Source organism: Lynx canadensis, chromosome B4, assembly GCF_007474595.2.
Source record: "Lynx canadensis isolate LIC74 chromosome B4, mLynCan4.pri.v2, whole genome shotgun sequence".
Lineage (NCBI taxonomy): Eukaryota > Metazoa > Chordata > Mammalia > Carnivora > Felidae > Lynx > Lynx canadensis.
The window spans coordinates 42,137,666-42,209,754 of NC_044309.1; the positions used below are offsets into that span (position 1 = coordinate 42,137,666).

The 72,089-nt window shown below is 37.8% G+C and overlaps 1 long non-coding RNA gene and 1 pseudogene across 1 annotated transcript; one reads left to right on the forward strand and one right to left on the reverse strand.

Annotated features, from left to right (window-relative positions):
- Positions 1-28,045: 28,045 nt before the first annotated feature.
- Positions 28,046-28,203, forward strand: LOC115519516 (annotated as a pseudogene).
- A 25,932-nt stretch (positions 28,204-54,135) lies between these two features.
- On the reverse strand, positions 54,136-57,070 carry LOC115518213. The gene is made up of 3 exons (XR_004343856.1): positions 56,463-57,070; positions 56,252-56,328; positions 54,136-54,867 (listed from the first exon to the last, which is right to left on the reverse strand). It is a non-coding gene; the product is annotated as an uncharacterized LOC115518213 (long non-coding RNA).
- Between the last annotated feature and the right edge of the window lie 15,019 nt (positions 57,071-72,089).

The following is a 72,089-nucleotide window of genomic DNA, read 5'->3' on the forward strand; positions in this document are numbered from 1 at the left end:
CAAAGTATGGGTCCCAGCTCCTCATCTGAATCACCTTGTGCCCGTTGGCAATGGAGAGTCTCAGGCCCCATCTCAGTGCTAGTAAATCAGAATCTATCTCTTATTAGTGTTCCCCGATGGTTCATAAGTACATCAAAGTTTCCAAAGCCTGATCTAGGTGACTATTAAAAACCCCTAAAAGAAAAATAAATGACACTACGAAACTTGTAAAAATGAGATACACATGCCCATTAGTCATGCTTCTAAATTTTTTTAATGGTTATTTATTTATTTATTTATTTATTTTAATATGGAATTTATTGTCAAATTGGTTTCCATACAACACCCAGTGCTCATTCCAACAGGTGCCCTCCTCAATGCCCCTCACCCACCCTCCCCTCCCTCCGACCCCCCATCAACCCTCAGTTTATTCTCAGTCTTTAAGAGTCTCTTATGGAATGTTTATTTATTTTGAGAGAGATAAAGAGCATGCGTGGGGGGGGGGCAGAGAAAGAGAGGGAGACACAGAAACGGAAGTAGGCTCTAGGCTCTGAGCTGCCTGCACAGAGCCCGACACAGGGCTCGAACCCATGACCTGTGAGATCATGACCTGAGCCAAAGTTCGACACTTATGTGACTGAGCCACCCAGGTGCCCCTGTTAGTCATACTTCTAAAAAAACTTAATCACACAAGTAATAAAGGTAAATAAAATAATAAATTTATATTGTAAGTCTGTGAAGGTATATAGTAAAGGAGGCTTCAATTTTCTTCTCAAAGAAAAAAAATATTGTCCATGGACTTTATCTTTTTTCTTTTGAGAAAGGGATGCTAGCACAGAAGAGTGTAAGTAAAAACTGTCTTATGTGAGGCTTTCTTCCCTTTCCCTGTCTGCTTCTCATGATGTTTACTTCAGTGTCCTTCCAAGGAGGTCTCTTAATCTTAAAATTTTGCATTTCCTACTCTTAGTCAAATTGTATTACTGTTTTAATAACTCTTCCCACTGCATATTCTCCATCTTGAATTGGCACTTCTGAATTCGGAAAATGTAGTTGAGATCTAAGGATTACTTCTGGGAGATGTGCTTCTCCCTTGTTTGTGGTTGCATATTATTCTGCATCATTGAGACGGTTATTCTGCATAATTGAGACATACTATGCTTCAGAGAGTTTGCATAAACACTAGCCAGGATTACTGGGAGTTAAAACACAAAATTCAGGTATGGAAAAGCAACTACATAGAGCACTTGAACCTCCTTTGTACCTGTTGGAAGAAATATAAAGACTGTAGTAAACCCAGCTAAGGTTATTACAGTCTGGGTCTTTGAAGTACCATTTTTCTCTCCTTCTGTCTTTTTCCCACTTTCCAAGGTACTCAGGAAAATAGGAGAAGTTTCCAATTGGATTAACTGGATTAATTTAAATTAAATTGGATTAATTTAAAATATTTTATTCCCTAATGCCCTTTTTGTACCTGTCGTAATGTACAGGATCCTTCTCTTTTGATGGGAAAGGCAGGTAGTTATCTGAATCTAGGTTGAAAAAGTTATATATAAAGAAATTATAATAAAAGGGATATTGTGCTTTTCAAATCTGTGTTTTTTCTTAATCTAGGTAAGGCATATCCAAAATAAATATGTAAAGAAGAAAAGAGTTTATCTTCATGAAAAAAAAGAAAAGAAAAGAAAAGAAAAAAGAAAATCCAACCCAAAGTAAGTAGAAGACAGGAAATACTAAAGAGAATACAAAAAAATGGATAAAACTAAAGCCAGAATGATCAGTATTAAGAATACTGATATTAAGAATGGGAATCACTGTAAAGTCTACAGAATTAAAAAGGAGAAGAGGGAAATATAAAAAATTTTGCCAATAAATTGACAACTTATATGAAATGGACAAATTCCTTAAAAGACAGACTATGAAAGTCCACTAAAGGAGAAATAGCCTGTAAAAAATCCTAAAAAAAATCTTCCCACATTGAAAATTCCAAGCCCCATTGGCTTCATTGGTAAATCCTAACAAATATTTAAGGAAAAAAATAATACCAATTCTAAACAAACATTTTCAGAAAATAAAGATTGGTCACTACTTTCCAACATGCCCTTTGAAGCCAGTGTACCTTGATATCGAAACCAGAAAAAGACATTAAAAGGAAAGAAAATCGCAAATGAATATGTTTCACAAGTGTACATGCAAAAATCTAAGCAAAATGTTAGCAAATGAAATCCAACAATATATAAATAACCATCTATGTCATGACCAAGCAGGGTTTATCCCAGGAATATAAGGTTAATTTAACATTCAAAAGTCAATTAACATAACTCATTATGTTACAACACTTACACAGAAAAAATAATTTGTTCAACTTGACAGATGTAAAAAGTCTTTCACAAGATGCAATTTCAGTTTCCAATAAAAACTTCCAGAAAACTAAATATTTAAAGGGCACCTATAAAAAACTTACAGTCAAAATCATATTTAATGTTGCAAGACTAAATGCTTTCTCTCTAGATTAAGAGCAAGACAAGACACTTTCAACATTTCTATTCAACACTGTATTGGAGGTGCTGTCCAGTTTAATAAGACAAGGAAAATAAATAAAAGGCATTCATACTGAAAAGGAAGAAGTAAAATAGTTTTTTTTTTCTTTTGAAGGAATATGATTATCTCTGTAGTATATCTGGTGGAATCTACGAAAAAGACTGATAGAACAAATAGTTGAGTTTAGCAAATTTGCAGGATACAAGATCAACACACAAAATAAATCAGAAATTGAAACTGAAAAAGTAAATCCCATTTGTAATAGTATCAAAATTACCCAAAAAATTTTGTGATAGATATGACAAAACGTGAAAATCATATACATTCTAAACTACACAACATTATGGAGAGAAGTTAAGAAAAACTTAACTAAGTGGAGAGATGTATTGTGTTCTTGGGTTAGAAGACAGTATTATTGAAATGTCAATGCTCTCCAAATTGATTTATAAATTAAATTTAACCAAAGTCAATACCCCAACCAAATCAAGGATAGAAATTGGCAAATAAATTTTAAAATTTATCTGAAAACGCGAAAGGTCTAGAATAGCCAAAACAAATTTGAAAATGATGAACAAGTTGGAAGGTTAACATTATCCTATTTCAAGATTTTTTAATAAAGCTACCATAATAAAGGGAGTGTTGTATTAGTATAATCAACACATATATGAATAACTGATTTTTGACAAAGAATATATTTTTCAACCAATGATGCTGGAACAACTGGCTATCCATATGCAGTAAGATGAATTTCAATCCTTACATCATATAATACAAAAATTAACTCAAAATGGATCATAAACATACATTGAAAACCTGAAACTACAAAATTTTTCAACAAAAAAAAACAGGAGAAAATCTCTGTGACCTTAGGTTCCGCAAAGATTTTCTAACACCAAAAGCATGAGTTATAAAACAACAATTTGATAAATTGGATATCATCAAAATGAAAAAGCTCTGCTCTTCAAAAATCACAAAAGAATGAAAGACAAGCCATAGACTGGGAGAAAATACTTGCAAATTATGTATTTGATAAACGACTTGTATTCAAATTTTATAAAGAATTCTCAGGGTGCCTGGGTGGCTCAGTCCACGAAGCATCTTACTCTTGGTTTTGGCTCAGGTCATGATCTTGTGATTTGTGAGTTCAAGCCCCATGTCGGGCTCCACACTGACAATGTGGAGCCTGCTTGGGATTCTCTGTCTCCCTCTCTCTCTGCCCCTCCCCTGCTTACTCTCCATCTCTGTCTCTCAAAACAAATAAATAAACTTTAAAAAAATACAATAATTTTGTACAGAATTTCACCAAGGAATTTCCAGGATGGTGAATAAGCACATGGAGTAATTCTCAACATCATTAGTCCTTAAGAAAACACATATTGAGAAATCCACAAGGAGATACAACTTACATACCTATTAGAATGTCTAAAATTACACAGACTGACTACACCAAATGTTGTTGAGAATGTTGAGGAACTGGAACTCTCATATAGTCGTGTGTGTGTGTGTGTGTGTGTGTGTGTGTGTGTATTATTTTTTTTTATTTTTTTAAATTTATTGTTAAATTGGTTTCCATACAACACCCAGTGCTCATCCCAAAAGGTGCCCTCCTCAATACCCATCACCCACCCTCCCCTCCCTCCCACCCCCCATCATATAGTCTTAATGGGAATTTAAATAATGTAACCACTTTTAAAACCAGTTTGACTATTTTTTTAAATATTAAACAAACTCTTAAGTTTACTTAAGAGAAATGGTAATATATGTCCCTTTAATGACTTGAATATTTCTGCCAGTTTTATTTGTAATAGACAAAACTAGAAACAAATGAAAAGTCTTTCAACTGGTGAATGGGTAAACAAGCAGTGGAATATTACTCAACATTAAAAAGGAATAAACTATTGGGGCACCTGGGTGGCTCAGTTGGTTAAGCATCTGACTTCAGCTCAGGTCATGGCTTCGCATTTTGTGAGTTTGAGCCCCGTGTCAGGCTCTGTGCTGACAGCTCAGAGCCTGGAGCCTGTTTCAGATTCTCTCTCTCTCTCTCTCTCTCTGCCCGTCCCTGCTCATGCTCTGTATCTCTCTCCTTCAAAAATAAATAAACATTTAAAAAAATTAAAAAAGGAATAAACTACTGATATACCCTACAAGAGGAAGGAATCATACTTTATGATTCTATTTACATAGAATTCTGGAAAATGCAAACTGATTTATTGTGACTGGAAGCAGTGCTTGCTTAGGGATAGATCGGGAAGAGTGGAAAGGAGGGATTACAGCAGGGGGTAATTATGATGAAAGTTTTTGGGGTAAGTGATATGTTCATTGTCTTGACTGTGTTGATGGCTTCACAGGCATACACCTTCATCAAACTAAAAAATTGAACACTTTAAGTGTGCACAGCTTAGCGTATATCAATTATTCCTCAATAAAGCTGTTAATTAAAGTTTTAGTGAGCAATTACTAGTGGGAGATAAAAGAAAGGGAGAAGTCAGCTCCATCTTTCAGGTTTACAACAGCTCAAGGCGCAAGGCAAACCATCCAGTGAGAGTTGGTTTTGGAGGAACTGAATGTGTAAAAAAAAGACATTTAGGTGGCCCTGGAAGTTAGAACATAATTTCGTTGGCAATCTGTGACCTTTTTATATGGGCCTGTGCATGGCAGATGGAAGAAGGAAGAGAAATAGAGAAGTAGGGTAGTACCAGATTTTGGAACTTCTTTGGAGTTTTGAAACAGATTTGGGGCTTGTTAGTAAAGTCACTGTGCCCATATTCTCATTGTATCCCTTCTAGAATGAAGCCCTTGGCTGTGTCAGAATCACCTAGTGTTTTATGCTGTTTCAAATCTCTACATATCAGTTGCAGGTTTATAGTATTATTATACAAATCAGGAACAAACGTATGCTTTTTCTTTAGTCCTCCATCACCCACCCCTAGAGAATATCTGTGTTCTCTTCCTAATTTGCCTAAGACAGTCTCCGTAGCACTGAGCAAGTTCAAGTTCCACTTTTCCTTTCCTCAGGTAATTGTCTAGTCTTCCATTGCAGTTCATGGAGAATGGCCATCTACATCTGATTATCCTTGTGATAGGTGCCAAAAGTCCCTTGTTTTCAGATTTTTCAACTATTATTATTTTAGCCTTTCTGGATAGTTCTTCATCCCTTCCTTGTATCTGATTTCCCTTCCCCTCAAAACCCCAGAGTGCAATGTTTTCTGAATCCTTTATGCTCTTGGCCCTCAATCAGTGCTGCCCTTGTTCTCAGAGTATTTTCCCTTCATATTCTAGCATACTGAGCACAAATTTAAGCTATACATTTGCAAACTCATCATTTACATTGAACATACAAAGTGTGTACGTTGCATATGAAGAGTTCATTGCAGGAGGCTGATGACTAATGGCTGACTCTGATTCCATCAAACTCTGATTTCTTTCCCCCCAATTCTAGTAAATGGACTTCTGCTTTGCCCCTGCCTTGTGACAGTCTTTGTCATGTATCAATATGCTTTATTTATGCTTCACTTACTAACTTGATTATCTCTCCAAATTGATGAGTGTTTCAAGATGAGGGGTCCTGCTTTCCAACCAATATGTAGGAGACAGAATCAAGATCTTTTCTTCATACTGTTTTACTACCAGCCAGAGATTGGATAGCTTTCTCTTATATTGAGTCTAAATTGTTTTTCTCTACAAAGCAACATTGTAAATACCCTTATGCATTTATAGCCCCAGAAAATTATCATTTTCTTAGCCTTCATTTAGTTATTTCAGCTAGTCAAACTCAACTGCACCATATATATACAATAGCTATTGAATTACATGTTATGGATAATCCCACACTGACCTTTCTCCTTGTTCTTAATCTTTTCTTGCTCTTTCTCCACATTGCCTACAATATTAGCTTTTTGCTCCTAAATCTGGACTCTGATTTTATCCTTGGGAGCTTAGATTTCATGTTGTTTTCAACACCCTCAGCATTTGATTGTTCGTTTCCCAGTGTTCTTCATCATAGACTTGCAAGTCAAGCTTTTCCCTTTTAAAATTTATTTGTGAAAAAGCAGTTTATACTCACAATTTGCTTTCCTTTCATCCAACTTAACTCAATGCAATATGGTTTCTACTCCATATATTTTTGCATTTATTTATTTATTTTTTATTTTTTTTAACGTTTATTTATTTTTGAGACAGAGAGAGACAGAGCATGAACGGGGAGGGTCAGAGAGAGAGGGAGACACAGAATCCGAAACAGGCTCCAGGCTCTGAGCCGGCAGCACAGAGCCCGACGCGGGGCTCGAACTCACAGACCGCGAGATCGTGACCTGAGCCGAAGTCGGCCGCTTAACCGACTGAGCCATCCAGGCGCCCCTATTTTTGCATTTAATAAACAAATATATTCATATGTTATTTGTATCAAGTACTCTGTTTCTTGGAATACATTAGAAATTAATTCATTCAAGGCTTCTAATCTCATTGAGCATTCCTCATTAGGAGGAATGACAGACATAAATATTAGCTAATAAAGTGTTCTATGTAATATACAGGGCAGGAGCATAACAAGGGTACTTAACACCCTGCAAACAATTCTAAAGGATTTGTATGACATCCAAGAAAAATGTCCTTTAAGTTGAGCTCCGAAGGATGAGTTAGACGGCTACAATGGAAAAGTGGAAGACTTTCCAGGTAGAAGGAAAAACATGTTTAAAGTCCAAGAGATAAGAAACAGCCTTGGTACACTGAAGGAGCTAAAAATCCAGTATATTTGCAACATAGAAACAGGATAAGATTAGCATTTGTTGAGTTCAGAGGCAGGGCAGAAATAGTTCTCATAGAACACTTAAGGCCATGTTAAGAATTTTCCATTAAGGGGCACCTGGGAGGCTCAGTCGGTTGAGTGTCTGACTTCAGCTCAGGTCATGATCTCACGGTCCATGAGTTCGAGCCCCGCATCGGGCTCTGTGCTGACAGCTCAGAGCCTGGAGCCTGCTTCAGATTCTGTGTCTCCTTCTCTCTCTGCCCCTCCCCTGCTCAAACTCTGTCTCTCTCTCTCTCAAAAATAAATAAGCATTAAAAAAAATTAAAAAAAAAAAAGAATTTTCCATTAAGAGCATAAAGAAGATCCTGAGTGGTTGCAAACAGAGTAGTAATATAATCAGATTTCTGTTTCCAACAATTACTCGAGCTATGTTATAAAAAGAGCTTGCAAAAGGGCAAAAGTAGGGGTAATAATGCCAGACAAGAGACTCTTAGAGTTTTCAGTAAGAAAGGACATATGGTGTGGATGATGGGATGTAGCGGTGGGTTCATCTGCGATTAATTATTCATATAAATAAATGACTCACTGACTGAATAAATAAATAAGGTGTATTCATGTACCAATAATGACAAAGTGCTGTAGCCCAAAGATTATCATTGATTCAACTGTACCTACTTGAGACCCAGGAATAGAGAAAGAAGAAAACAGCAGATATGGGCAAAGTACACTCTCATAGTCTAAAAGATAAACTTTGGTAGTTGATGATGAGGGATGAGAGAATTCAAGATGATGGATTGAACCACCAGTAAGGTTGTCATGAACTATGGTAAGGAATACTGGAGGAAGGACAGATTGGAACGAAAGACAGTGAGCTAGAACCAGACATGTGACAGTTGAAGTCTCTTTGAGACATCCAAGAGGAAGCAATGAGAAAACAATATACTTGCAACTAAGAATTGTAGAGGAGCCAACTAGACCAGAGATGTAAGTTTAGAAGTGTTTAGATGGCAATTAAAGACGTGAAAATCGAAGAGATCATTTACCATGAGAGCCTCGGTAATGATGAACATTGAAGAAACTCCAGCATAGAATGGTGGGATGGAGGAGAAATGGTTTTCCAAAGAAACAGAGAAAGAATGCTCAGATACATTGAGAAAACCCTCGAGAGTGGGGCTCCATAGTCAAGAAAAGAAAATATTAGGAACAAAAAAAGAGAAGAGTTGCTGTGTCAAATGATCTGAGGACTAAAGAGAGTTTTTTTGGATTTGTGATGTGGAGGTCAATATTGAGTTGATGTAGAGTTTCAGTGAAGTAATTTTTATTTTTGTGTAGGAAATATGAATAAGTGACATAGCACAGGTTGTGGTAGAGTGCATGACAAAACGGAAGACCCAGATGAGGACTGAGGTGTTTATTTAAAATTGTTCCTATCTGCTCAGTTGTGCCATTTTTTTTTTTTTTTCCAGCAGTGATCGCAGCCAGGGGAGATACACAAGATAAACAACAGGAACAGAGCAAAATCCAGCCTCAATGTCTCTCTGGGTCACCCACTCAGAACTTCCCTGTCATTGTGTAACAATTCATCACTATTACTAATTCCAGAAACAATTACACTGCAATTCTACCAAGAAAAGTCTACTTCCCATTCTTTCCATCCCAGTTTTTTTTTTTTTTTTTTTTAAACCGGACCACTGCATTAATAACTTCTAGTCCTTGTGAAAGCGTTCTAAAGAAACACTACAGATGACAAGATCTTGGTCACTGCAATTTCCAGGAACAGACACAGTCAAGGGCTAGTGGTTTCAGAAAGGGGAATAATATTCACAATAATATTGTGAACATCAAAAGGTTCAGCTTGTGTGGTCTTAGAAATTAAGGCAGGGCAGATCATTTTTAACTTAACTTATCATCAGACAAGTGACAAGAAAAACAAGAACCCAGAGCAGATGAAAGGCCCTACCTAGTTGCACTGATTTGGGTCCTCTATCGCCATAGCACGTATAAAGTTCCAATGGGACCATGTAGAAAGAAGAAAGGGTTTACAGATTTAACCGGTGCCCTTTGCTGAGAAATAAATGGAATCGCCATGAATGGGAGTTTGAATTCTTGATCTGCTAGGTTGAACTGGAAAGAGGGGGAGGGCGAAATGTGAGTTCTGTTACTTGCCACAATACTGGAGGATCATTCAAGTTACTTGCATCCTGAGAAGACACTTTTGAAATATGTATGCATATTTGAGGTTTATAGTTTGTTTCACAACACTCTAAATCTTACTTCTCAGCCTTTAGGAAACATTATATTTTAGAATCTTTTGCCTGTTTACTATTTTTGATTTAGAAAAATAGTTCCACAGATTTTTTTATTTGCTTTTTCCCTTATTTGACTCCCTTTCAAAAGTTGTCCAATCAAACATGACTTTTACCTTTTAGTCACTCTCTTAGCAAACATTTCCTCCAATTTACTTTGCGTTTATGTAAAAATGAATGTCAACAGTTTTTACTGCAATCACTTTCAGATATTGACGATTTCACCTTTGGGTGAGAAGATATTATATTCAACCATCTGGATTAAACAATTTTTGAAATATGTGTCATATTTTACCTTTTCATACATAAGGTTAAAGTGTGTACAAAGCAATTTTATGTTGGGAAAAACTTTATATCAATCAGAAAATATTAGGGGGAAAAATGTAATGAGCTGATTCTGAGATAAAAACACAAATATTTTGCCATAGAGTAATAACATATGAATTCATTAGTATCTGTTAATAATCTAACAGAAATCTCTTTACCAAATTCGCAGCTAATAGCATGTAAAAACTCAGGGAATGTAAAGAAAAACACAGTTCTAAAAAAGACAAGAGTTTGGAATAAAATACAGAGGAAGGTAGGACTGTGTCATTAAGGCCTGTAAAGAAAATCGCAAGGGATAGACAATATCAATAGACATGTAGAATATGATCTCCAGAACAAAATTATCAAAAACAAAATCTAGGTTTACAAAACTGGTCACAGGATACAGTTAAAAGCCACTCATATATCAGCAATTTTTTTGAGTCTGGTACAAAATATTAAGCCCTAAACAAAAATAAGTTTACTGAATAAATGATTAGAAGAATGATTGAAGTTTCAAAGTATTTTGTTAAAAACATTTTTTATATAAGAGTGCCTGGGTGGCTCAGTCGGTTAAGCATCCAGCTCTTTATCGCGCTCAGGTCATGATCTCACAGTCCTTGAGTTCAAGTCCTGCATCGGGCACTGTGCCGGCAGCTCAGAGCCTGGAGCCTGCTTCCAGTTCTGTGTCTCCCTCTCTCTCTCTCCTCTCTTGCTCGCACTCTGTTTCTCTCTCAAAAATAAATAAAACATTTTTAAAATTTGTAAAAACTAAAAAAACATTTTTTATACAGTTCCTCATTGGATCTTGTTCTGAGATAATGTCTGAGATAAAGGAGAAAATTTTCACTTCAAGGATCTGTTAGTACATTCATTCTGTAACTTAATTAATGCAACTCCGTCTATGCCAGCAGCTTTGGTAAGTGCAAGGAATAAAGTAAACACGATCCCTATCCTCAAAGAATATACAGTCTAATTTAGAGCTTAGCCAATTACAATGTCATAATTTTATATACAAAAATCATATAAGACCATCTTTTTTAAAAAATTTTTTAAATGTTTTTTATTTATTTTTGAGACAGAGAGAGAGAGAGAGCATGAACGGGGGAGGGTCAGAGAGAGAGAGGGAGACACAGAATCTGAAACAGGCTCCAGGCTCTGAGCGGTCAGCACAGAGCCCGACGCGGGGCTCGAACTCACGGACCGCGAGATCATGACCTGAGTTGAAGTTGGCCGCTTAACGGACTGAGCCATCCAGGCGCCCCGAGAGCATCTTTTTAAAAAGGAAAATCTATTAACTCTGCTCTTGGTACTTTACTTAAGGGCTCAAAACAAATTCTGGTTCAATAACGACAGATGACCTTATTTTTAAATAATTATGTGAATAAATAAGTAATTAAATGAAAGAAAACTAGAAAATATTTAAGCTGAAGATATTATTACATTGGAAGTTGCCCCCGGAGACCATCCTAAATGGTTCCTTTCCAAAAGCACCTTTTGAGCTAGAGGCTTTGGCTTTTCAGCTGCATTTTTTCCTGGCCAAATTTGCACACAATAATAAGTTAATTTTCAATGTAGTCATCTATGATTTAAAGCGAAAAGAAAAAAAAAAGCAGGATATAAAAGTAAGTCATTTTAAAGTTAGGTCCAGTAAGTAGTGAAAGGGTAGGAATGACTGAAGTGGGGGAAATTAGTCTGACCAAATAAGAATGACCACTTAGGACATAGGACAGAGCAAGTGTTCCTTTGAGTATCAGAAACAGAAACTTAGAATATGAGGTGAGGTGGAAACCAGTTGTAGCCGTCAGGCAAGACTGCAGGATTGAGGGCACTTCCCTTGTTCATCAAAATATGCTGATGCTCTACGAGACTCTTAAAAACTGAGAACAAACTGAGGGTTGATGGGGGGGTGGGAGGGAGGGGAGGGTGGGTGATGGGTATCGAGGAGGGCACCTTTTGGGATGAGCATTGGGTGTTGTATGGAAACCAATTTGACAATAAATTTCATATATTGAAAAAAAAATTAAAAAATTAAAAAAAATTCAAAAAAATTCATACAACTAAAAGAAAAAAAAAAATGCTGATGCTCTATGTGTGCAAGAAGGCAGGATTGCCGGTGTGAGTGGCTTACAGAGTAAGATATCCAGATGAGAAAACAGGCATTTGCAAAGTCATTTTTACTTCCTGCCAAACCATAAGGTCTGGAAGATGGGTACGAAAATTGGAAAGAATTAGACCTTTTCTTTTAAAATTAAGAAAAAGTGACTTTAAAAGTCAGATATTGCACATGAGGAAGCAAAACATTCCCAGGGACAACGAGGAATAGTAAATACTGAATTCCGATAAGTCACAGACAAAGAGAAGGAAACTAAGCCAATCTTGACTACCAACAATTGCAGGTGACCCACTCTTATTTTTTTGTTTTAATTTTTAAGGTTAATTTATTTATTTTGAAAGAGAGAGAGAGAGAGCATTAGTACGGGTGAGGCAAAGAGAGTGAGAAAGAAAGAATCCCAAGCAGGCTCTGTAGTGTCAGCGCGGAGCCCGATTGGGGACTCAAACTCAAAAACCATGAGGTCATGACCTGATCCAAAATCAAGAGTTGGAGGGTTAACTGACTGAGCCACCCAGGCATCCCAATGACTCAGATGACTCATTCTTTACTCAGGTAAAGCATGGTCCATTTACAGGCAGGTTGCCTCATTTCATCTCACCAACTACCTTGTGAAACAATAATTTCTTCACCTTGCAGATAAGAATACTGAAGCTTGTAAGTTAAGTGGCTTACCCAACAACGATTATTATGTAGAAGAATAAGAACTGAAACTGACATTTTTGACTCCAGGCTTGTTTTCCTTTCCACTTAAACATATTCTCCTCAGAGTTAAAACACTTTTTGAACTCTCTCTAAAAAGATCCCCAATTCCATCAACTGATGAATGGATAAAGAAATTGTGGTTTATATACACAATGGAGTACCACGTGGCAATGAGAAGGAATGAAATATGGCCCTTTGTAGCAACGTGGATGGAACTGGAGAGTGTGATGCTAAGTGAAATAAACCATACAGAGAAAGACAGATACCATATGGTTTCACTCTTATGTGGATCCTGAGAAACTTAACAGAAACCCATAGGGGAGGGGAAGGAAAAAAAAAAGAGGTTAGAGTGGGAGAGAGCCAAAGCATAAGAGACTCTTAAAAACTGAGAACAAACTGAGGATTGGTTGATGGGAGGTGGGAGGGAGGGGTGGGTGGGTGATGGGTATTGAGGAGGGCACCTTTTGGGATGAGCACTGGGTGTTGTATGGAAACCAATTTGACAATAAATTTCATATATTGAAAAAATAAATAAACATTAAAAAAATTAAAAATAAATTAAAAATAAAAAAATAAAAAATAAAAAGATCCCCAAATCCTTAAGACAAAGAGAAAGTGAATCACACAATTTTCCATCATGATGAACACCGTCCCAGAGACCAGAAATTTTCATGTAGGTGGAAGGAGTTGGAAAGAAGGGAAAATCTCCATTTCAAGCAAAACTTAAATCCTTAGGAGAGTGCCAGTTCAAATGGGCAAATTATAACTTGGCGGGGTTCTGAGGTATTTGTATTTTTTTCTTATCTTTAGTACTCTTGATATAAGGATGTTGTCACTTATTTGTGATAAAACTAATCTTTCCTTTTATTGTCTCTAGAAAAAAAAAAAAAGTTAGGCGAGAACCAAACTTAGTTTTCCTATTGAATTCCAAAAGTGGTATGTGAGTTCTCCGTTCATCTTTGTACAATTGCCTTATATTTTGTCAGCAGAGAGATGAATATTTTCATAAATGGATTCTCTAGGAGTGTAATGTTCTTCCCTTTTTGAAAACAGCTGTTTGCAAAAACCAGGAACATCACACCCAGTTATTTGCCGAAAACCTCAGCCTTTTATTCCATAATAAGAATTGGGTACAAAATGTACACAGCACAGACTTTCCCCCCACCTCGTGTTTACTATTGAATCCTTAAGTCCAAGAAATTTAAGATTTCACTCATAGACACAGATTTTAAGGAAGCAAGTGGACAAGTATGCAAATACAAATATTCAGAGTCATGTGGTATCACAAAACTTTTGAAACAAGCATGTGTCCAGTAAGAGGAGAAAGTTGTCAGCAAAATTTAGAATATCCATTCGATGGAATACTATGCAGCTGTTAAAAATAATATTGGCATGTTTTATGTATGGATTTGCAAAATCCATGCTATTTTATTAGTGAGAAAACCAGAACACAGAATATTATAGTATGATTACATTATATAAATGTCTGCAAATATTTGTCTGTGTGTGTATATATATATATATATATATATACTTATGCATATACTAAAAGTTCTGAAGTAATCAAACAAAAATTGTACTTTATTTATGACTAGTATATCATAGAGTTTATTTGTATATTAAAAGTAAAGGAGTATCTTTAAAAAAATTTTTTTAATGTTTATTTTTAAGAGACAGAGAGACAGAGAGAGACAGAGTGTGAGCTGGGAAGGGGCAGAAAGAGAGGGAGACACAGAATCCAAAGCAGTTTCTAGGCTCTGAACTGTCAGCACAGAGCCCAACATGGGGCTCGAACTCATGAGCTGTGAGATCATGACCTGAGCCAAAGTCAGATGCTTAACTGACTGAGCCACCCAGGGACCCCAAAAAGGAGTATCTTTTAAAAATAATATGTGGCGGGGCGCCTGGGTGGCGCAGTCGGTTGGGCGTCCAACTTCAGCCAGGTCACGATCTCGCGGTCCGTGAGTTCGAGCCCCGCGTCAGGCTCTGAGCTGATGGCTCGGAGCCTGGAGCCTGTTTCCGATTCTGTGTCTCCCTCTCTCTCTGCCCCTCCCCCGTTCATGCTGTGTCTCTCTCTGTCCCAAAAATAAATAAAAAACATTGAAAAAAAATTAAAAAAAAATAATATGTGGCTCCCTAATCTATTTATATCTTCAGTCACTTACTTAGGAAATATTTACTGATCACCCAGTAGATGCTAACTATCTCTGGGATAGTTGGTATGGATTCACAGGTGAACAAGGCACCATAAACAAGAAAATCAACACCTACAACAGAGTTTGGCATAAGTTTGGATGGCAGTGTGTATGGGTACTTTAAGAGCATAGATAGATGTCTCTTAACATCAATGGAGTCCAGAAATCTCTGTCCTCTGCTAAATCTGAAACTGCATCAATAGTCATATAGATAGAGGAGGAAATATTCCAGCCATAGATATAAGTAGTAGAAAGGCTTTGAGGCATGTGAAAATATGACAACCTTGGGAATTTGGAAGTTGTACGAATAAAGTGTAAGTTATCTAAAGATGTGGAAGGATTTATATTTGAAAGTTAGGAAATAAAAGAAAAGCAAGGAATATTGACTGTATGGAAGGGGAGAATGTAATGAAAGAGTTTAGTCAGGGAAATATGTTTATATTTGAAAGATAGATAATTCAGAAAGGGAATGAAGAACAACATGGAAAACCAGATGTGTATCTCAAGTGGACACAAAAGATGCACACATCTAAAGTCAACTTTTTCCTTAATTCTTAAACATCTATGATCTGAGCCTTTACCTTGTGGTCACGCAAGGAATTTAGTCCCCGTGCCTAAAATTTCTGAAACTCTTCAGTGCATGTTTCGATTACTTCTCAAGTCACTTCTCGAACTTTCTTTAGGATCGCCTCTATTCTCTTGCCGTGTTTCTTCCTAATATTTTTGCTAATCATTCTTAATGAAGATTTAATGAAATCAAGGGAAAACAAAATGGAAATTTAAAATTGAATATCTGGGCATCTGGGCGGCTCAGTTGGTTAAGCGCTGGACTCTTGATTTCAGCTCAGGTCATGATCTCAGTTAGTGATTTAGAGCCCGCATTGACTGATTGGGATTCTCTCTCTCTCCTCTCTCTGCCCCTCCTTCCCTCTCTCTCAAAATAAACAAACACAATAAGATAAGATAAGATAAGATAAGATAAGATAAGATAAGATAAGATACAATAATTCTTGCCCTTGTGTCCATTACCCTTGCCAAGTCACAGGGATTCCCTGTGCCATGTTTCTCGAACTTGTTTCTATTCAGATCAGAGGCCACTCTCTAATAGTACTTATTCACCAGGTCTCAGTACTCCTAAGAGTAGAAAAAAGAAAGATAATAATCTAAAATCATTTCACCAAAGAACAATCTTGGCACCCATTGAAGAGAATTCTTTTGTTTATTTGCAGAGCTTTCCCTACAAGTTTTAGCTAAGTGTTTTTAGCGTTCATAATCAGAGGGCAATGGCTCTTTCTTTCTTTTTTTTTTTTTAATTTTTTTTTTTCAACGTTTATTTATTTTTGGGACAGAGAGAGACAGAGCATGAACGGGGGAGGGGCAGAGAGAGGGAGACACAGAATCGGAAACAGGCTCCAGGCTCTGAGCCATCAGCCCAGAGCCTGACTCGGGGCTCGAACTCACGCACCGCGAGATCGTGACCTGGCTGAAGTCGGACGCTTAACCGACTGCGCCACCCAGGCGCCCCAACAATGGGTTTTTCTAAATAAATGAGCTCCTGGGGCGCCTGGGTGGCGCAGTCGGTTAAGCAGCCAACTTCGGCTCAGGTCATGATCTCATGGTCAGTGAGTTCAAGCCCTGCGTCGGGCTCTGTGCTGACCGCTCAGAGCCTGGAGCCTGTTTCAGATTCTGTGTCTCCCTCTCTCTGACCCTCCCCTGTTCATGCTCTGTCTCTCTCTGTCTCAAAAATAAATAAACGTTAAAAAAAAAATTAAAAAAATAAAAAATGAGCTCCTAAAATGACTTCTACAATTCCTGGAATGTTGAAGTAACTATAGACAGATTTTAAATGAGTAATTTTTACTGTATTTGCCACACAAGTAATTCAATAAAGAAATACTAAGAGTGAGTTAAAGCTGGGGGAGGGGGTACACATTGAGACGAGACTGACAGATAGTGGATTAAAGAAAATAAACTTGGTTAATGGATGAGAGTGCTAATGGAGTGATGTGGATAACTTCTAGCTTTTCTGCCGAGCAACTGGGCTTGAGGGATCTTCTACATGACTTCAATTACTGCTACAAGAATTTCATTATATGTTTTAGAGTCCCATATGAGATTCAGCTTATTCTGGGAAAGTTAAGTCCCGAGGGGTCTGGTATTATAGGGAGAATACCGAAAAAGAAAGTGAAAATTTTCAGAGCATGGATAAAAAGACAAGAATCACTCATTGGTTCATGACCTGTCAATCAATTCAATTTAGAACTGCACAAACAAGTGCTGGAACAGTTAACAGGTTCGAGCAGGTATCAAAGGTTGATACCTTTGATAAAAGGGTAAGATTAAAAAGTTGGTAAAAAGTAAAAGTGTGATGGATATGTCATTTGCAGATATGTCAAATACAAAATGATTTCATTCATAAGTGGAATTTAAGAAACAAAACAAGCAAAGGGGAAAAAAGAGAGAGAGAGACAAGCCAAGAAACAGACTCTGAAGTACAGAGAGCAAACTGATGGTTACCGGACAGGAGGTGGGTAGGGGAATGAGTGAGATAGGTGATGGGGTTTAAAGAGTGTCCATACTGCGAGGAGCACCGGGTGTTTTATGGAAGCATGGAATGACTATATTGTACACCTGAAACTAACATTACAATGTACGTTAACTAACTGGAATTTAAATAAAAACTTTAAAAAAGAAAAAAAATGCGATGGAAAGCTTAAAGAGACTTGACTTTATATTGAACAAAAGTAAACATTGTAATTATGCTGTGACAGCTTTTCTGATCAAGATAAATGGCATCCATTATGTTGACTACCAAATAAAGAAATTGATTTATATGCCAGAATTGTTAGAGAACCAGGATGAACAGCCACATAGGAAATGTACCAGTGGACTGCTGTGTATGTCTGAACAGAATATTTCTTGAAGCTGGTAGTGATTCAGATTAAAACTCAGTTCTAGGGGCGCCTGGGTGGCGCAGTCGGTTAAGCGTCCGACTTCAGCCGGGTCACGATCTCGCGGTCCGTGAGTTCGAGCCCCGCGTCAGGCTCTGGGCTGATGGCTCAGAGCCTGGAGCCTGTTTCCGATTCTGTGTCTCCCTCTCTCTCTGCCCCTCCCCCATTCATGCTCTGTCTCTCTCTGTCCCAAAAATAAATAAACGTTGAAAAAAAAAAAAAAAAAACTCAGTTCTAATTCTTTGTGCATAGCCAACTCCTACGCAATTAAAAGAGCAATCTGAAATAGGCATTAAAATTTTCCACTGGAACTTTCCTAAGTATTATTAGACATTACAGGATGCAGGAGGTACACAGAGGAAATCCATGGGTTACCAACATGGATCCTAGGTTTTCACTGTCACGTGAATGACGGGCATGTTGATAGCACCACCAATTTTCAGTTCTTTGGATAAAAATTTTTGAGATTATCGATTCCTCTCTTTCTCTCACATCGTATATCCAATTCTTTGGAAAATCTGATTTGTATCATTTAAAAGTTGATCTGTATCTTATAATCACCCTGGTCAGATTCACCATCATCTCATGACTATCCTGCCTCAGCCTCCTAACTCCCTTTACCCCTTCCGAGTATCTATTGCTCAACAAGCTAACTGGGGTAAATCTTTTCATTTCAAATCAGATCATAACATTCTTTTATTCAAAATTCTCCAAAAGCTCCCTATCTCACTCAGGAAAAGCTGAACCACTTACAATGGTCTATAAAGGACAAACAAGCTCCCACCACGTCCACTGTCTTCACTTCTCTGAATTGACTTTGACTCTCTCCCTACTCATTAATCTCCTCCCCTACTGGCCATCTTGCTGTCCCTCAAGAACATCAAGCATAGTCCTGCCTTGGGGCTATTGCACCAGTTGTTTCCTTTGTCTAGAACATTAAATTACCTCACCTTCAAATCTCAGCTGAGCTTCTCAGGGAGTCTTTCCCATAATTATTTTAAAAAATAATTACTTAGGGGTGCCTGGGAGGCTCAGTCAATTAAGCATCTGACTCTTGATTTTGGCTCAGGTCATGATCCAAAGTCATCTCATGGTTCATCCATGAGTCCAAAGTCATCTCAGGTCATCTCATGGTTCATGGGTTTGAGCCCTGTGTCAGACTCTGTGCTGACATTATGTTTCTAATATACAATATAATTTACTTATTTATTTGATTTTTTTTTTCCTGAGTATCAGTCTTTACCCTTCCCAATTAGCCACATCTGTATATATGCCCCATATGGGGATGGAATTTGTTCTCTGATACATTCCAAGCACTTAGTAAACTACTTGGTACTTTTTTTAATAGACTAATAAGAGTCAATTATGATCTTTCTTAATCAGTTAGTGCAGATATCATAATTAATATAGTCCATAACAGTCGACTCATTACATCGAACAACTAATGCTATTCATTCATTGGGGGTGACAGGAAGAGCCATGTAGCACTATACCTGAAACCACTTTTGGGGGCATCATTAACTAAATTTGAAGTTAGTGACATTAGTCACATCCTTGGGACTTCCTTTCAAAAGTATTTATCTAAAGAAGCCATCATTAGCTGAGCTATTTTAGGCCTTGAACCCTTATAGGAATTGTCCTTTACTTAGTTATAAATATTTCACTAATAGATGGAATAAGAGTTAAATGAAGAATTGTTCCTATAAAGACGAAACATTTTTGGAAAGTGAGTCACTAAAAAGATATTGATTGGATTAAATATGAATAAGAATTTTAGATTAGCAAAAATCCTAAAAATCTAGACAGATCCTACTTATAAACTGCTTAAGAAATGTGTTTAAGCTCTGACTCTATTTGAAATAATCTTAAACCGATTATCTTAGACAATGCTTTATAGATGATAAGATTATTCAACAATAAGGAGACACAACTACGGTCAGTAAAACCAATTGAATAAGGAGAAGCCTTGGCCCTATCAAAAGTTTGGAGAATGAATGTACACTTACATGTTTTCATTTATATATACTCTCTCACACACATTTTATTTTCTCAACCATCTGAGAGCTAAGACATGATGTTCATTTTCTTCTAAATAGTTCCTTAAAACAGGCAAGTATTTCCTGTTTCTTTGTGTTTTCTAAAAATAATGACATTCTCTTTCATAACCACAGTACAATTATGAAAATCAGGAGAAATTTACAGTCAGGACATTAACATGAGAACAATACTCTTATTTAATCCACTAACTTTAATTATATTTTGCTAATTTCCTCAATAAGATCTTCGATAGCACAAGAAAATCCCAGATCATGTGTTGCTTTCGTCATTTGGTTAAGTGACGTCTACAGGTTTCTCCACTGTATAAATTTACAGTTTTTCTTTTTTGTACTTAAGTAATTTGTGGAAAAGTACTTAGAGCATATGTAAATATTCTTTTCTCCCACCCCAGCTATCACCTGGTCTACTATCCAGTATCATTTTATGTAGCTGCCATGTCTTTTTAGTCTTCTTTAATCTGAAATAGTTTAGCAATGTTTCTTTGTCTTTGAATATACTAATAGTTTAGAAAATTTCATGGCAGTTGTTTTATAAAAGATCTCTCGGTTTGAGTTTCTCTGATGTTTTGTAATAATTAACACTCAACTATGAATATGTGCTATAATTTTTTGAAAACGTTTTTTAACGTTTATTTATTTTGAGGGAGAGAGACAGAGCGTGAGTGGGGGAGGGGCAGAGAGATAGGGAGACACAGAATCCGAGGCAGGCTCCAGGCTCTAAGCGGTCAGCACAGAACCCAACGTGGGGCTCGAACCCACGAACTGCCAGATCATGACCTGAGCCGAAGTCAAACACTCAACTGATTGAGACCCCTAGGTGCCCCATTAAAATCTAATCCATTTAATTAAGAGAGCCTTTTTCAGACAAAAGTGCACTGTTTATGTTTAATAATTATCTACCAAGATTTTATTATGATTATTTTGTTTTGTTTGAGCACTAATAAAAAGCTTAATAACAATGATTCAGAAGAGTCAGAGTTAAGCATTTAAAAAAGATTCTCCTAAGTGCATTATAGGAGGGACAAAGAATGTCAATTTGTTTACTATTGATGAGGTCAACTCTGATCCTTTGGTTAAGGCTTCTGTGTATTCTAGAATTGAGTAAATGTACTGGGAGACAGATTTCCCATTATGAGAGCAGAGACTTACAAATATGGAATGAGGGCAGTTAAAATGAACCCTGGAATATTGGATTGGAAATGGAGAGATCATTATAAATTAATAATTTTTCATGGATAGAAAAAGACATAGATATAGGGGAGTATGGGTGTGCATTTAAGTAGCTCTGAGTGTTTAAACAGTCTAAAAGCAGTGACACCCTAGAAGCAATAAACTCACTTAGTCCTGAGATCTTGGTCTCTAAATACCATCCACCACAAAAGGAACCAGGGCTCTCTAGGTAAATGCCTGATTCCAGCCTGGAGAAGAAAAGTCTGTAACATTTTTTAACCTCCACTTAAAACTTTATTTTAATTTTTATCGAGATGACAAAAATTCTTGTGGATTTAGTCATGATTACAATTTTTATTAGTTTAGAAACAACCAAAATAACATAATCACATTGCAATGTTGGTATATAATTATGAAACATGAAAAATACAATTTTATTAAAACTCCTCTCTTGGGGGGTCTGGGTAGCTCAGTGAGTTAAGTGTCTGACTCTTGATTTCAGCTCAGGTCATGATCTCACAGTTTGTGAGATTGAGCCCTGTGTCGGGCTCCATAGTGACAGTGCAGAGCCTGCTTGAGAATATCTGTCTGTCTGTCTCTCTCTCTCTGCCTCTCCCTCCCTCTCTCTCTCTCAAACTAAATAAATAAAACTTTTAAAAAAACCTTCTCTTCATTTTATTAAATGAATTAGACGTTTAAAAGTTATAGCATGTATATATAATCAATGGTATATGTTACTGTGATCTATAGGATTCAGCATAAATTCTTTCATAATTTTTTTACAGATCAAAGTACTGAGAAACCTTGTCCAGATAAATAATGGGAAGAGGATGAGAAAGTTATGTTACAGCAATGTCATTTGGTTTGTTGAACTCCTTTTGAGTTGCATAGCAAAAACTGTAAGGAACTATCATCAGTAATTATTATTAATGATGACTCAGCTAACCACTCTAATCGATATCCCTTCAGTTTTATTAAAAGCAAAGGAATGGAAATATTCTAATTTTCAAAGGCATTTGTCATCTATTCGTAGAGTAACTCCCTTGTTAAACATGTGCCAGTATTTCATTTTGTGTTAATCGACACACTGGAGTTTAAAACACCCCAGGGAAGTGCATCAGAATAAAATTGAGGGAAAATATATATATATTTTTCTTTTATAGAGAAAGGCAATTATGATGAGGGATTTGGAAAAGAGAAATTTTAGCAAAGTACATATGAAATTGAAGATCTGGAAAATGATTCCCTTTATGCTCTCTTTGTCAACACAACCACGGGAAATATCACCAAAGATACAGGTGTTCAAACTGAAAAACTACTGAACTCGATAAGATCCTTTTTGATTTGTAGCCTTTTATGAAATATAAACTTTAGGAAATTTTGGATAGTGCAATTTTTGCCAACTACTGGCAGCAAATAACTTGGATTTGTTACAATAGTTAAAAAGACTCACGTCGGTAAATGAAGTAACAAGAGGGATGCCTGGGTGGCTCAGTCGGTTGAGTGTCCGACTTCAGCTCAGGTCATGATCTCACAGTTCGTGGGTTTGAGCCCCCTGTCGAGCTCTGTGCTGACAACTCAGAGCCTTAAGCCTGCTTTGGATTCTGTGTCTCCCTCTCTCTCTGCCCCACCCCCACTTGCTCTCTGTCTCTCAAAAATGAATATTTAAAAAACATTTTTTTTAATGAAGTCATGAGACATTTCAATTTCTATTGTTGAGGAAGTTGGTATTATTAAAATATCTTACACTTTAAAGGGAACAGTTTGGAAGCCTTCAAGAGACCGGAGCAAAAGGCCTTCATTGGAGTTGACCTGCAACATAATTAACAATGATGAATTATAAATTATTTGGCTATGGTCAAAATCATTCTAGATACCAAAAATTTTAAATTATAACCATGAGTGATTGGAGAATTTTTGCTAGGGATGGTCCTATAGATTTCATAACTTGATTTAGTTCACATGAATTTAGACATAGTAACACATGATTTTAAAATATTTCCTGGAGAAAGGTGGTCAAAATGTACACAATCTCAGTTTTAAAATCAACAAGTGCTAGGGAATTAATGTATGACACGATGACTGTAGCTCACTTTGCTGTCCAATATATATGAAAGCTGTTAAGAGAGTAAATCCTAAGCGTTTTCATCACAAAGAAAAAAAAATTTTTAATTTTTCATTTTATCGCGTCTATATGAGATAATGGATGCTAACTAAACTTATTGTGATAATCATTTTGCAATATGTGTAATTCAAACCATTGTGTTGTGCATTTTAAGCTTATACAGTGACGTATGCCAATTATGTTTTTAATAAAAATATTTTCTGGATTATAGCAAAGGGAAAATATTAAACTGTAAAAACATTTTATTATTTTTTGAAATCTATCATAGGACATACTAATAGTCACAACTTGTTTTGATAATTATAAACTATATAAAAAATTAAGTGAATAAGAAATACATATCTTGATGAAGAGAATATAACTTTTGTCAGAATTTACTCAAAAGGAGATATATAAGGTAGTAATGGTGGTGAATTAGACCGAGCTCACAGCAATTGTCTAGTCTGCTGTTGTAGTTTATGGAAAATGGCCATCTACACATGATTATCCTATGTGATAGAGTGCCAGGATGCAGGTTTCAAAATCTTGAAATATTATTTTTTATCTTTTCTGGAAAGTTCTTCCTCCCTCATATCTGATTTTCCCCCTTTAAAACTCCAGAATGCAATGTCTTCTGAATCTTTTTACACTCTTGGCTCTCACTCAATATTGCCCTTATTCTCAGATTCTTGTCCCTTAATATTCTAGCATACTGAGCACAAATTTAGGCTCCACATTTGCAAACTCATCATTTACATTGAACATATAAAATGTGCATGCTGGCATAATATGATACATGCTTGTTGCCTACGAACAGTTTATTGCAGACTGCTGGTTGACTAATAGCTGGCTTTGATTCCATAATACTTTGATTTTTTCCCTGAATTCTAGTACTTGGACTTCTGCTTTGCTCCTGCCTTGTGACAGTCTTTTTGATGTACCAATTCCAGTAATTTGTTTCACATGCTCTACTTACGCTTCACTTATACTATCTTGATTACCTCTCCAAATCAATGAGAGCTTTAAGACTAGGGGTCCTGGGGTACCTGGGTGGTTCAGTCGGTTAAGCGGCCGACTTCGGCTCAGGTCATGATCTCGCGGTCCATGAGTTCGAGACCTGCATCAGGCTCTGTGCTGACAAGCTCAGAGCCTGGAGCCTGTTTCAGATTCTGTGTCTCCCTCTCTCTGACCCTCCCCCGTTCGTGCTCTGTCTCTCTCTGTCTCAAAAATAAATAAACGTTAAAAAAAAATTAAAAAAAAAAAAGACTAGGGGTCCTCTCTTCCAACCAATATGTAAGAGACAGAAGCATTAGATATTGTCTTCATACTGTTTTATACCCAGCAAAGACTGGATATTTTTCTCTTTACTCCAACAGTTGTCATAGCTAAACTATCTAGTATCACATTTTTGTGGTTTGCAACTGGCCTATATTACTCCCATATTGAGTCTAAATTATTTTTCTCAACCAACTAACATTATCGATGCCCTTACATGCTTATGGTCTCTCTGAAAATTATTTGCTTAGCATTTTATTTACTCTTTAAGCTAGTCAAACACAATCACACTCTATGTTCACAGCTGGTGAATTGTGTGTTATAGTTAATCCCACACTGACTTTCCCCCTTGTTCTCGATCTTGTTCTTTCTCCACATCGCCTGTAATATCAGTCCTTTGCTCCAAATCTGGATGGATTTTATCCCTGGTAGCTTATTCATGTTGCACTTGACATCTTCGGGTTTTTGATATTTGAGCTTCCTAATGTTCTCCAGCATAGATTTGCAACTCCTGCTTCTCCCTTTTAAGAGTTCTTTGTAAGAAGGCAGTTTACACTCACAATTCGCTTTCCTTTCAACCAACTGAACTCAACACAATATGGTTTCTACTCCATATTTTATATTTTTCCTTTGCTTGACAATAACTTACCTAGTAGTGTTTAGAAAGAACCAGAAAAAAACATGTATGAATACCGTACGTCCTTGGTCTCAAGATACTAGAACTGCCTAGATCTATCCAGTGCTTGTAAGTACATTTCCAGTCCCACAAGTTATCGAGAAGACATTAGAATAAAATAAAAGCCTTGAACAATATGTCCAAGAGGAAACACATTAATTTGTGTAAGTGTGACATAATCAGACTTCTCTTTTTTCTCTTAATAGTGTTCTGTTATTTGTCCTGGTGATGGAAGGTGAAATAAACTGAACACTGGGAGGGATTTTTTTAAATTTTTTTTTCAACGTTTATTTTTGAGAGACAGAGCATGAGCAGGGTAGGGGCAGAGAGAGAGGGAGACAAAGAATCGGAAGCAGGCTCCAGGCTCTGAGCTGTCAGCACAAAGCCTGACGCGGGTCTTGAACCCACAAGCCACGAGATCACGACCCGGGCCGAAGTCAGACACTTAACTGACTGAGCCACCCAGGCACCCCTGGGAGGGAATTTTTTTAAAGGTAGATAGTGGCCAAAAGATTTTACTTATAAAAATGTTTGTCCAAGACCACAGCTCAAGAAGGATTCATATTGAAAAGGAAGAAGTAAAATTTCTATGTCACTATTTCATATGACAATACTATACATAGAACACCCTAAATCACCAAAACTCTGGTGAAACTAATGAATGAATTCAGTAAGATCGCAGGATACAAATTAACATACATATACGAGGAAGTAAATGTGAGTGACACATATTTGTACCTTACATAGTGAATGAACAAAAAAATCAGCATTATGTTATGAAGGATTATTGCATACAACAAGGAGTATTAACATGAAGGAAAAGCAACTCCCAAGAAGTGAGATATTATGTCATCCTCAGTAGGTTTCCACATATTGTTGCCTTTATGAGGTATGTACAAACAAACATGGGAAGGGAGCAATTATAATAGGAAGAGTTGGTGAAGGAATGAGGGCTTGGTGAAGTTAGCAAGGCTTGCAGAACATTAAAAAGGTAACAATGTAATTAAAATCTGTATGGCAGGAAGTAAAGAAGTTAACGGACAGTACAGAAAAATAGTTTATGAGAGGAATCTAAGTCCAAGAAACTCCATTAGAAGATTGAGGAGAAGGACAAAAATGATCTATAGGGGATGGAGAGTGGAAATACAGCCTAGGAAATAGAGGTCTCTTCTAAATTATCAATCCCAATAGATGGGATAAAAAATAATCAGATATGTCATTGGAGTAGCAAAATTTTTCTAAATAGAGAATGAAACACGTAGATTAAAATGGATCATTGTACTTTAATAAAAAGCAAAATTTTTCTAAATAGAGAATGAAACACGTAGATTAAAATGGATCATTGTACTTTAATAAAAAGAGAATCACACATATTATTTTAGCAACATATTTTAACTACACGGGGATAAATAGGTAACCTATAAGCTAATGGAACAAAACAATACTGACCCCAAACTTATTTTCTGCAACAGGTGACAATGGATATACAGTAAGAAACTGTTAAAATGTTTATGACCCAGTAGTTCTACTCAATCAACTCATCTGCCATGTGTGTGGACAGCAGAATGTTTTAGTTCTTCAATGTTTTAAAAAATGTACCCTCACACACAATGCCCAAAACGATTTCAGAAAGAAGAAACAGGGGCGCCTGCGTGGCTCAGTTGGGTGTCTGACTTCGGCTCAGGTCATGATCTCACAGCTCGTGAGTTCAGGCCCCATGTCGGACTTTGTGCCTACAGCTCAGAGCCTGGAGCCTGCTTCAGATTCTGTGTCTCCCTCTCTCTCTGCACCTCCTCCACTAGCACTCTATCTCTCTCAAAAAATAAATAAACATTAAAAAAAATTAAAAAAAGAAAGAAGAAACATAAGTAACTAATTAAGAAAAATATGGGAAAGCAGAACAGGAGGAAAACAGGGCGAGATAGAAGAAAAATGTGTGTCAGCAGGACTACAGGCTAAGTCCTTCTGGAATCAGCGAAACTAAGCGTGAGAGGAAATGCTGAGTTTATTACTTAGGAGAATTTGTGGTTGAATTTTTCACCTCTTGCCATGTTCTTCTTCCTTCCACAGTCCTCCTTCCCTGGCTACTGTCTCTAGGGTTCACAAGAGAAGGAGAAAGTAAGCACGAAGAGGAAGTAAATTTGGAAGGAATGAGGAAATGTAGTCAATGTGAGGGCTATGACCTCTTCCTAAACAGGGAAAGGAAGTAAAAGCGGGCAACTCTGAATTGCAGCAATTAAAGTGAGGGTTATACTGTGTTCATGAAAGCTCATATGATTTGAAGGGCTATGACTCTGGAGTAAAGACTAGTAATTTTCTATGTCAGTTTTGCTCTTAAGACTATGTTCTGGAGCACTACTTAATTGACCGGACTTGAATGTTATTGGTCCTTACACACGTGGCAGGTAGAAAAGGGACCATAGCAAGAGTAGTGTAGGACATAGGGCCAGATTAAGACCTTCATGCTGTTCCAAGTTCTGAAGACATTATGGTGCTATTTCATATACACGGTTCAAAAGAAACATATGTTGAACATTCAAACATGAATAATGAAGCTCCAAAAGGTTCTCGGTTATTTCCCAACAATTACTCCCTTAATGGTTTGTTTATATTTAGAATATGAAAAATTCCCACCAGTTGCATTTAAACACAATAATTTGATGGTCCCTTAAGGACATGCTTAGTGTTTCTGTTAGGTAAGTCTTTACTGGAATCATAGTCTAAATACTTTGTGTGTGTGTGTGTGTGTGTGTGTGTGTGTGTGTGCGCGCACGCGCACCTGCATCCCTCCTCCTTGATTCCTATCCGTGAAATTCACACATCCTTATATGGCAAACTCCTGCTGCTTTGTAACTTTCCTCTCTGTAGGATTTCCTTGTTCTTTTCCTAGGTAGTCACTTACGTTACTCTTTTAAGTTCCCATTTGAGCTTTGCGCAGTGGCAGTATCGTAGCCAGTGAGGTTTATCCGAGGCGCGATTATTACTAATTAAGTTCCCATTTGAGGCACTCTGTCCTCTTTTGTACTCCCACGATCTCTCCCTTTCAAATAGGTCATATTCCTGTTAGTTCATAACACATCTGGAATTTATTCTATTCCGCTTCCTCACCTCTTTCTTTACTACTCTGGACCCGCAAAAACTTGATTTACCAGTGAGGGTAACTTGTTTCCTTCCTGCTCCCTCTCGAGCCTTAGACTGTCCCATATTCTTGTCTCTCAATGAGACAGATGACAATGAGTTGACCTTATCCTATATTGATGCTCCCCATCTTAGTCCTGCCTTCTGGAAATACTGTTATGGTTAAATGAGGCAATTATTATAAAGTGCTTACCACATTGACCAAGACAAATTAGATAAACATTCAAGTGTAGCTTTGTTTGTGTGCATGGAGTGAGCTGGAGAAGATCGAGCTGAATCTGAGCATTTAAGGTCATTGATACTCCAGTTTTGTTTTATGTCCATGTTACACATTGGGTTTAAGGCCCTATGGTTAACTTGTAAAAAAGAAAAAGGGTACTTCTCTAGGGGAAGGGTTTAAAACTCACTTTTGCAATGTCAACGAAAAACATCATCTGAAAATTTTAAAAATTTGAATATTTTGCTACCTCTCTTTCCTCTTTACCTTGTTGCATATTTGGTTTCCAAAACAAAAATTTCATTTTATTTCTTTATATATTTTTTAAAGTTTTATTTATTTTATTCACTAATCTCTGCACCCAACATGTGGCTCAAACTTACAACCCCGAGATCAAGAGTCCATGTTATTCCAACTGAGCCAGCCAGACACCCTGAAGATAAAAATTTTAGAATCATGTTATTATTATTGCTCTTATAAACACTAATTTTTCCTTAGGTTTTCCATTTCTCTTTCAAGGATTATTTATTTCGTTCACATAGTTTTATAACTCTAGTGAGAGCAATTATTTAGACTTAATTCCCATGTTTAACTGGTTTTATTGTTTTTAATAATTCATTTAATTTTTTTCTACCTTCTTTAAATTTTTTTTATTTTTTTATTGTGGTACAATGTATATAACATGAGGTGTACCATTTTAATGATTTTTAAATGCATAATTCAGTATATAGTTCAACTAAGGACTTTAGTGTTATGTACCTGTCATCACTATCTATTTCCAAAACTTTTTCATCGTTCCAAACAGAAACTCTGTACTATTTAAGCAATGGCTCCCAGCACTCCCCTGCCCCAGTCCCTTGTAACCTGTATTCTACTTTCTGTCTCTGTAAATTTGCCTGGTCTAGGTACCTCATATAAGTGAAATCAAGCAATATTGTTCACTTATATCTGGCTTACTTCTTTTAACATGATGCTTTCAAGGTTCATCCTTATCACAACTTCCTTTCTATGACTGAATACTATTCCAGTGTATTTATATACTACATTGTTTTGACTTACAAGTTTTTTATTTTAGTATTTCATTTGAAAGAGCATATCATTGGGTTTAACTTTATCTGTACTTAATTTAAAGACATCGTATCCTCTTATTCATACATCAAATTTGTATTTTCGTATGTCAATCAAAGAGCTAGAGGTATTTCATCATTATGTTTCCCACCAAGTACTGGTTTTATCTTGTTTATGTCACCACCTTTGGCTATAGCTTTGTTTGTGCATTTATTTGAATATGTTAATCAGATTCCTTTTTTGCATTTAAATGTGTAGAAACTAGAACATTTCATAATACTACTGTTAAGATATGTAAATTTCATAAAATTATAATGAAGATATACACATTAATTGTACTGAAATAATGATACCCTACACTCAGTTGGATATTTGTTGCAATTAAACCACTTGATTCTGTTTGTGGGAAAGAAAATAGTTAATTTAAAGGGATTATCCCCCTTTCCCCATTTTCTCTGTGTCTTCCTTGAGAACTCACTTTAAATAAGAGATGAGGAGAAGTGGTAACCCTCTTGCAACTATGAGGGCTAGGTCAAGAAAATGGCAGAAATTCAAATTAAATGTTCTCACACTACTGAACTACTACATAATTCTGGATTTGTCCATTTCTACAGGTCCTATTATATAAAAATTAAATGTTCTTATTAAAAAAGAAAGTGAGATAGTAGGCTATCATGAGAATAAAGACCACATTTCCTCATTATTGTATACACAGTACCTAGCAATAGAAGATGGCAAACAAGTGTTTGTTGACAGAATGAATATACACAAAATGCTTAACATATGTTATAAAAGACTATATCAAACAAGAAAATTATAATTATGAATTTATGAAGCTATAACATGTAAACTGCACCTTGAAGTTTTGTATTTATTTATTTGTTTTTAAATGTTTATTTATTTATTTTTTTAATGTTTTTATTTATTTTTGAGAGAGAGAGGCAGAGCATGAGCAGGGGAGGGGCAGAGAGAGAGGGAGACACAGAATCTAAGGCCGGCTCCAGGCTCTGAGCTGTCAGCACAGAGCCCGACGCGGGGCTCGAACTCACTGACCGCGAGATCATGACCTGAGCCGAAGTCGGCTGCTTAACCGACTGAGCCACCCAGGCGCCCCAAATGTTTATTTACTTTAAGAGAGAGAGAGAGACAGAGCATGATCAGGGTAGGGGCAGAGAGAGAGGGAGACACAGAATCTGAAGCAGGCTCCAGGTTCCTTGCTGAGCTGTCAGCATAGAGTGCAATGCGGGGCTTGAATTCATGAGCAGTGAGGTCATGAGCTGAGCCAAAGTTGGACACTTAACCGACTGAGCCACCCAAATGCCCCTCATTTTCACTACTTCAGTAGAGTTTTTTATTTACTAACAATGAGCTTTCTAGAAAGAAATTTAAAAAACAATTCCATTTACATTAACACCAAATAGACTAAAATGCTAAGGAATAAACTCAACGGTGGTGGTGAAAGACATATACACCTAAAATTATAAAACTTTGATGAAACAATTTGAATAGTCACAAATAAATGAAAAGACATCCTCTGTTCATGAATTGGAAGATTAGCACTGTTAAAATGTCCATAGTACCCAAAGTCATCTATAGATTCAATACAATGCCTATCAAAATTCCAATGACAATTTTTACAGAAATGACAACAAAATCTTAAAATTCATTTAGGACCAAAAAGACTCCAAGTAGCCATACCATATTGAGAAAGAAGAACAAAGCTGAGGGCCTCATTCTCTCTGATTTCAAAATATGTTACAAAGCTACAGTAATCAAAACAGTATGATACTGAAAAATAGACACACAGAGCAATAGAACAGAGTAAAGAGCACAGAAATGAATCAACACATTTACAGTCAACTGATCTTTGACAAGGATGCCAAGAATACACATGGAAAACTCTTCAACTAATGGTGTTGGGAAAACTAGACATCCATGTGCAAAAGAATGAGATTGAACCCTATTTTACACCACTTTCAAAAATTAACTCAAAATGGATTAAAAATTTAAGCGTAAGACCTAAACCATAAAAACTTCTGGAAGAAAGCAGAGAAAAAAATCTTGACTTTGGCCTTGGCAATATGACCAAAACCATAGAGAACAAAATAAAAAATGGACAAGTGGGATTACATTGAACTAAAAAGCTTCTGCACAAAACGAAAAGGCAACCGACAGAATGAGAGAAAATACTTACAAGGCATATATCTGATAGAGTTATATATGTAAAATAGAGACAGCTCTTATAACTCAAGAGATTTCATATAATCAAAGGAATTGAATAAACATTTTCAAAAAAAAACCCATACAAGTGGCTGAGAGGTATATGAAAAGGTTCTCAACATTACCTATCATCAGAAAAATGTGAATGAAAACCATAATGATCACTTCATACCTGTAGAGTGGCTATTATCAAAAAACAAAAGATGAAAAGTGTTGATATGGAGAAGAGGGAACATTGTACACTGTTGGTGGGAATATAAATTGATGTGGCCACTATGAAAAACAATGTAAAGTCAGTTAGGCGTCTGACTCTTGGTTTCAGCTCAGGTCATGATCTTATGGTTTGTGAGATCAAGCCCCAGGTCAGCGCAGGCCTGCTTGGGATTTTCTCCCTCTTTCCCTCTCTCTGTACCTCCCTCCTCTCAAAATAAATCGATAAACTTTTTTTTTAATTAAAAATAGAATTATCATATGATCCATTAATCTCACTTCTGGAAATATACCCAAAGGAAATGAAGCAACCTAAATATCCACTGACAAATGAATGGATAAAGAATGTGGTATATTCATACAGTATAATATTATCCAACCTTAAATAAAGAAAATCCTATAGTAAATAATATTGTGTTAAGGGAAGATGTTAAGTGTCCTTATCACAAGAAATAAAAGAGGATGAAGAAAAACTTTTGGAGGGAATGGATAGATTTATAGCATAGGTTGTAGTGATTTTATGGGTATACGGTGTGGTGCTTTTATGGATATGGACTTATCTCCAACTCATTGAGTTGTATACACTAAATATGTACAACTTTTTGTATGTCAGTTATACCTCAATAAAATGGTTTTCACAAAGAAAAACAATAGATAAAATTAATGAAACAAAAATTTGTTTCCTTGAGAATATCAACAAAATTAAATGTTTAGCTAGACTTAAAAAAAAGAGAGAAGACCCAAATTACTAAAATTAGAAAGAAAAGTAAGGGGGAAACTGGGTGGCTCAGCTGGTGAAGTGTCCAACTCTCGATTTCGGCTCAAGTCACGATCTCACAGTTCATGACATCTCTGACAGCTCTGTGCTGACAGTGTGAAAACTGCTTGGGATTCTCTCTCCCTCTCTCTCTGCCCCTCCCCTGCTCTCTCTCTCTTTCTCAAAGTAAACAAATAGACATTAAAAAAAGGAAATAAAAATAGGAATATTACTAATGACCTGATGGGAATAAAACTAATTAAAATAGAGTGCCATGAACAACTGTATTCTAGCAAATTATATAACCTAGATAAAATAGACAAAGTTCTGGAAACACACAAACCAAAAAAAAAAAAACTGACTAAAAAACAAACAGAAAATTTGAATATATTTGTAACAAGTTAAGAGATTTAATCAATAATCAAAACTTGTCAACAAATAAAAGGGCCAAGACCAGATGGCTTCATTGGTGGATTCTATCAAACGTTTAAAGAAGAATTAACACCATCTGTAGACTAACATCTCTTATGAATATAGATGCAAAAGTCCTTTGTAAAACACTAGCAGATTGAATCTGATAGCATATTAAAAGTATTATGCATTATGACCAAGTGGTGTTTATTCCAGGAATGTAAGTGTGGTTCAAAATAAGAAAGTAAATCAATGTAATAGAGCACATCGTATGGGAGGTATTACATTAACAGATTATATTTATGATTATGTCTTGGATGTCTGCTTTCACCCTTTCTATTCAGCATTTTACTAGAATTTCCAGTGAGAACAATTAATTAATAAAAAGGAAATAAAGACATCTAATTCAGAAACAAAAGAGTGAAACTACCTCTATTTTCAGATAACATGATTTTATATGTAGAAAATCTTAATGAATACACCAAAATAAAACCCACCTATTTCAGCTAATAAAAAAATTTGTAATGCTGCAGGATACAAAATCAGCCCACAAACATCAGACATACAGATGGCAAACAGACATGTAAAGATGCTTAACATCACTGATCATCAGGGAAATACAAATCAAGGCTACAATGGGATATCACCTCACACCTGTCAGAATGGCCAAAATAAAAAACACAAGAAACAACAAGTGTTGGTGAGGATATAGAGAAAAGGAAACCTTTGTGCACTGTTGGTGGGAATGCAGACTGGTGCAGCCACTGTGAAAAACACTATGGAGGTTCCTTGAAAAATTAAAAATAGAACTACCCTATGATCCAGTAATTCCACTATTGGGTCTTTACCCAAAAGAATACAAAAACACTAATTTCAAAAGATACATGCACTCCTATGTTTATTGCAGCATTATTTACAATAGCCAAATTCTGGAAAAAGCCCAAAAGCCCATTGAATGATGAACGGATAAAGAAGAGGTGTTATATACATACAGTGGAATGTTACTCAGCCATAAAAAAAAGAATGAAATCTTGCCATTTGCAACAACATGGATGAATCTAGTGGGTATAATAGTAAGTGAAATAAGTCAGTCAGAGAAAGACAAATAACCATATGATTTTACTCATATATGGAATTTAAGACACAAACAAGCAAAGGAGAAAAAAGAGAGAGAAAATCAAACCAAGAAACAGACCATAAAGAACAAACTGAGGGTTGATGGAGACTGGTGGGGGGGAGATGGGCTAGATGGGTGATGTATGTAGGTGTTGCATCACTAAATTTTACACCTGAAATTAAATTACAGTGAAATATTACAGTGTATGTTAAATATTACACTGTATGTTAACTATACATATGTATTTATATGTGTATGTATATATCCCTCTATGTATGTATATGTGTATCTCTATATATGTATTTATATATTTATATATATATAAAGAAGATGTGGTGTATATATGTGTATATGTATGTGTATATATATATGTATATGTGTATCTCTCTCTCTCTCTCTATATATATATATATGAATGGATAAAGAAGATGCATACATACATATACATATGTATACACCACATCTTCTTTATCCATTCATCAACTAACTGGAATCTAAATAAAAAATTTTTAAAAATCTGTTGAATTTCTCTATATTAATGGTGAAAAAATCCAAAAACAAAATTAAGAAACAATCCCATTTACATAGCATCAAAGGAATGATTTCTGCAGTCTCCTATAAAAAGAGATCTATTATCACTTAATCCTAAATTTAATAATTTTCTATAACTTTTCTCTGTGTCTTGAGAAAGTGAAAAAAAAAAGCCATAAACAGGGCTTCTGTTTCTTCTTATTAGTTTATTGAGGAACTTCACCAAACATCTATAATTGAAACAGTCTAGGTCTTTGAAACTTAATGATTACCATAAAGAAATATACCAGAGACTATTTATTTATTTATTTATTTATTTTACCAGAGACAACTTTAAAATATGTGGTAGAATAAAGGGAAAAGAGAGGGCTTGAGATGAGAACACAGAGAAACAGTAGCTTACTTTCTGTTATTGCTATTGAGACAAATTCCCAAAATGAGGCAGTAATCAACGGTGGGAGAAGGAGGATATAAAACTGTCATGCCAAAATGCAGGGATTATCTCCTTGTTTTTCATTGAGAAGCTTCTTTTTTTTTTATTAATATTTTTTAAAAATTTATTTTTGAGGGAGAGAGAGACAGGGTGTGAGCAGGGAGGGGCAGAGAGAGAGAGACACAGAATCTGAAGCAGGGCTCCAGTCTCTCAACTGTCAGCACGGAGCCCGACATGGGACTCGAACCCATGAACCGTGTGATCATGACCTAAGCCAAAGTCGGATGCTTAACTGACTGAGCCATCCAGGTGCCCCATCCCTGGGAAGCTTCTGTATGATTCCAATACAGCAGAAAAATGTTGCTGACCTCCATTTGCATAAAAACTCCTTTTGCACAAAAACTTTCAGAATGACAAGGAAAGTATTTCCTAATACTTTCTCAATACTAAACTCAATAGACCAGATTCGTATACAATTCTTGGAGAGAGATAACATACAGAATAATATCAAATAAGTATATCAACCCTCCAAATGCATATTTAATACCATACATAATACTATTGAGACATATGAGTTGTAGCTCCAAGAATACTTCAAATTTGGCACAGGAAGAAATCCAAGGGCAATTGGCAGGGTAATAACATTCATGTCCTAAAGTCAGATTCACAAATAGAAATTCTAGGAAGCCCAAAAGACTTTAACAGGAAAATTATTGCAGGGCCAAAAAGCACAAAGTGTCTGAAGAAAATAAATATTACGAGAGAGAGACAATAAACACAGCAAATGAAACATCTTATACCTAAGGAAACATTTTTAGAAAATGTACAAGGTGTATAAAATAACTAAAAGTGAGATATTCAAAGAGACATTAAAGGATATTTCATTAATTTAAAAAACCCCATAGGAGCACCTGGGTGGCTCAGTGGGTGTAGTGAAACAGTTCTGCCTCTTGATTTTCGTGGTGGTTACACAACTATATGCTTTTGTAAACACTTGCAGAAGTACAGCCTAAAAGGGAGAGGATTTTACTGTATTATACCTTAGTACAAGACATTTAAAAAATTTTTTTTATGTTTACCTATTTTTGAGAGAGAGAGACAGAGCACGAGCCGGGGAGAGGCAGAGAGAGAGGGAAACAGAATCCGAAGTAGGCTGTAGGCTCTGAGCTGTCAGCATAGAGCCCAAGGCGGGGCTCAAATTCACAAACTGTAAGATCGTGACCTGAGCCAAAGTTGGATGCTTAACCGACTGAGCCACTCAGGTGCCCCCAAGATATTTTTTAAATGGTAAAACAATAAAGTTTTCAGTAGAAAACAACATTTTCATGATATTGGTGTAAGTTGTTACTTAAATAGGACACACACATCACTAACTTGAAAGGAAATAAACATAGGTTTCAACAATATTAATATGAAAAACTTCTGTTAATTAAATGATGCTATTAAGAGGATGGAAAGGCATCCCTCAGAGTGAGAGAAGAGATTTACAATTCACATATCTCTCAAGGACTCATATCCAGAACACATAAAGGACTCCTAAGTTCAATAAGAAAAAGACATACAACTTATTAAAGAAAAATGGGCAAAAGACTTGCACAAGTACTTCACAAAACACAATATTCAAATAGCCAATGAGCATTGCTCAATTTCATTAATCATGGAGGAAATGCAAATTAAATCTATATGGAATACAGCTACATAGCAGAATAGCTCAAATGAAAAACACCTGGGTAGCTCAGTCAGTTAAGCGTGTGACTTCAGCTGGGATCATGATCTCATGGTTTGTGAGTTCAAGCCCCGCATCAGGCTCTGCACTGACAGGAGTCTGCTTAGGATTCTTTCTCCCTCCCTCTCTCTCTGTCCCTCCTCTGCTCATACTCTCTGTCTCAAAATAAATTAAAAAATTATCACCAAAAAAACTAAAATGAAAACCAACTGACAATGCAAAGTGTTGGTGAATATGCAGAGGAAATCTCTCCTGCTGTGGAGGTGTAACTAATATATCAAAATACATGTACAGAATAGTTATAAAGGCACCATTTGTAAAAGCCCCAACTTTAAAATCACCAGCATTAAAATGAATAAATTAAAAACATAAAAAAATAAAAATAAATAAAAATAAAATGAATACATAAAATATGGTATATTCACACAGTGGAACTATAGCAAAGAGAAGGAAAGTACCACAACTACACTCAACAATATTATAAATGGATCTCACAAACAATATATAAAACAAACAAAAAATTCCAGGCACAAAAGATTACATAATTTATGATTCATTGATATACATTTCCAGAGCAAACAAATTATATTGTTAGATGTTCAGATATTGTTTACACAATGGAGAATGGTAACTAAAGGAGCGTACAAATGGGGCATGGCGTTTTCAAGCATGGCTTGACTTTCCAGTAACTGTAATAATTTGCTCTGAAAATCTCTTTCCAGTTCATAGGAGGGATAGCGAATTACAGAAAGCACAGAGGTCACAATAAACTTATTGGAGGAAAAGCGCTCCTCACACCATCAGATCTGTAATTCTTTTTAATTTCTGTTTTGTTATTGAAGCATCTGCTTCATATCACTAATCACCAAGGAAATGCAAATCAGATCAGTAATTAAAGGCAAGAACTACCTCATTCGTTTTTCTATGCTCAGGACTGTGTTTGGTGCTCAGAGTCCGCTCAGTGATGAGCAGCCGAATATAGCGCAAGAAATTTACATGCTCCCTCAGTAAAAGGCAATCCCTACATCTCGACTGGTTAATCAGAAGCAGATTTTGAAACTGGTAACGGGAAAGTTGACCTCAACTGACACTAGTCAATTCAGTTAATCTATCAGATAGGTACATCTCAGGGAGAAGCGCTGAAGACTTACCTTTCAGCACTCATATTCAGACACCTGTGGGAGTTCTATGACAGTTGGAACTATACTGTTGATCAGAGTGGGTTGACTGACACAGGTTGGCACGCAGATTATAAAAAGAAGGAAACGACACAGAGTGTGTGCTGAGAGCAAAAGGGATAGTGGTATAGAGAATTTAATAACCTGTGGGAAGAGGTGGGGAAATGAAATGGGGTTGGGAAGAGAGATGGGCAAGGAAAAATCAGAAGGGGTTAGCATATGAAAGAATAGGAAATATTAGTAAGTGGGCATATTATTTTTTTTGAACCCTCTCCTAAACTCTCTTCGGAGTTGTTCTCTCACCTGAGACAATTGAGTTCCCTCACAGAGAGCACCTAATAAGAGAATAGCAGAGATGGTACAAACGGGCAAACTGGGCTAAAAGGGGCAAAACTACAGTCATTCTTCCTCCCTACTTTGCTTTTGTCTTCCTAGATTCCAAGATGGCTGAGACTACTAAACTTTGGGCTGTGGCGCCGGTCATACTGAAGATGAGCAAAGACCCCACAAACTTCTACATAGGGCGGGCACTCTGGTTCAGCATTACTTTTCTTTACGTTTCCGTTGTGTATGTAGTGCAAATCACCTGGCTTCGTCTGTTCCAAGACTTCCAGTGCCACAGAAACATCTCCAAAGTCTGTCTAGCAGAATGCTACGAGAACCACTTCACTAGGCCTGTGTTAGGAGTTTGGTATACGGTTGGCTTTGCCTTTTCCACCATCTTTTTTGTGATGGAGTTTTTGGTCTGTCAGAGTGTGCGTAAACTGACCAAGATATTTAGGAAGGAATCTTTAGGAAAGAAGCCTGGCGACACTCACGGCAACACGGAGCGCGTGAAGGCAAATGAAGATGAAATTTTTGACTTATCCCGGGAAAAGCCCCTGTTGGCAATGTATCTTGTCTACTTTCTGATACAGTTGTCTATACAGGTGATCTTCTTGGCCATTCTTATTCACTATCACCTACCACTGATTAAAACCCCCATTTGGTGCAGTACCCCCCTGTGTCACGGGCCCTATGAATGTGTGCTATTGGGGACACAGGAAAAGATGATGTCCATTATAATTCTGGCTACATACTCCGTGGTCATCATGATGTTTTGTATTATGTTCTTCCTGTACACCATTAACACATACCTAGCCATGGGACGTAAGTTTCTCTGAGGAACACAGAGGCTCTGTGACATCCTCAGAGTAGCCCTGATGGTTATCACTGACTACAAAACGTGGAATGATTGCAAAGGAGGCCTGTAGCAGTCTCATCCTGGAAGAATACATACTTCATCCTTCTTTCACAGTCCCCAGGACCTGCTGGTCTTAGGAAAATAAAACTTGGATACGACAAGCCTGCTTTCTTCTCTTTGGGGTAATCAATTTTTCCTAAAGAAAAAATTAGAATCATTTTCAGAGGATTATAAAGAGAGGACTGAGAGAGCATTCCACCCTACCAGTTTTGATATGCTATCACAGTGAAATTTTAAGGGCTATTCTTTTCCATTTTGTTGGTTAGTAACTTCAGATTGAGATTAAGGGGATTTACATAATGAGAATTCTAGAGGGAGGGACACAGTGGAAAACTACAGATAATCAAACGTCATAGCTTCTTTAGTATATTTAGACTCGTATCTACTACGTACAGCGTTCTTCAATCAGTATCTTCTGGGATTTCCTACTTGAGTAAGACTTCAGTGCAGACGTTTCAAGGAAGGTTAATACCAAATATGTTGCAAAAGTAGAAAACATAAATGAATAAGAAAAAAAAGGAAACAGTATGTCCTCAGAGCTTCAAAGTAGATGATTTAGCTTCAGATGCGTATTAAGGAAAGGGAGAGAAAGAAAACAGAAGCAGCACATGTATTTCTGTACTTGAACAGCATCTATTTCCCTTTGGCACTTTATTTCATCATTACCAACTACTAGCTTAGTTTCAGCAAGCTGAACCAATTTATGTAGAGGTGATTACATTTGAGAAGCGAATTCTTCATAGAACAATTGAAGATTCTCCGTTGGTAGATTTAAGTTATAAATGCAGGCACTGCTGCTGTTAGTGGGGGTATGGCTACATTTGGGGGCTGGGGAAATAGCCTACGGATCTTTAGTGAGCAAGGAAAGTTGTTCCTTATGAACCCAGGTGCTCACCACAAAATAAACAGCAACTTAGAAGACGAGATTAGATGCTATTGTGTGGATAGATGTATTTATAGAGTCAGGCATGGGCATGCAGTACTAGAATGGAAGCCTGAGAATCCCTGTTAATGGATCTCAGTTTGAACTCCATCCAGAGTCAAGTGAACTTGCAGGATGAATGTCTGGTGATTGGTGTGCCCCTCCCCTCAAGCTCCTCTTGTTATGCTACCTGTAGATTATGCTTTAGGTGATCCCAGATGTCTATAATTTCTGACACAGGAAGACAAGGCACAAGCCAAATGATCTCCATGGCCCATTTGAGATATATCTATATCATCTTCTCAATAGAAATTAAATATCTATCATGCCATTCATTTGGCATGTGTAGGTAATATCTGTCCAATTTTCTCCATCATCACTCTCACTCTTTACTATTACATGATTATATCCCACTTGGATCTCAATAATAGCTGTCTTATGTTGACCACCTCCCAATACCGTTGCCATTTCCATGCTTTGGTTCCTCATTGTCCTAAGAAAAATCTTAAACTCTTTTTTTTTAATGTTTATTTATTTTTTGAGAGAGAGTGAGAGAGAGAGGGAGGGAGCACGAGACAGAGAAGGACAGAGAGAGAGGGGGACAGAGAATCCAAAGCCGGCTCTGCGCTGACAGCAGAGAGCCAAATGTGAGACTTGAACTCAAGAACCTGAGATCGTGACCGGAGCCAACACCAAAGTCGGACACTTAACTGACTGAGCCACCCAGGCGGCCCAAAAGTTTAAATTCATAATTTTTTTTTTTTTTTTTACAAAACTCTACTTTGTTAGCTTCCTATTTAGCAATTCAGTCTCGTTTTTGACCATGACCTCCCAACACATCCACACTTCATGCTCCATCCAAGTGTTAGAGTGCCTTATAATGCAATGCTCTTTTTGACCTCTCAGACTTCACTCAAGCTCTGCTTTCCAACTGTGACCATTTTCTTTTTTTTTTTTAATTTTTTTTTCAACGTTTATTTATTTTTGAGACAGAGAGAGACAGAGCATGAACGGGGGAGGGGCAGAGAGAGAGGGAGACACAGAATCGGAAACAGGTTCCAGGCTCCGAGCCATCAGCCCAGAGCCTGACGCGGGGCTCGAACTCACGGACCGCGAGATCGTGACCTGGCTGAAGTCGGACGCTTAACCGACTGCGCCACCCAGGCGCCCTAACTGTGACCATTTTCACAACAACCCTGATTCCCATTCTCTCAATCTACCTAACTTCTGCTAGTTCAGCGTAGATGTCACCCCCTGCAGGAGGACTTCCTGGCTCTTCCAAGTCTGAGTGAAGAGAACTCATTCTGTGATTCTGTGTTCTTACCTAATCCTGACACTTGTAGCCATGAGTGGCTTTTTGCCTTTATCACCAAGATACAACCTTTTCGTGACAGACAATATGTCTGATTTGCTTCCTAACTTACACATAAGGTTAAAACACATTGTATACATTGAATAACTATTTGCAGATAAAATTCTTAAATGAAACAGGGGCACCTGGGGGGCTCAGTCGGTTAAGCATCAGACTCTTGATTTCGGCTCAGGTCACGATCTCACAGTTCATGAGTTCGAGCCCCATGTCAGGCTCTGTGCTGATGGTGTGGAGTTTGGGGTTCTCTCTCTCCCTCTTTCTCTCTCTGCCCCTCCCCTACTCAATTGCTTTGTCTCTCTCTCCCTCTCTCTCAAAATAAATAAAATCAACGTTAAAAAATTATTAAATGAAATATTACTGTGGCCCATACGATTAACATACTGTTAGAAATACCAGTATATCATATAAAGAAATCTTAGAAGGGCTTATATATCCAACTGTCCAAATCTTTTTCCCATTTTTATTAGATTGATTGTGTGATTATTACTGAGCTTTGAGAATTCTGTATATATTCTGGATACAAGTTCTTTGTCAAATTACATAATTTGCAAATATCTTCTCTCAATATGTGGTTGGTCTTTGCATTCTTTCAATGGTGTGTTTCACAGAGCAAAAACTTTCAGTTTTGATAAAGTGAAGTTCATGAAATTTTTCTTTTAGGATTTATTGTATCTAAGAATCCTTTGCCTAACTCAAAGTCGCGATGGTTTCTATGATTTTTTCCAAAAAGTTTCTAGTTCCACAATTTACAGGTAGATCAATAATTGGATTTGAGTTACTCTCTACAGAAGGCATGGGAAGAGCTTCCTTTTTAAACACAGATTCCATTTTTTACGCTATTTGTTGAAGAGGGTATCTTTTCTTTATTGAAGGGTTATTGTGTCTCTGTGAAGAATAACTGACCATATTTGTGAGGCGTGTTTCTGCACTCTCTACTCTGTTCCATAGTCTCTCTGTTGGGTTTTTCACCATTCCTATACATTCTTCATTACCGTAGACTTAAAATTAGCCTTAAAATCAGGTTCTGTGCATCATCCAAATTTGTTCTTATTTTTCAACAATTTTTTGGCTAGTCTAATTACTCTGCCTTCCCATATGAATTTTAGAATGCACTTGTTGCTGTCTTAGATTTTGAGCCTATTTCGAATCTACTGAATAATTTGTGCCAAATTGACATCTTGACCACATTCACTCTTCCAATTCATGAACACAATTTCTCTCTCCACTTATTTAGGTCTTCTTCTTTTTTTTTTTTTAATCTCTTTTTGATTCATGTTTTGTAGTTTTTAACATGAAGATCTTGAACATATTTTGTTATATTTTTACCTACATACTTTATTTTTCCTGGTGCTGTTATAAATGGTACTTTAAAATTATTTTATTTCCAACTCTTTAGTGTATATGTATGTATGCAGGATTTTGTATGTCCACATTATATTCTGCGACTTTGCTAAATGCATGTATAAGTTCTAGAAACTTTTTTTTTAATTCCTTATTGTTTTCTGTGCAGGCAATAAAGTTGTCTGCAAATAGAGAAAATTTTAGGTTTTCCTTTCTAATATATATGCTTCATATTTCTTACTCTTGCTTTATTGCACTGGGTAGGTATTCTACTCTAATGTTGGGTAGGAGTGGTGACAGCAGACCTCATTGTTTTCTTTCCAATTTAAAAAGCAGTTAGGGGCAGGCACCTGGGTGGCTCAGTCAGTTAAGCATCTGATTTCAGCTCAAGTCACGATCTCATGGCTCATGAGTTCAAGTCCTGCGTTGGGCTCTGTGCTGACAGCTCAGAGCCTGAGCCTGCTGGGAATTTTGTGTCTCTGTCTCTGCCCCTCCCTGGTGCTCTCTCTCTCTCTCCCTCAAAAATAAATAAACACTAAAAAAATTTAAAAATAGTTATTAATTCTTTCACCTTTAAGTATAGGGTTGCTGTAGATGTATTTGTAGATGACCTTTCCTTAGGTTAAGAAAGTCCCTTTCTATTCTTATTTTCTGAAGATTTTTATTATTTATGTATGTTAAAATTTGTCAAATGCATTCTTTGCATTTCTGATTGCATTTAGGGCTCACCCAAATAATCAGGATAGTCTCCACATCTCAAAATCTTTAACTTAATCCCATCTGAAGGGGCGCCCGGGTGGTTCAGTCAGTTAAGCCTCCGACTCTTGGTGTCAGCTGAGGTCATGATCTCACGGTTCGTGAGTTTTAGCCCCGTGTTGGGCTCTGCAGTGACAGTGTAGAGCCTGCTTGGGATTCTCTCTCTCTCTCTTTCTCTCTGCCCCTCCCCTTCTCACACTTTTTTTCTCAAAAATAAATAGATAGACTTTAAAAAAAAAAATCCCATCTGCAAAGACCTTTTTTGCCATGTGAGGTAGCCTTCAGAGGGCCAGAGAACAGGATGTGTATATGTTTTGGGAGCAATCATTCAGCCTACTACAGACAGTGAAAAGGAACACTGAGAATAATTACATAGCAGCAACAGGTGCAAACAGGGACTGTTGCAGGCAAACTGGAGTATACCGTCCCATATTTGGAGGCAAGTTGGGGAGCCTCAGGTTTCTGAAATGTTCTTCCATAAGCAACTGTGAAACAGGAAGCATGGATAACGGTCACTGTCCATTAAAGAGAGCAAGTTGCAGAGGAAATAATTATCCTTGAGATAGAGGCAGGAACCTGCTGGTCCACACAACACCTGTGTGTGTATCCTGCGGGATGCAGCCCAGCACCAGGATATAGGGATGTGGTGACTGTGCAAAAATCAGCCTTCACAACCACACGCAACAGTCCTAGATAGACACTGATTTTATAAGAAGATGGGGCAGAGAACGTATTTGTGAAGAAGTTTGGAATTCCAAAAAAGAAGCTACATTTGAGTCACTGAAAAATACTGTCTCCTCCTTCCCCTAACAGTGCCTTTCATGGAACAGACAGTTTTATTTTCGATAAAGCCCAACATTAATTTTTTTTTTCTTTCGTGGGTTGTGTTTTTGGAGTTGTATCCAAATCTCAATGCCAAACTCAAGGTCACTTAGATTTTTTCCTATGTTTTCTTTTGGACGTTTTAGAGACGTAGATTTAGATGTAGGCATAAGATGTATTTTGAGTTAATTTGGGGGGAAGGTGTAAAATCTGTAGAGCTATGTTATTGTTTGGTTTGTTTTTTTTTTTTTTACATATGAAAAAAACAAATACTTGTTGAAATACCTATCGTTTCTTCATTGCATTGAGTTTGCTGATTCTTCAAAGACCAGTTGACTATATTTGGATAGGCCCATTTCTGTCTTCTCAATCCTGTGTGAGCAATTTGCTGAGTTTAGACAGCTAAAATGTGAGAAACTAAATTTGGACCCAGGTCCCCTTACGCTGGACGCGTAGCTTTCGGCCACTGCACTGTACTGTCTCTCTTTCTACTGCTGTTTGGCAGAAAATATTAAACGTTTTGGGGGGAAATTCAACAAAAGGATAAAACTCCCTGGGCAGTAAACGTCTACCTTCACTTTTTTCAACTTGCCTTCACCAATCTTCTTCCTGACCAACTGTGGACAACAAAGTCAAGGGAAAGCCTTTGGCTTACCTAGCTTGTCTTCCATGACTTATAATGATTCCTGCTTCTCATAACCAACAAAATTTGTTTTCGTATTTGACCCAGAGTGTGTTCCAAATTCCAAGTGAAAGGGTAGAGCAGGCACGACTGACCATGCACAGGTGTAAGTTCCTAACTATTCGGGTTTCCTATACCTGATCCTTACTTGTGACCCCGTCCAGCTTCTAACTCTCCCCACTTGTGTTCATCATCTTATTTCCACCACCGCTTCATGCCTTGACCTTTGGGTAGAGCTCCATTTTCTCAGCAATATCCTGCTTCCTCTGGATTTGTGGCTCCCCTACTTCTGGTTCCGTCTCACCTACACCGTCTCTGGCTTCCTGGGGTAAATCCTCCTTTGGCTTGGTTTGATCCATGGATTCACCACTACAAATAATGGTTTCATCAGAATCTTACTTCAGAAAGGTATTGTCCAGCATGGTTCCGATACCTAGAGTGCCATGCTCCAACCGCTTAACTATTTTCTTTTTTTTTTTAATCTCTATTTATTTTTGAGAGAGAGAGACAGAGAGTGAGCCGGGGAAGGGGCAGGGAGAGAGGGAGACACAGAACTAGAAGCAGGCTTTAGGCTCCATGGTGTCAGCACAGAGCCCGACGCAGGGCTCGAACTCAGGAACCATGAGATCATCACCTTTAGCCGGTCAGAAACTTAACCTACTGGGCCACTCAGGTGCCCCCACATTACTATTTTCGATCTTACAAGCCCCACGAACTTTATTTATTTGTGGTCTCTGATCAGGTATAATGTTACCTTTAGATGTCATTGGCCATATCATTTTCAAATCTTCCCAGGGATTAGATACAGCAAGTCTGAAGATGTTTAAGGGAGGAAAAACACCGAGGAGTGATACCAATGAAAAGAAAGCCATCAATAGTGATATATCAAAAGATACAACTGTTTCAATCTGAAATCAAATAGTGAAGGAGCAAACAGGTCAACATCCCATTTCACTATAGTTCCAATGGTGTGCAGTGAAGGTCATTTATAAGGATGACTCTTGAGTGGTTAAAACATAATCAGTTATCTTCAGTATATTCCGATTAAGAAAGAATGAGGGGCCCCTGGGTGGCTCTGTTGGTGTCCGACTTCACCTCAGGTCTTGATCTTGCTGTTCGTGAGTTTGAGCCCCGCATTGGGCTCTGTGCTGACAGCTCAGAGCCTAAAGCCTGCTTCTGTCTCTAAAGCCTGATTCTGTCTCCTCTCTCTCTGCCCCTCCCCCTGCTCGTGCTCTGTCTCTCTCTCACAAAAATAAACATTAAAAAAAAAGAAGAATGAAAATAAATCACATCTTTAGAAAGATGTTCGCCAAAAGTGTGAAAGCGGTGAAACAAATTTTTAAAAACACCTTATAACGGTAATTAAATCGCTTGAAATATTCATCTTGAGAAAAACGATAGTCAATGAAAATAAAGAAATGAGAAAGAGAAAAGCAGCCCGTGACACCTGGGAGCTGGCCTGATACTCAACAGCTCAACCTTGGCTTTCTCCTGTCCAACATAAGGAATTTCACAAAACGCTGACACTCGATAAGGCCGCTCTACGTGACCATGACGGATCGAGATGAAAACAAGACCATTCCACAATCAGGAACACGCAACAAAAGTATAAACACTGTTCAAACCACAAAAATGACCATGCGTCCTCTATTCTGGCCAATAGGAATGACTGCTTCTTCTTTACTAAATAAAGCCTTAGCCTGTGCCTAGTTTTCCTTTCTTCCAGAAAAGACTTGTGAAAATACCCAGTCATACAATTATCTTCATTTCCTGACAGCATCCAATCCAAGCCCTGCCTCTTTAAACTCCCCCGCAAGTCACCCAACACAAGCTCAAATCTTATAACAAATCATTTCTAATATATCTGTAGGAAGCACCACAAGATTCCCCATGGAGTGCATTTCTGCTCACTGCCAAGAAAAATAAACGCACTTTCTTTAACTTCAGGTGTGTTTGTGGTAGTCTATGGATGGAGGACATTGACAGAGGGTAGCACGGTATGCTGTTTAAGAGACTGCTGTCCTTTGAATCCCGGCTTACACCAGCTGTTTAAATTAAGTAAATTAATTTTTACTCTTTCAGCCCCAGTACCCTTATTGGAAAAAAAAAAAAAGAAAGAAAGAGAAAGAAAGAAAAAAGAAAGAAAGAAAGAAAGAAAGAAAGAAAGAAAGAAAGAAAGAAAGAAAGATAGGGCAAGAGGGGAGTAAAAAGTATATCTTTTACAAAATTGGGTTGAAAATTAAATATACAAGTATCTGTTGCCTTGTTTTAGCTGTTAGAATACCTGGGGTGCCTGAGTGGTTCAGTCGGTTAAGCATCCGACTCTTAATTTCGGCTCAGGTCACCGTCTCGTGGTTCGGAGGACCGTGCTGACAAGCGCAGAGCCTGCTTGGGATTCTCTCTCTCTCTCCCCCTCTCTCTGCCGCTTCCTCTCTCTCTCTCTCTCTCTCTCAAAAATAAATAAACACACATTTAAAAAAATCATTCCTCTAAAAACAAAATTTATCCCACATAACAAATTCAGTCTGAGATCATCTAAGGGTTCACTCAACGACTTGCTCAGTGACTTGTTGACTCCCAGATGCCACAGACTCAAGTGACTACAACTTGATGGTGGTAGATGGCAATGCACATAGAAGTGGTCTGGGCAAGGGCTAACTCCTAGTTTGCGGAGATGTATCCTAAACTTCCCCTCCTGCTTCTTGCACCCATTAGGATAGATATTAAGAAGACAAGTTTGGAGAAATTGGAACACTCGTACGCTTTTGGTGGGAATGTAAATCGGTATAGCCCTTATGGAAAAAAGTATGGAGGTTCCTAAAAACACTAACAACAAAACTACCATGTGTTCCTGCAACCCACTTCGGGGTGTGTATCCCAAAGAATTGAAATCGGGATCTTAAAGATATCTGGACCCCCATACTCGTAGCAGCATTATTCACAATAGTCAATATATGGAAAGAACCCAGGTGTTCATCAATGGATGAATGACTAAAGAAAGTGTGAGATGTGAGATATACGCACAATGGAATTCAGCCTTAAAAAAGAAGTAAATCCTGGGGCGCCTGGGTGGCTCAGTTGGTTGAGCATTGACTTTGGCTAGGGTCATGATCTCGCGGTTTGTGAGTTTGAGCCCTGCATCGGGCTCTGTGCTGACAGCTCAGAGCCTGGAGTCTGCTTCGGATTCTGTGTCTCCTTCTCTCTCTTCCCCAACCCCACTTGTGCTGTCTCTCTCTAACAAAAATAAATAAATCTAAAAAAAAAAAAAAAAAAGAAGTAAATCCTTCCCTTCCCCTATGTTCATCTGTTTTGCCTCTTAAATTCCACATATAAGGGAAATCATATCCTATTTGTCTTTCTCTGACTGACTTATTTAGCTTATTGTAATACACTCTAGTTCCATCCACATTGTTGCAAATGGCAAGATTTTATTCTTTTCGATTGCTGAATAATATTCCATTGTACATATATACCACATCTTCTTTATCCGTTCATCAGTGGATAGACATTTGGGCTCTTTCCATAACCTAGCTATTGTTGATAGCACTGCTATAAAGGTTGGGGTGCATGTTCCCCTTCAAATCAGCATTTTTGTAACGTTGGGATAAATACCTAGTAGAGAAATTGCTGGTTCATAGGGTAGTTCTATTTTCAATTTTTTGAGGAACCTCCACACTGCTTTCCAGAATGGCTGCACCAGTTTGCATTTCCACCAACAGTGGAAAAGTGTTCCCCTTTCTCCGCATCCTTGCCAACATCTGTTGTTAATTTTTGGCCATTCTGACAGGTTTGAGGTGGCGTCTCATTGTGGCTTTGATTTGTATTTCCCTGATGATGAGTGATGTTTAGCATCTTTTCATGTGTCTGTTTGCCATCTTACTGTCTTCTTTGGAAAAGTGTCTATTCATGTCTTCCTCCCATTTCTCCACTGAATTTTTTGGTTTTTGGGTGTTGAGTTTGGTAAGTTCTTTATAGATTTTGGAGATTAAGCGTTTAGCAGATGTGTCATTTGCAAATATCTTCTCCCATTCTGTCAGTTGCCTTTTAGTTTTGCTGACTGTTTCCTTCACTGCACAGAAGCTTTTAATCTTGATGAGGTCCCAATAGTTCATGTTTGCTTTTGTTTCTCTTGCCTCCGGAGACATGTCTATAAAAAGTTGCTGTGGCTGAGGTCAAAGAGGTTGTTGCCTATTTTCTCCTATGGGATTTTGGTGGTTTCATCCATTTTGAATTTATTTTTGTGTATGGTGTAAAAAATGGTCCAGGTTCATTCTTCTGCATGTCGCCGTTCAGTTTTCAGAACACCATGTGCTGCAAAGACCGTCTTTTTTCCATTAGATATTTTTTCTGCTTTGTCAAGATTAGTTGGCTATATGTTTGTGAGTCCATTTCTCTGTTCTCTAGTCTGTTCCATTGACCTATGTGTCTGTTCTTGTGCCAGGACCATACTGTTTTGATGACTACAGCTTTGTAATACAGCTTACGGTCTGGAATTGTGATGCCTCCAGTTTTGCTTTTCTTTTACATTACTTTGGCTATTCAAGGACTTTTTTGGTCCCATACAAATGTTAGAATTATTCATTCTAGCTCTGTGTAGAATGTTGGTGATATTTTGATAGGGATTGCATTAAATGCATAGACTGCTTTGGGTAGTATCTTAACGATATTTATTTTTCTAATCCATGAGCATGGAATGTTTTTCCTTTTTTGTGTGTCTTCGATCTCTTTCATAAGCGTTCTATAGTTTTCAACGTACAGATATTTTACCTCTTTGGTTAGATTTATTCCTAGTTATCTTATGGTTTGTTGTGCAATTGCAAATGGAATTGATTCCTTGATTTCACTTTCTGCCCCTTCGTTATTGGTGTATAGACATGCGACCGATTTCTGTACATTCATTTTATATCCTGCAACTTTGTTGAACTCATGTAACAGTTCTAGCAGTTTTTTGGTGGAGTCTTTTGGGTTTTCCACATAGAGTATCATGTCGTCTACGAAGAGTGAAAGTTTGATTTGTTCCTTGCTGATTTGTATGCGTTTTATTTTGTTTCATTGTCTGATTGCTGAGGCTAGGACTTCCAGTACTATGTTGAACAACCGTGGTGAGAGTGAACATCCCTGTAGTGTTTCTTACCTTAGGGGGAAAGCTCCCAGTGTTTCCCCATTGAGGATGATATTAGCTGTGGGTCTTTCATATGTGGCCTTTATGATGTTGAGCTATGTTCATTCTATCCCTACTCTCTTGAGGATTTTTACCAAGAAGGGATGCTATATTTTGACAAATGCTTTTTCTGCATGTATTGAGAGGATGATGTGGTGCTTATCCTTTCTTTTATTAATGTAGTGCATCACATTGATTGATTTGCAAATACTGAACCACCCCTGCAGCTCAGGAATAAATCCCACTTGACCGTGGTTAATAATTCTTGTTGGATTTGACTTGCTAGTATCTTGTGGAAAATTTTTGCATCCGTGTTCAACAGGGAAATTGGTCTGTAATTCTCCTTTTTAGTGGAGTCTTTGCCTGGTTTTGGAATCAAGGTAATGCTGGTCTCATAAGGTGAATTTGGAAGTTTTCCTTCTATTTTTTTTTCTTTGAAAATAAAACAAGAGAAAAACAGAGGGAGGCAAGCCATAAGAGACTTTTAAATGCAGAGAACAAACTGAGGGTTGCTGGATGGGGGCAGGTGGGGGGGGGGGAATGGGCTAAATGTGTGATGGGCATGAAGGAGGGCAGTTGTTGGGATGAGCACTAGGTATTATATGCAAGTGATGATCACTAAAGACTACTCCTGAAACCAAACCAAAACAAAACAAACCTTTTTGGATGAAGGCAGTATGCCTAAACACATAAGCAATAAGATACTTAATATTTTTATGAAATTGTGATCAATTTTACCATTGTGTTTACACTTAAAAGATCTTTATATACAGGGGCGCCTGGGTGGCTCAGTCGGTTGGGCGTCCGGCTTTGGGTCAGGTCATGATCTCACGGTTTGTGGGTTCAAATCCCGCGTCGGGTTCTGTGCTGATAGCTCAGAGCCTGGAGCCTGTTTCAGATTCTGTGTCTCCCTCTCTCTCTGCTCCTTCCCCACTCGTGCTCTGTCTCTCATTCCCTCAAAAATAAATAAACATTAAAAAACATTTAAAAAAATCTTTATATACATTCTCCAAGTTTTTAAACCTAGGGTGCTAACTTGACAATTAAGTTTGGTTAGTATAAATTGTCAGTTAAAGCTCTAGGATGTGTTTGGTAGAAAATGGTGTTTTAAAGTATTAGGATAATTAATGAAATTCTATAACTTTCTACATCTGCAGTCCATGCTATACTACAGAGAAACAGCCTTTATGATATATATATATATGTGTGTATATATATGTATACACTATACATATATACACACTATATATACACACTATATATATACACACTACATATATACATTTTATATATACATTATATCATATATATATAGTGTGTACATATATATAGTATATATATATATAGTATACTCTTACAAAATGTCAAATGGAAGGAATGTGCAAAGTTCTCTTCTTATTGCACTAAACTTTAATATAATTTTATATTTTAATATGTCAGTTTAAATACGGTTATTACAAATTTTTTAAAAAAGGTCAATCCTGCCACTTGTGACCACATTGATAAGCCTAGAAGACATTATACTATGTGACTTAAGCCAATTGCAGAAGGACAAATACTGCATGATTCAACTTATCCGAGGTATCTAAAATAGTCAAACTCATCGAAGCAAAGAATACAATAGTGGTGGCCAGGGGCTACGGAGTAAAAGAAATGGGGAATTGTTGTTTGATGGGTGTCAAGTTTTAGTTATACTACATAAATAAATTCTGGACATCTGCTGTACAAGAAATACAGTATAGCTAACTATACAGTCCTGTACACGCCAAAATTTGTCAAGAGGGCAGACCTATGTTAAATGTGCTTCACACACACACACACACACACACACACACAGGAACTTGGGAGGTGTGGGGCATGTCTATTGATTGTGGTAATGGCATCATGCGTGTTTGCATATGCCCAGACTCATCAAATTGTACACATTAAATATATGCAATTCTTTGCATATCAATTTATACCTCAAGAAAGATGTTAAAACTTTTTAAATAAAAATTAAAAACAATAACCTATGGTGGAAAGAACATCTGGCCACCTATTAGTCTAGATTCCAGTTCTATTTAGAACACAAGCGAATCATGTTTTTAGGTAAATTACTTGTTCTTTCTGTTTATTTACTTGTAAAATGATGGGATTGAAGCAGATTAGCAAAAAATATGTATTATTTATCTAAAATTCTAATTTTTTGAGTAGTTGGCATTCAGATTTGTAAGAGTTGGAAAAGGCAAGAAACTATCAGCAAAACTGTATGCGTTCTCATTACTTACCAGATAATTTCTTTTAAAGTATCTGGACCTGCATTATTTAAGCAGTAAAAAATATACATTAGAAATATCTGGGCTGAGTTAACACTTAAAATAAAATCCTTGGATCTTGAATCATTATAAATTAGGTAAGATCAGAATCTAAGTTCATATTCATTGGACTAACCATTTGGAAGGGTGTAGTGTCCTCTCAACAAGTGGAAAATCAGGCTAATCTTCAAGTGATCAATGACATAGACAAGCATCATAAATCTGTGACATCCCAGCTCTTACATTCCTGATAAAAATCGCCTTTAGAAAACTTTCTGCCTCAATCAACATGTCAGAGGAAATTACATTCAACATTTAATCATTTCTTTGGGTCTTTTTTAAAATTTTTTTTTTTCTTTCAACGTTTTTATTTATTTTTTGGGACAGACAGAGACAGAGCATGAACGGGGGAGGGGCAGAGAGAGAGGGAGACACAGAATCGGAAACAGGCTCCAGGCTCCGAGCCATCAGCCCAGAGCCTGACGCGGGGCTCGAACTCACAGACCGTGAGATCGTGACCTGGCTGAAGTCGGACGCTTAACCGACTGCACCACCCAGGAGCCCCTTCTTTGGGTCTTAAAGACCTCTCTAAGGTGCAATGGCAGAAAATACAAAAGGAAGTCCTTGTTAATTTCTCACAAGGCCACATGAAGTTATGGAGGCAGAATTAGGCAGGGAGGACAGATCTGATTCAGCTACAACAAATGTATCTTAACTGCAGTGATCAATCAGAAGCACTAGGGGATCTCTAGCAAAGAATGGGCACGATATGGTTGAGGGTATGAGGCAAAGCATCAGGTAAGAAGGAGCAGAAAAATGACAGGAGGCAGGCGTTGCTGTAACAAAGTTTAACAACTTCGTAATTGTACTGAGCACATCTCCCATTGCCATGTGGAAATCTGATGCCAAAGATAGCATCTTCTAAAGGGTTCTTGTTTTCATTGTTCTGATGAGAAGCTGGAGTCCATTCATTAGCACTGCTCTCTGTTCTCTTTCACTCTCAACCAGAAATTATGGTCCTTGGTCCTTGAGAAATTAATGGCCTCTGGTCCCACACCTACCTCCAATTAGTACCAAGGCAATAGGTGAAAAATATGTTTGGAATCGTGCAAACCTCCAGGGGCAGGTTAATGTCCTCATTAAGCCTGAGACTTCAGAAGAGTTCTGAGCTGTGAAACTGTACCCTCTGTTGAATTATCAACAAAACCAAGGCCCCTGGCACTTTGGGTTATTGCCTGGCCCAAGAGGCTGAATAAATTAGGAAAGTTAAAAAGAAGAAAAAGTAACTCTGATAAGTTACCGTAAACAAGAAAGCTTTGCAGGCTCACTAATGTAACAAACTGAGCTCAATTAAGAGCAGTAAAAATAAAAATCAAACTACAGATTTCCCAGAACATTTTATTCTAAAAGTCTTCAAGATAGGCTTTTTAAAAAGATACCTTTAGACTTTTTTTTTTTTTATAAATTGCAAAAACAGAACAGAGTCCCTGTATACCCTTTACCCAACTTCTGTTTATGTTAATATCTTACAGAACCATCAGATATTTATCAAAAGAAATGATGGTACATCCTAATATTGGTCTAATACTATTAACTAAATTCAAAGCTTGTTCGAATTTCACCCGTTTTTCCACTGTTTCTCTGCCCAAGGATCCAATCCAGGATTGCGCACTGGATTTCGTTTTGTCCTCTCTCCTTACTTTCTTCCAACCTGGAACGATTCCTCAGTTCTTCTTTGTCTTTATGACTCTGACATTTTTTGAAGGGTGCCCATCAGTTAAGGGTGGGCTTCTCCGGTGATTTCTCACTATGAGATCGAGGCTATGCACGGTTAGGAGGGATGCTGCAGAGGTAATGTACTTCTCAGTGCACCATATCAAGGAGAACTTAACGCTGATGTCTATCACTGGTGGTATTAATGTTCCTCGCTCAGCTAGGGTCATGGCAAGCTTTTCATCATCATTTTCATAAGTGAAGAAAGAGACCTTTAATGAGAAAACCAAGTGAGATTACATAGCCTAAATGCAGGGTCTGGCTCCAAGGTTCATGGACTTTCCAAAATTCACCATGTTCTTCCTCTTTAGTGGGAACGATATTGAAAATTCCCTTTAGGGCTTATAAGCCAAGGAATACAGGCAGCTTCCAGAAGCTGCAAAAGGCAAAGAGTGAATTCTCTCTTAGAGCCTCCAGAAGGAATGCAGTTCCCCCCTGCATCTTGTATGTTCCTAGTCATTCCTAGTACCTCATCCTCGTGCCTAGCAAAGACCCTGGTTAGAGCCTATAATTATCTGTGAACGAATAAAGAAATTGTATACCCCCCCCAAAAAAAGAAAATTCCCTTTATTTTTTTAACTTTTCCTCTAAGATCCCTAGATGAGTAAAACTGACTAAAACTGTTGCCCATTATGTGTTACTATGTGCTTTCCGAGCTCTAGAAAAAGTGAAAATATGATTCAAATAAAAACGTTCGAAAATTAAAGTTTGTGGTCTCTCGATGAAAGGGGGTATTAAACATTAGAGTTTTGTACTTTCTTCTGAGCCAGTTTTATGTTTTCTGATGATCCAAGGCCAACATAATTTTGTATATTGGCCAGCAAAAACAAACAAGCAAAAACAATGCTGTGAATGTGGATATTAATATTTTCATCTCGGAGATTTGGACATAGGCTGAGAAACAAAATTAAACAGTTTTGAAGGAAATTTTCTTCAGAAAATCAGTACTAATAATTTTATAACAATGATTATGTTCAGCCCCCAAACTGGAAAAATAAGAATAGATTTCCTTACTTTACCTCACTCTCATGTCTTCCCACATCAGTTATTTACCTGAAATAAACATTGTACCTACTCTTAGAAATGTATCACATAGGGGTGCCTGGGTGGCTCAGTCAGTTAAGCGCCCAACTTCAGCTCGGAAACGTGATATCACGGTTCGTGAGTTCGAGCCCCGCATCGGGCTCTGTGCTGACAGCTCAGAGCCTGGAGCCTGCTTCGGATTCTGTGTCTTCCTCTCTCTTCCCCTCCCCCTGCTTGCTCGCTCTCTCTCTCTCTCTCTCTCTCTCAAAAATAAATAAACATTAAAAAAAAAGAAATGTATCACATAGAATTGGGGCACCTGGGTGACTCAGGTCATGATCTCATGGTTCATGAGTTCGAGTCCTGCTTGAGGCTCCGTGCTGTCAGCTTGGTATTCTCTCTCTCTCCCTGTATCTTTGCCCCTCCCCTGCTCATGCACTCTGTTCCTCAAAAATAAATAAATAAACTTAAAAAAAGAGAAATGTATCGCATAGAATAGACCTGAGATTCAATTGGAAAGAATTCTACTCGGTGGAATTAAACCGTTATGCAACAAATTAACAGAACACATTACACAGTAAAAATAAAATTTTTTTCAAGTAATTTGTATCTGTTTTCCTTTTTCCAGAGCCAGAATATATTTCCTGCATATGAATTCATATGTGAAGCCACCATGCATACACCAGCTCACACTGAGTTTCAAATTGCTCCCGGGTTTTTCTCTCATTTGGACTCACCGAGTTACATGCTTCGTTATGGGGAAAAAAGACGGGCTCATCTCTCTTCAGCGTGTCCTGATGGAGAGAACTTGAAACTACAAAGGATATGGAAGAGAGTGTAGCCAGTTCATTCGTTAAGCCACAAATATTTTGCAAGTTAATACGTGATCATGAGCACTGAGGCCAGACTGCCTGGGTTCAAACCCTGGCTTTAGTGGTGCGGTCTTACCTAAATTAGTTAGTCTTTCTAAGTCACGGCTTCCTCATTTGTAAAATGGGGATAACAACTGTACGGATCTCATCTGTAAGACAGGGAGAACAGTAATCCCCTCAAGTGCTGTAATGTGGAGCAAACGAAATATCCGTAAAACACGCATATAGTTGGTGTAGAGCAGTAACACGCAGAGTAACTGTGAGTCCTACTTTGCCCAGGACATTCTTGATTATTCCTATTGTCTTGGCATAATTATTAATAGGGCCTTCCATTTGATCTAAAAAGCGTCACGGTTCGGAATATGAATTACATAGTCATCCTAGTTACAAAGCACATAGTAAGTACCGTATAACCATCAGTTATTATCAAAACCTTGTGCTGAGCATCAGCAGTGAGCATTGACAACAATGAAACGATAATCTCTGCCTTCATGAAGCTTTTATTCTAGTTGGGAGAGATCACTAACCATCAACATCAGTCAGTAAAATGGTGATAAATATTATGACGTTGAATAGCAACTCAGTTCCTGGAAACTGCCAGTTAGCTTATCTTCCCAAATCTATTCCAAATCAGTGGGATTTTTAAACTTGTCTGAAGAGAGAAATATTAACTCAAAATGGGCTAAAGATAGGCATACCTGGGTGGCTCAGTTGGTTAAGTGTCCAACTTCAGCTCAGGTCGTGATCTCCAGGTCGTGAGTTCGAGCCCCGCATTGGGCTCTGTGCTGACAGCTCAGAGCCTGGAGCCCGCTTCTGATTCTGTGTCTCCCTCTGTCTCTGCCCCTCCCCTGCTTGCTCTCTCTCTCTCTCTCTCTCAAAAATAAATATTTAAAAAAATGGGCTAAAGACTTAAATGTGAGATATGAAACCGAAAGAAAGAAAGAAAGAAAGAAAGAAAAGAAAAGAAAAAGAAAATGAGAAGCCCAGAAACCATAAAACTCCTATAAGAAAACATGGGAGAAAAACTGCTTGACATGTGTCTTGGCAATTATTTTTTGGAAAATGACACCTAGCATGCAAGTTACAAAATAAAAAATGGACTACATCAAAGTAAAAAGCTTCTGCACAGCAAAAAGAAATGCTGAAAATGAAAAGACAACCTAAGGAATGGGAAAACATATTTGCAAATAATATACCTGATAAAGAAGTTAATATCCAAAGTATATAAAGAACAATTACAACTCAAGTAAAAATAAATAATCCCATTTAAAATGGGCAAAGGACCTGAATAGACATTCTTCCAAAAATGATACATGAGTGGCCAACAGGAACATGAAAAAGTGCTCCACGTTGCTCCTCACCAGGGAAATGCAAATCCAAAGCCCAGTATCACCTCATGTCTACCCAAATGGCTGTCATTAAAAAGACAAGAGATAACAAATGCTAGTGGGGTTGTGGAGAAAAGGGAGTCTTTGTGCACTGTTGATGGGAATGTAAATCAGTGCAGCCAATTTACCATGGCAACAGTATGGAGGTTCTTGGAAAAATTAGAAATAAAACGACCCTATGATCCAGCAATTCCACATCTAGACATTTATCTGAAGAAAATGAAAACATTAACTTGAAAAGATATCTGTACCCCCCACGTTTACTACAGGGTGATTTACAATAGCCAAGACATGGAAACAACCTACGTGTCCATCGAGGGATAAATAGGTAAATAAAAAAATGTATATATACACATATATATAGACACACATCATAGAATACTCTTCAGCTATGAAACAGAAGGAACTCTTTTTATGACAATATGAATGAATCTTGAGAGCACTATGTTAAGTGAAATACATCAGACAGAGGAAGATAGATACTGTATGATCTCACTTATATGTGGAATCCGAAAGAGCGAGAGAGAGATCAGATGTAAAAAAGATATAGAAAGATATAGAAAAAGATGTCAGATTTGTGGTTGCCAGAGGTTAGTGGTGGGGGTAGAGGGGATCGGATGAAGCTGGTCAAAAGATACTTCCAGTTATAAGATAAAAAGTATTAGGGATATAATGTACAACATGATGACTATAGTTAATATTGCTGTATGGTATATGCGAAAGTCGTTCAAAGAGTAAATTCTAAGAGTTCCCCAAAGGAAAAAAAAAAACATTTTTTTCCTGTTCTTTGTATCTATATGAGTTAATGGATGTTAATTGAACTTTTTGTGGTAATCGTTTCACAATACACGTAAGTCAAAGCATTATGCTGTACTCAAGTTTATATAGTCAATTGTATCTCAATAAAACTGGAAAGAAAGAACTATAATAGGGTTTGTAATAAAGCAAAACTGTTATTCTAGGACATGACTACCGGGCTGAGTTAAAAGGATAAGATCAGAGAAAAAGCCAAGAAAGTTGTGAGTAGAGTCCATTTGAGATCATCACAGGTAAAGGTTTCTTCCAAATGGGAGACTTCCCACAGTGGATAAGCCAACCGCCTCACCCCAATCCTCCTGTGGTAGACTGTTGTATCTCAAAATCCATTCTTCCTTTCTTCCTAACACTTGCCCACTTTGGTAGAGGCCCCATTTTCTGGTATTCTTAATCCTTAAGGGTGGCCATATGATTGAGTTCTTAACAATACCTGACTGAAAGAACAAACACAATTTTGACCTTGTTGTCCTGAAAGGAAATTACTTGTCCTGTACTTCCTTGTTTCCCTTTCCTCCGGGCCGGACCACGAACATGGCAATGAGCCAGCTTTGACCATGCAGACAAGAACAATGCATTAGGGCAGGCTTTCTAATCATGGTTTCTAGAGAATTCACTAAAAATATATATATATATATATTCGAAGGATGATTTTCTCAGTTCTCTCAAGCGTGACTACTTTATGTGGGTAAGAAGTAAGTTAATTAATCACACAAGATGATTTATTTATTCACTCCCAGAGAGAATTTATTTATTCTCTCCCAGAACAGGTTGAGAGGAGATGGTGGAGTTCTGCGTGGAAGGAAACTTATTCTTTGAATTATCTCATGCATCAGGGCTACCTAGCCAATTCAGACCCGCCAGACTGGTACTCTTAGAGAAATGAAACTCCGTTAATTAGTCCCTTCTGTGCATTAGTGTTTAGTGTTTAGTGTGCACATAGTGTTTAGTGTGATTAGTGTGCAATTAGTATTTATGTGCATCTTTGTTTTTTCAAAGTAGAATTTATTCTCACTACTAAACACCGCTTAGTTTTTCTTAAAGAAAATGCATCTCACTGCATTGTAGTATATTGGGTTGGGGTAGACTGATTCAACATTGGCTCATTAGTGGTTTGGATACTTAGGTATTTTTACGCTTAATCAATAACTGATGGGTTTTTTTTTCACGTTTTTATTTTTGAAGGAGAGAGAGAGACAGGGCATGAGCGGGGGAGGAGCAGAGAGAGAGGAAGACACAGAATCCAAAGCAGGCTCCAGGCTCTGAGCTGTCAGCACAGAGCCCAAGGTGGGGCTCGAACTCATGAACCGTGAGATCATGACCTGAGCCAAAGTCGGACGCTTAACCGACTGAACCACCCAGGCACCCCTATAACTGATGTGTTTTTTTTTTTAATTTTAAGTTTATTTATTTTGAGAGAGAGAAAAAGAGAGCACAAGCAGGGGAGGGGCAAAGGAAACCCAGGCAGATTCCTTGCCATCAACACTGAGACTGATGGGAAGCTTGAACCCATGAACTGTGAGATCATGACCTGAGCCAAGATCAGGAGTCAGTCGCTTAACCAGCTGCACCACCCGGGCACCCTGTGTTGGGTTTTGAGTGATGGCTGGGTATGGGTTCTGAATCTAACCTGTTGTCTGGTAAATTACAGCAAGATAGAGTGAGTAAATTATTTATTTCTCTTACCCAACTCCTTCTTTGCCATCACTTTCATATCTGCCTAGTCTAGCAATAGACCATGATGACATAATTACTTATGACATCACAGGAACTGACTACATTCATACGGAAAGATGAGAAGGATAGAGAGAAGCCACGTGGAACAGAAGAGGACAAGATGGAAGGTACGAAGAAGAAGAGAGAAAGAGTAAAAAGAAAAAACAGGCAAAGCAGAATTAAGTCTCAGGAAAGAAGGCAAAAAGCTTTAAGAAGCTAGAAAAACTTCCAGCTTAATAGCTGTATCAACAGGTGAACCTCAAAGTCTTAGTGGCTTAGAAGCATTCAAAAAATACATTTCTTGGGGCACTTGGGCGGCTCAGTAGGTTAAGCGCCGGCTCCTGATCTTGGCTGAGGTCATGATCTCATGGTTTGTGGGTTCAAGCCCCGTGTCAGGCTCTGTGCTGACAGCCTGCTTGGGATTCTCTCTTCCCCTCTCCCTGCTCCTCTTCCTCTCTCTCTCTCTCTCGCTCAAAAATAAATAAATACACTTTTAAAAAATAATTTAAAAATGTATTTCTTGCTCATACTACAACCCAGCAAGGATCCAGGGTGGGAGTAGTACAAAGCTCTACTCCCTATAGTTATTCAAGGACTAAGGCGGATGGATGTTCTATTATCAATTGGTGTCAACATCTCAACAGCAGGCCTCAGATTTTGCTACCGCTCGGTAAATGAGCACCGAAGGGTGCTCACCAGTAATGTAATGATCTTTTCTTGGGTAAATACCTAGGAATGGAATGGCTGCGTCACATGTATATATGACTTGCCCAGATATTACGTTTTGCAGAATGGTTATTATTTTACATTCTCAGCAACAATACACGAGTTTCCATTCCTCTACATCCTTGCCAATATTGGTGTATTCAAACTGTTAAATTACACATCCTAAAAGATACATAGTGACATCTCATTAAGGTTTTGAGTTGCATTTCTCTATCAGCTCAAGGTGTGGAGATTCTTTTCGTCTCCTTCTTTGCTGTCTGTGTAACTTCTTTGGCGAAATGTCCCGTTCAAGTCTTCTGCTGTTTTGAAAAATTGCGTTTCTTTTTTTACTCTTGAGCTCTGAGAGTTCTTTATATATCTGGATACAAGTCCTTTATCAGATATGCAATTTGCAAATATTTCCCCTGAATCTATGCCTTGTTTTTCACTTTCTTAATGCTGCCATTTGAAGACCAGATATTAATTGAAATGCTTCTTTGAGGCTGCTGAAATGTTGAGAATGTAATCAGTTTTGGATCGCTTATGTGATGACACAGAGGTTTTTCTTAACTTTATGCTCCCCTTCTCCCGGGTGGTGATTGATGCTGTAATTAATCATGCTTGGACACCTAAAGTGATTTTATTATTGGAGTGACCTCATGACACGAAGGAAACTAAGGAAAGCTGTCATGGATCTCCTTGCTCAGGTCCTGCAAATGGGCTTAATGATAGGGTGGAGATTAGAGTTATTCAGAATAAAGAGAACGATAAGAATTAAGAAGGTGGAAAAACCTTGGGACAAATGAATTGGATGAAACCATTCCGACAGCTGATTGAAAATAAGATGAAACACTCAGCACTCAGATCTTTTAAAAAATGTTTATTTAATTATTTTGAGAGAGAGAGAGAAAAGGAGAGAGAGAGCGTGCACGAGCAGAAGAGGGGCAGAGAGAGAGGAAGAGAGAGAGAATCCCAAGCAGGGTCTGCACTGTCAGCCCAGGGCCTGATGTGGGACTCAGTCTCACAACCATGAGATTATGACCTGAGCTAAAATCATATGACCTGAGCTAGTCTAATCATAAGAAAAATATCAATCTAACCCCAGTTGAAGAATATTCTACCTAACCAATACTCCTGAAAACTGCCAAGGTCATCAGAACAAGAAAAGTCTGAGAACTGTCATAGCCAAGGATCCTGAATGGGATCCTGGAACAGATAAAGGGCATTAGGCAAAATTAAGGAAATTTGAATAAAGTATAGGGGTTTTTTTAATAATAATGTATCAATATCAATCCATTGTTTATGACAAATGTACCATATTAATGTTAGATATTAGTAATTGAGGAACTGGATGTGTGGCAAATGGGAACTGTCTGTATTATCTTCATAATTTTTCTATGTATCTGTAACTATTCAAAACCAAAAAGGGTATTTTATTTATTTATTTTTTTCAACGTTTATTTATTTTTGGGACAGAGAGAAACAGAGCATGAACGGGGGAGGGGCAGAGAGAGAGGGAGACACAGAATTGGAAACAGGCTCCAGGCTCTGAGCCATCAGCCCAGAGCCCGACGTGGGGCTCGAACTGACGGACCGCGAGATCGTGACCTGGCTGAAGTCGGACGCTTAACCGACTGCGCCTCCCAGGCGCCCCCAAAAAAGGGTATTTTAAAAGTTATTTTAAATTATCTTCTGAGGGGCACTTGGGTGGCTCGGTTTGGTTAAGCATCCTGTAGCAGGATTCTCACACAGAGAGTTGTGACACCAAGGCTTTTCTTTCCAGGAAGCAACCTTATTCCTGCTGGCACCACTCAGTTGGGGTTTGTACCCAAAGAACTGAGCCCTGAACACCACATGGTGTAGTTTTTTATATATTTTTTACCTCTTTGTCTCCCATATATGGTAACACGCAAACACGTAGTCTGCTTAAGTGGTCTCATGTTACAAGGTCATGAGAGGGTTGTCACTTAAGCGTATAGTCAGGTTCTCTTGATTTTTTTTTTTTTTCTTTCCTTAGGGAGGAGACCCTACCACAATCTGACTTCAGCTCAGGTCATGATCTCACAGTTTGTGAGTTCGAGCCCTGCGTCAGGCTCTGTGCTAACAGCTCAGAGCCTGGAGCCTGCTTTGGATTCTGTGTCTCCCTCTCTCACTCTCTGCCGCTCCCCTGCTCATGTTCTGTCTCTCTCTCTCTCTCTCTCTCTCAAAAATAAATAAAAACATTTAAAAAATTTAAAGAAAATAAACACATAAATAAATAAATATCTTTTGAAATGGCATAAGAGATGGAGTAGTGACAAAAATGTTAACGGACGACTATGAAAGATTGGTGGTTCCCACCAACTCTTCAAACTGTCGAAAGGACCACAACAGGTTTGTTCAACTTATTTTCATCTCAGTTGCAAAATCCGTTGATTGCATCAAAGACAAAAGAATAGACAACAGCTTGAGAGCCAGTGTGACTGACAACAGTTCAAGATAAAAGAGAGGATTACGACTCTCAGTCACTGGTGGGCCAGGATCTCCTGGCAGAGTCCCCAACAGAAGACACCAGGCACTAAGCATCGGTATGGATAAAATGGTCTGAGGGCGGTGAGGACATTTTATTCGGATTGCTGGGCACAGACGCTTAATGTACCGCCAGCCTAAACCTGCTGATGAAAAGTCAAAGATCGATGTAATTGAATTAAGAGACTACAGTGGTACAATTGTAGGACGTTTGCAGGTGAACGTATGACTGCAAGTACGAATTTGTGGATGAAAATAGCGTGTTATCAATGGAATACTACGTGGCAATGAGAAAGAATGAAATATGGCCCTTTGTAGCAACGTGGATGGAACTGGAGAGTGTGATGCTAAGTGAAATAAGCCATACAGAGAAAGACAGATACCATATGGTTTCACTCTTATGTGGATCCTGAGAAACTTAACAGAAACCCATGGGGGAGGGGAAGGAAAAAAAAAAAAGAGGTTAAAGTGGGAGAGAGCCAAAGCATAAGAGACTCTTAAAAACTGAGAACAAACTGAGGGTTGATGGGGGGTGGGAGGGAGGGGAGGGTGGGTGATGGGTACTGAGGAGGGCACCTTTTGGGATGAGCACTGGGTGTTGTATGGAAACCAATTTGACAATAAATTTCATATATTAAAAAAAAAGAGAAAGAAAATAGCGTGTTATAAAAATGGATGTGATGTCTACATAGAGGACTTTTCCTCACCTAAAGCAAGGGGAAAGATGTACAAATTTGCTCTTCATCCGATTTTAATTGGTCCTGCTAGAGGTATTTATCCAACATGTGTGTCTTTTATTGTAGGAAAATCTCTTTAGAAGCAGAAATGTCTACAGGTTTATAGAAAATCCGTTACTAAGAGTTAGCTCATACCCAGTGCAGAGCACATGCGGAAAGGGAAAACACCACGAATAAGAGGAAGAGATTTGAACAAAAGGAATATAAATAAATATGTGCAAGTTTCACGGGAGAACCTTTTTTTCTTACCCATCTGTCAACATGACTGACATTCCTACAATTTCTTGAGTTAGTCTTTTGAGTTCGTGTACTAAATGGGACATATGTATCTCTGTGTGTCTGTAAAAGTGAAGATTATCTCAGCTTACTCAGTAGACATAACCCCGGAAAGAACATGACATGTCATCAATCGGTTCTGATGTAAACGCTTAATTTGATTTGATTTAATATTATGTAATTTAATTCAAAGGCCTGATTTAATTAGTTCTGATTTAAAATAATATAGAGGACTGGACCATGGCGTGTTGCCCCCAAAGGCAGGGTCTACACATCCATGAGGCATTGGAGAGGCATAAAACAGGGGTGACTGGGTGCCTCAGTCGGTTAAGTGTCCGGGCTCAGGTCATGATCTCTCGGTTCATGAGTTCGAGGCTTGGTTCAGGCTCTTTGCCTGGAGCCTGGTTCAGATTCTGTGTCTCCATTTCCCTCTGCCCCTCCTGCTCACGCTCTGTCTCTCTCTCTCAAAAATGAATAAACACTAAAAAAACTTTTTGAGGCATACAACAGAAATAAAGTCTCTTTCCAAGGCTAGGAAAACACGTGCTAACAAACAGACGGGAACAGTGACAGAGTGACGCATACTGCTGAAACAAACTTTAGCAACTTCATAATTGTGCCTAGGGATCAACCTCCTTGGAGAATACACTTGAGGACTTTGCTGAAAACCAATGCAAGAGCTAACACTTCCCACAGGGCCTGCTGACTTCTGTTGCTATGGAGGAGAACTTTTAATCACTCCATTAACTTCACCCTTGCCCCCCCTCCCACCCCTCCTTCAACTTCAGACAAAAATTACACTCCTTAAATAGTTTCTGCCCTGTGGCTCTTCACCTGCTTTCAATTAGAATAGAGATAACGGATGAAGAATATGTTTGGAATATTCCAACTCTCTGGAGGTATCTGCCTTTGGCAAGTAGAAGACCAGGGAGAGTTGTGAGTGGGAATTCTAGTCCATTCCTTCAAGCTTCAGCAGGACTAAAGGTTCACGTTGCTGCCTGGAGGTTGATGCTGAATGAGGTCAACAGGTCATAACGGGCAAGTAGCTAAAAACCTTGAATCACCAAACCAAAGCCACAAACTCAGATAGTAGATTCAGTTAAAATGATCAATCCAATGGGGGTGGGTGGTGGGGGGAACATAGGCAAAAACTTTTAGTTTAAAGGATTTCATCTTGTTGGTTGGTAAATATATTTCAAACAGAAAAATATTCTAGGTACTATTTCTGTTGAACCATTCTGGAAGCACAAGTTGATATAAATCACTCGTTCTCTTTCTCTTTGAACAAGAACAAAACTATTACTATAACCCATCTTGTCCCAATCCATCAAAGTATAAGTCTGAGGAAAAGCTTATTGATTGAGGTTGATAATTTACTGCCTAAAACTAGTAAAAATTCTCTTACGCAAAACCAGGCTCAATGAGAAACTTGTTTACGCATTATTTCTGGGCATGAACTAACTAAATGTCACAGCAAAAACAATATACAATTGGAAAGGCAAAGCTGAGCTCCTAATAACTAGGTAAGTGCTTGCCTCATGATATAAGTGAGTAACTCCGGGTAGACATTATACCTGTCACTGCGGCCAAACAACTAACATTTCACTATTAGAAAATTAAGAAAATGTCTTTGGAAAGATAATGATGATTCATTTCCACTATGAAAGGAGAAGTCAGGGCATCACAAAATAACTGGGCATCTTGAAAAATACATTAGAGGTACAGAGAGGAGACAACAAGGAAAAAGTTCACCTACTCTAAAAATTGTCCTAAGTCTTTGAAACAATTTGTGAACGAAAGAATGGACCATTCTATTAAGGGAATTTGGAAATATGGATGACCCTTGGGCAACATGGATTTGAACTGCACGGGTCCACTTATATGTGAAATTTTTTTTTTAATTTTTTTTTAACGTTTATTTATTTTTGAGACAGAGAGAGACAGAGCATGAACGGGGGAGGGGCAGAGAGAGAGGCAGACACAGAATCTGAAACAGGCTCCAGGCTCTGAGCGGTCAGCACAGAGCCCGACACGGGGCTCGAACTCACGGACCGTGAGATCATGACCTGAGTGAAAGTCGGCCGCTTAACCGACTGAGCCACCCAGGCGCCCCTGAAATTTTCAAATAAATACAGTAGAGTACTGTAAATGTATTTTCTTTATGATTTTCTTAACCACATTTTCTTTTCCCGAGTTTACTTTATTGCAAGAATACAGTGTGTAATACACATACAAAATATGTGTTAATGAACTGGCTTTCAGTCAATAGTACCCTAATAGCAGGTAAGCTTTTGGAGAATCAAAAATTATACATGGATTTTCCACTGCACAGGGGTGGGGGGCACCACCCCAAACCTTGCCTTGTTTGAGGGTCAACTGTATTGCTCCCACGCTCAGTGAAATTAAACCATATTTTCAAATTTCAGAATGTGAATTAAAACCCTGGGGGAAAAAAGTCTGCCATAAAGAGTCTTTGCAATAAAAAGTTAGTAGTATTAATTCTCATAACAGAAGAAAAATTTTAAAAACAAAGAATTGTGCAAAGCCAACTCCTTGGGTTCAAACCCGAGTTCTGAGTATATCAAGTGAAGTGACGAGAACATGCTTACCAAGGAAACTAGACACTTAACTTCTTGCTAAAATATTGCCATTATCTGGGGGGCTTGGGTGGCTCAGCCATTGGGCGTGGGACCTGGGTCATGATCTCGCGATCTGTGAGTTCCCTGCCCTGCGTCAGGCTCTGTGCTGGCAGCTCAGAGCCTGGAGCCTGCTTCGGATTCTGTGTCTACCCCTCCCCTGCTCGCACTCTGTCTCTCAATAACAAGTAAATGTTAAAAAATAATAATAACAAAATAAAATAAAATGTTGCCATTATCCAGCCGAACATTCTTTTTTTTTGAGGGTTTCTTTTTTTAATTGAAATATATTTGACATATAGTGTAAATTTAAGGTGAACAACATGTTGATTTGATACATTTTATGTACTGTAATATGATTACCATGATAGCCAGAACACCTCTGGCGTATTTCCATAATAATCATTTCTTTTTTTGTAGTTGGAACAATTACGATCTAGACTCTTACCAAGTTTGATGATTATATATTATCGTCTATAATGACTGTACTGCATTCTTAAATAAATATAATTCAGTTGTCATTTTTGTGAAATATATATATATAAAATCACCACCTCACAGGAATGGCGCAAGCACTGAATGGAAAAAGTTTGTGAAAACACTTGGAAAGTTAAAAATTCCATAAAAATGTAAGACTAAGATATTAGTCTCGATATCAATAATAATAACGAAATATATTGAGGCTTTACACAAATTACTTCATTTAATCCTAGAGCATCCCAATAAAAAAAATGTATTATTGGGGCGCCTGGGTGGCTCAGTCGGTTGAGCGCCCGACTTCAGCTCAGGTCACAATCTCGCGGTCCTTGAGTTCGAGCCCCGTGTCAGGCTGTGGGCTGATGGCTCAGAGCCTGGAGCCTGCTTCCGATTCTGTGTCTCCCTCTCTCTCTGTCCCTCCCCCGTTCATGCTCTGTCTCTCTCTGTCTCAAAAATATATAAATGTTAAAAAAAAATTTTTTTACAAAGTGTATTATTGGCCACCTGGGTGGCTCAGTTGGTTGAGCATCTGACTTCAGCTCAGGTCATGATCTCGCAGTTCCTGAGTTTGAGCCCTGCCTGAGTCTTGGCTGCTGTCAGGGCAGAGACCGCTTTGGATCCTCTGTCCCCCACTCTCTCTGTCTGCCCCTTCCCCCACCCTTTCTCTCAAAAATAAATAAAACATTTTCAAAAAGTGTATTATTAGCCCTATCAGTTCCTAGAAGGAACTGCGGCTTACAGTCTCTGGGTTGCAAGACAATGTCAAATATATAACATTATAAAAAATTATAATTATAACATATAAAAAATTAAGAGGACATTGAAACATACCTTGTAAAGTCACACTTGTGATAAAGATACAATTTCTGTCCAAGAAACCGATCTATACGCTTGACAATAATTTTTTTTATTTATTGGATTTTTTTGGAGTCACAAAATACCTGCCCTTTGTTACAAGTAAAACAATATAAGAGTGTATAAAGGCAGCATTAATAATGTCGATGTTAAAAAAAATAACACATAGCAGTAAGCTGAGGTAAGCAGGGTTCTGAGAACTTATGTTTTTTTTTTTAATTTTTTTTCTTAACGTTTATTTATTTTTGAGACAGAGAGAGACAGAGCATGAACAGGGGGAGAGTCAGAGAGAGAGGGAGACACAGAATCTGAAACAGGCTCCAGGCTCTGAGCTGTCAGCACAGAGCCCGACGTGGGGCTCGAACCCACGGACCGTGAGATCGTGACCTGAGCCGAAGTCGGACGCTTAACCGACTGAGCCACCCAGGCGCCCCTCTGAGAACTTATGTTAAATGAAGTGATATTCCCAACAAACTGATGGATGATAAGCACTATTTTGTAAGCAAGATTTTTATTTAACTTTCAATACAAACACAAAAGGCTTGTCACAGTGTGCAGATCGATGACTTTTCATGAAATTAACATTCCTATGTAACCAATATGCTGGTAAGAATGCAAAAATGTCATCACCACAGAAGCCACAACATCTGTGCCCTCAGTTACCTCTCTCTCCCAAGGGCAAGTAACCACTTAGGCTGACTTTTTACCCTACAGATTATTTTGGCCTGTTTTGGAAATTTACACGCAATCATGCTTGCTCTGTAATGGCTTGTGTCTGGACTCTTCCTCAACATACTTGTGATATTCACATTTTGGTGTTTCCTGTAGTTCAGGTTCAGTCATTTTAATTTCTGTACGGTATTCCATTCTTGTCAATCTACTACTTTTGATAGGCCTTTAGGTTGTTTCCAGTTTGGGCCTATGACAAAACGCTACTATGGACCTTTTTATACATTACATTAGGTGAACATTTGTCAGCCTTCCTGTTGAGTTTGTGCCTCAGAGTGAAACAGCGGTGTCAAAAGATATTCCTATGTGCTGCTCTAGCAGACATGGCCAAAGAGTTTTCCAAAGGGCCCATGTCACCAGCAGCAAACAAGACATCAAGTCCTTCCACATTCTCTCCAACAATTGGTACTGCTTGCTTTTGTCTGTTTATTGGTAGTCTTGTGGGTGTGTTCTAATTTGCATGTCTTTTTTTTTTTTTTTTTTGAAGAACTCAAAAACAATTTTATTTATTTATTTATTATTATTATTTTTTTTATATGAAGTTTATTGACAAATTGGTTTCCATACAACACCCAGTGCTCATCCCAAAAGGTGCCCTCCATGTCTTGATGGCTAAGAAAGTTGGGCACATTTCATGTTTTTGTGGGCTGTTGGAAGGTTCTCTCGTGAGATAAATGTCGAAAGGCTTTTGATCATTTTTCTCCTGGGTCAACTGGTTGATTTTGTGGAAGTTTTTTACATATCCTAGATATGAGTCCTCTGTTGAATATATATTTTGCACTATCTTCACCCACTCTGTGACTTGCTTTTTTACTCTCTTATAGGTGTCTTTTGGGGTGCCTGGGTGGCTCAGTCGGTTGAGCGTCCAACTTTGGCTCAGGTCATGATCTCACAGTTTGTGAATTCGAGCCCCCACATCAGGCTCTGTGCTGATGGCTCAGAGCCTGGAGCCTCCTTTGGATTCTGTGTGTGTGTGTCTCTCTCTCTGCCCCCTCCCCCACTTGCGCACGCGCTCTCTCTCTCTCTCTCAAAAATAAACATTAAACAAAATTTTTAAAATTTTAAAAAGGCGTCTTTTGATTAACAGAAGTTTAACATTTTAATGTAGTCCAATTAATCAGCATCGTTTTTTTACAGTAAGTGATTTTTGTGTCCTTTAAAAACAACTTTCTGTATGCCAAGTTTATGAAGTAACCGTCTAATCTTTTGTCTAAAAGCAACGTTGGTATACTTTTACATTAAGGTCTATCATATATCAGAATTTAGGCATAAGGATTCTTTTTTAACATAACATACACTTTATTTTCTAATGTAGATAAAATGGATGTATAATATCATTTTAGTTTCACGTGTGCAGCATAACGATTTCATATTTGTGCAAATTGCTAAAAGATCATCACAATAAGTCTCCTTAACACTCATCACAGAGTTACAAATTGTGTTTTCTTGTGATGAAACTTTTAAGAGCCACTTACCCTCTTGGGAACTTTCAAATTTAAAATACAGTGTTGTTAACTGTAGTCACCATATGTAACGCTATACATTACATCCCCAGGGCTTGTTTTATAGCTGGAAGTTTGTACTTTTTAACTCCCTCTACCCATTTCACTCCCAACACACACACCAGCTCCCCACTCCCAAGCAACCACCAATCTGTTCTCTGTATTCATGAGCTTAGGTTTGCTTTTGTTTTTGTGTTTTGGCTTTTTTTTTTTTTTTTTAATTTTAGATTCCACACGTAAGTAAGATCATTCGGTGTCTATCTTTCTCCATCTGACTTCTTTCACTTAGTGTCATGTCCTCAAGGTCCATCCATGTTGTCACAAATGGCAAGATTTCCTTCTTTTTATGGCTGAATAATATTCCATTGTATATGCACACCACTTTTTCTTCATTCATTCATCAATTTTTCCACAGGGATAACCAATTTTCCCATATATTGAAAAGTCCACCCTCACTGTGGGGCAGTGACACTTTTCTCATAAGTCAGATAAATGCGAGAGTCTTTTTCTGGATTGTACAAACTATCTATTGGCTTATCTGTACCGAGGTAAATACTATACTGCCTAGATTACTGTCTGGTATCTAACGGTGTAAGTGCCCTCGTATGTCCTTACCCTCTAAGATCACCTTGTCTGTTTTTCACCATTTACATTTACATACATGTTTTGGAGTGACTTTGTCAACTACACACACACACACACACACACACACACACCTTTGCTGGAATTTTCCCTGAATATTTTGAATTCATAAATGAATTTGTGGGAAATCAATAGTTTTAATATATTTTGAGTACTGATTTTTAATATATAGAGTAATCCATAAACATGTATATCCTTCTATTTCTCGTGCCTATTTGTCTTCTGTTAAGAAGTCAGTTTTGGGGCACCTGGGTGGCTCAGTCTGTTAAGTGTCCAACTTTGGCTCAGGTCATGATCTCATGATTCGTGAGCTTGAGCCCCACATCAGGCTCACCCTAGAGCCTGCTTTCAAATCTGTGTCTCCCTCTCTCTGCCCCTCCCCACCCGCATTCTGTCTCTCTCTCTCTCTCAAAAATAAATAAACGTTAAAGAAAAAAGAAGTCAGTTTCAGTCTTAGTTTTGTTCCTCTAAGAAAATATGTATTATTTTCTTTTAGATGTTTTTAAGATTTTTTTCTTCAATTTTCTTTTTCTTTTTCACTTTTATTTCTTTTAGAGATAGAGAGGGCGGCAAGTGTGGGAGAGGAGCAGAAGGAGAGAGAGAGAGAAAGAGAGAGGAGGGAGGAGAAAATCCTAAACAGGCTCACACACAATGCCAAGCCTGATGCAAGGCTCAATCCCACAACCCCTGGGATCATGACCTGAGCCAAAACCAAGAGT